The sequence below is a fragment of the Ornithodoros turicata genome, unplaced genomic scaffold (genome assembly GCF_037126465.1).
Source record: "Ornithodoros turicata isolate Travis unplaced genomic scaffold, ASM3712646v1 Chromosome32, whole genome shotgun sequence".
In the NCBI taxonomy this organism is placed as follows: Eukaryota; Metazoa; Arthropoda; class Arachnida; order Ixodida; family Argasidae; genus Ornithodoros; species Ornithodoros turicata.
The window spans coordinates 1,424,057-1,496,145 of NW_026999357.1; the positions used below are offsets into that span (position 1 = coordinate 1,424,057).

The window sequence follows — 72,089 nt, forward strand, 5'->3', positions numbered from 1 at the left end:
GACACTTCGGGACCGAAGAAGTGGAGCTTCCGCTGAAACGTAGACTTCCCCAGACCCTTAGTTTAAATGCCAGCTTAATAACTTTCCCCCACAACCTACTTTAGTTTCTGGTGTCTTTTTTCCTGTATTTATATACAACATCCTCGTCGTTCGAACCTTTTTGTATCTTGTATCGCCAACTGTAGGATGAGACAAGCGTTAGCTTGCCCACATCACGCTTCAAAAATAGACCACAAAACAGCAACCGCCTGAGATCCCTCAGAAGCCTTCATTGGGATCGAAAGCGCCACATGTGTATTGCCAACTGGCGAAAACGCCATTGCATCATAATGCAAATTTTAGACATGCCAGCCTCGTTCAAACCTCCATTTTTTAGCGTATGTATATCTCTATATATATTGTCATCATGGTAGAAGACCAGCCATATCTTGTAGCTGGCTCCCTCTCTGTATTGGCATCAGAGCGGAAGACCAGCCACACAGACTGGCTCCCTCTAACGTTTCACACGGACTAAACTAAGGCTACGTAGATGCCAACTCTAGAGCAATATGATCTCTAGATTAATATGTGTGCTGGACGTCACCATGCTGCGAACGTGACAACGGCACACTGTACTTGGCCACCTAAAAGTGAAGCACATACGTACCTTTATCATCTTCAAAGAGGACCGAAGATATCTGCCACCGTCTTGCAAAGTGCACAGCTCCCAGCAGAGCTCTCTCTCTACGAAGAGCGCGACGAACCCCTGCTCGAACAAGATTTAGCACTTCTGCTACACTACGGATGCGGGCACCATGTGCTGCAATGCAGCGAGAAATCCACACCTGGTAGTTAATCTCAACTGCCAGAAGGAGGAACTGTTTCCTATCGCGATGCGTGACGGGAGGCTGAAAGAGCGTTTGAATGACAGCCCACCGAATGCGTGACACACCAAACAGGACTTCAACTTTGTGCCATAGCGTATCGGGCACAAGGCACTGATGAAACGCGTGTTCCGCAGTTTCGTGACAAGCACAGAATGGACAGAAAGGAGTGGTGACTCCGTACCGAGCCAGACGGTCCCGAAGCGGTAAAATGCCGTGTGCCAAGCGCCATTGCAGGCTAGCCCGACGTGCGTCGAACCAGCCCGCGGTGACAAGACGCCAAGCAACCTGCCGGGGCACACCAAGGCCCACAGCCGCCGGAGGCATGGGAAGAAGCTCCAAAAGAGATTTGTACAGTCGCTTCACAGTCCAGGTAGAAATGCGTTCACCTGGGTAGGACTCGCGCAGGCGCCGTATGGAGGAGGCATACTCCCTGAGGTGGGGTGCGACAAACTCAGACCGAGGCCTACTCAGCGAAAAAGCCAAAAAAAAAACCTGACATCAGGACCCAGGAGGAACTGTAACAGATCATGGGCAGGGTGGCACGGCTCCATGAGCGCATCAAAAATACCTTTGAGACCAAAGGCGAGAAGTGCCATGTAAAGGCGCCGCACGGGCCATGATGTTATGTCATCATCAGGGAAAGAAGCTCGCAGGCTGCGCATTGCCACAACGTATGCCTTCAGGTGGGGAGCCACGCACTCTGAGCGCGGGCGAGTGTGTGTCAGCTCAGAAAAAAAAAACGAATGTCGGGCCCTAACAGAAAAGTTAGTAGACCCTGAGCAGGATGCCGCTGCTCTAGGAGACCCTGAAAGATCGCGCGCAGACCTAAGGCAAGGCACTTCACTTTGAAATCGGGCACCAAAAGGCCGCCATCTACGCGAGGCCGATACATACGACCTCTTGATACCCATTCTACAGAACCGCCCCAGATAAACTGAAACGCCGCACGTGTAGCGGCCTGAAGAGTAGTCCGCGGAGGGATGGAGGTATTGGCTAAATACCAATATTTACTCAGAAACCAAGACGCAGCAAGGCGCGCTCTGCAGGTAATGAGGAGTACGAGCTCTTTCAAGTCCCGGAGCACAGGAATACTACGCATATATGGACACGTGCCCAGGTGCTGGGAGATATTCCTGAAGGCAGGAAATCATACCCAAGAACGCGCACGGCATTCTTCACAGGAATACCAAAGGGTGCGGAGCACGACGGGATGAGGTTGACGAAAAGTAGTGCGCTTTTATCTGTATTGATCTGTGCATAATACCCCTGTCACACGGGCATTTCGATCCTTCTCGAATCCGGTCTGCATCGAACTTCCCGAGCACGCTCGAGTTTTGACGCTGCTACACGGCCACTTTCAATGCGCATTGAATGGTTGACGGTGCCGAGAATATAGGCAAATGAATACACGGAACTCCTTAATTTCGCGTTTCCTATATAACAGCGATATTAGTGGTTTTATCGTATACCGATGTAAGCATCATTTGTAGCTTCGCGCGCATGTCCTTCTTAAGTTATGACAGTTCACCGGGGTCGGGGATGCAAATGGCGGCCGTCGAGCCGTCTTGAAATTCTCAATCCTGTTATGGGAACTGTCTTGAGTGAAGCAGGATCAAAGTTCGATCCTGCTTGGAAGCGGCCGTGTAGCACCATCCGATCTGCATTTTGTTCAAGCAGGTTCGGTCGAGCAGGATCGAAAATGCCCGTGTGACAGGGGTATTAGAAACCCTACCGTAGCTTTCAATTAACTGGAGACCTTTAGAAAAAATCTTCCCGGAAACAACACCGCAAAGCGATGCTGCCCCGACGACCGTTTTACGGGCCGCACATTCTAAGACGGAGACCTGGAGAACATTCCCGGTAGCGATATATATGTATTGGCATCATCGCCGCAAGCACTCTGTCCGAATCACGCCACTGCGGCCACAGGGGTACAATGAATCAATGAACATGACTGCCTATGATTCATTGTACCCCTTTACCTTTGTTTGACAAAGCCCGTGTGCTGCCCTATCTCCTTGTACATATTCCCCTCTCATTCTTTGCAATTGTCCTGCGTCACCATATCCCATTCCTGTTGAAGACAGCGCTGCTGTCGAAACGTCGAATACCCCCTCTTAGTTTTTAATAAAGTCCCCCCTTTTATTCCTTGTCCTGTAGAAGCACCGTCTCCACTTCTGACCTTTATTTAATACCTTTATTTTTCGTGGTCAACCGCATTTGTTTATTTCAACTTATATATATATATATATATATATATATATAGGGCAAATAGGTTAATATATCAGACGGCTACGAAGTTGAATAAAAGTGAAATAATAAGACTTGGACTACAGATTACAGGAACGTTAACAAAAACTAATTTATTTAATGGGCAATCTAACACATAGCTTAAAAAAAGATACTCATGGAACGATACGACATCGTTAACGACATGGAACGATATCGTTCCATGAGTATCTGTTTCTCTACGTGCAGCCATAGAAGCCATCTTAATCTGTAAGTTTGAATTTCAAACACGTCTAGCGTCATTTACTTATTTCTTTAATGGCTTTTTCCCCTCTTTATAATTCACTGGCTTGCACTGTGGCAATGAGGAGTGCTCAGTCACCCTCCCAGGTGTATATCGCTCGCTGAGTGACCCCTGGTTTGCCAATCCCGAACGATGCGCAGCTACCCAGGGCTGACGAGCCGCAAACACGGCGAAACACGTGTCCTCTGGTGCTGTCGTATCGTTCCATGAGTATCTGTTTCTCTACGTGCAGCCATAGAAGCCATCTTAATCTGTAAGTTTGAATTTCAAACACGTCTAGCGTCATTTACTTATTTCTTTAATGGCTTTTTTCCCTCTTTATAATTCACTGGCTTGCACTGTGGCAATGAGGAGTGCTCAGTCACCCTCCCAGGTGTATATCGCTCGCTGAGTGACCCCTGGTTTGCCAATCCCGAACGATGCGCAGCTACCCAGGGCTGACGAGCCGCAAACACGGCGAAACACGTGTCCTCTGGTGCTGTCGTATCGTTCCATGAGTATCTGTTTCTCTACGTTCAGCCATAGAAGCCATCTTAATCTGTAAGTTTGAATTTCAAACACGTCTAGCGTCATTTACTTATTTCTTTAATGGCTTTTTTCCCTCTTTATAATTCACTGGCTTGCACTGTGGCAATGAGGAGTGCTCAGTCACCCTCCCAGGTGTATATCGCTCGCTGAGTGACCCCTGGTTTGCCAATCCGAACGATGCGCAGCTACCCAGGGCTGACGAGCCGCAAACACGGCGAAACACGTGTCCTCTGGTGCTGTCGTATCGTTCCATGAGTATCTGTTTCTCTACGTGCAGCCATAGAAGCCATCTTAATCTGTAAGTTTGAATTTCAAACACGTCTAGCGTCATTTACTTATTTCTTTAATGGCTTTTTCCCCTCTTTATAATTCACTGGCTTGCACTGTGGCAATGAGGAGTGCTCAGTCACCCTCCCAGGTGTATATCGCTCGCTGAGTGACCCCTGGTTTGCCAATCCCGAACGATGCGCAGCTACCCAGGGCTGACGAGCCGCAAACACGGCGAAACACGTGTCCTCTGGTGCTGTCGTATCGTTCCATGAGTATCTGTTTCTCTACGTGCAGCCATAGAAGCCATCTTAATCTGTAAGTTTGAATTTCAAACACGTCTAGCGTCATTTACTTATTTCTTTAATGGCTTTTTCCCCTCTTTATAATTCACTGGCTTGCACTGTGGCAATGAGGAGTGCTCAGTCACCCTCCCAGGTGTATATCGCTCGCTGAGTGACCCCTGGTTTGCCAATCCCGAACGATGCGCAGCTACCCAGGGCTGACGAGCCGCAAACACGGCGAAACACGTGTCCTCTGGTGCTGTCGTATCGTTCCATGAGTATCTGTTTCTCTACGTGCAGCCATAGAAGCCATCTTAATCTGTAAGTTTGAATTTCAAACACGTCTAGCGTCATTTACTTATTTCTTTAATGGCTTTTTCCCTCTTTATAATTCACTGGCTTGCACTGTGGCAATGAGGAGTGCTCAGTCACCCTCCCAGGTGTATATCGCTCGCTGAGTGACCCCTGGTTTGCCAATCCCGAACGATGCGCAGCTACCCAGGGCTGACGAGCCGCAAACACGGCGAAACACGTGTCCTCTGGTGCTGTCGTATCGTTCCATGAGTATCTGTTTCTCTACGTGCAGCCATAGAAGCCATCTTAATCTGTAAGTTTGAATTTCAAACACGTCTAGCGTCATTTACTTATTTCTTTAATGGCTTTTTCCCCTCTTATATATATATATATATATATATATATATATAGAAGTTCAAAAAAAGACGCGGAAACAGATTTTAGGGAAGATACAAACACTAGTTTATTACATAGGGAGACGTTAAAAAGTAAAATGGGCAAGGGGTCGACGTTTCGACAGTAGCACTGTCTTCGTCAGGACAAAAGAGGTACAAGGGTTGCATATTGCTTAAATAGGTTTCCTGGGTGACGTCACAATCGGTGCAAGTATGCCACGTATATATATGTATATGCCATGTATATATATATATGTATATAGTCAAGACGAAGACAGTGCCACTGTCGAAACGTCGACCCCTTGCTCATTTTACTTTTTAACGTCTCCCTATGTAATAAACTAGTGTTTGTATCTTCTCTAAAATCTGTTTCCGCGTCTTTTTTTGAACTTCTGTAAAACTGCGTGGCCGTTTGATAATCCTTTTACCTCACCCTATATATATATATATATATATATATATAATTTATATTATATTATATATATTATTCATTTGTTTGCATATTTTTTATTTTTTTTTTTCGTTGTTCGTAGGATGCAGTCACTCTAAAATTATCTCGTGTGATTTTCCAAGATATTTCTCACGTTTGACTGCTTCAGCAGAGTTCCTTGTTCCGACGGACATGTGGAACAGCAACAGCGTTTTACGACCCACAGGACGAAGTTGAAAAAGGGATCAACTTGCCTTACGCCGTGTAAATTACGGAACCCTTCGTCATACTAGCTGCTTTGAGATGCACCTCCTCGTCTGTACCCAGTGTTTGGACAATCCTGACGGACAGTATAGCGGCGCTAGATGCGAAAACCTACTAAACCTACACTATACTAAATCATTGGTGATGTCATCCCATGATTGTTGACGTGCAATCACCACCTGATGACAACCACCTCATACCACTGGGTCTCTGTCTATGGTTATCATGGGTTCCAAGCCGTCTTAGCTTCTGGAAATGACGGCTCTGACTCAGTCGCAATACGTGCGGATGATACTGAAGGCAATAATGGCGTCCAGCTTACGTCCTCGCCCTCCACGTGAATACCTCATGCTTCTGTACGATCAGCACGCGGCTCTTTCTGAAGGACGGTGTCAGAACTTTCGCCTTCTTGCGACGCTATAAACTATTGATGGTCCACTTTGTGCGTGGACATACATCTGGAGGGAAGAATCTGTACACGATCGGTTACGCTGAAACATTGCAATGACTCCGTTATTTATTTATTTTTGTTTTGTTTTGGACGTCATTGTTTGCGTTCTTACCATTTCAATTCCATTGAGACCGTCTCGACCACCAATCCCTTTACCGTGACCGCACCGAGAACTTCTCAGCGGCTGAACTCCATGTGAGAGCAAGGTTGGGACATCTAAATGTTAGTGTCACACGCTCTTGAAATTATTTCCAGTTTTCTTCACAACATTGGTGCAAGAGTGACGACAACATCGACGCAGGACGCGCCCTATCGCAGCGCGTTACACAAAAATGTAACGGCCGACTTGCCGTTGATGGTATAGCCGAACACCCGTGGATTCCCTTCTCCAAAATATGAAGGACCGGCTCCCGCTTCGCTTGTCCCACATCATCACCTCCTCTCAAACCATAAAATAAATGTTCATTTGGATGCTTAAACAGTACAGAGAGATTCAATTCCAGTCTAGGACTTTCCTATGCGGATTCACGGTGCCCAGGGTCTGAACAAAACAGGGTTACAGCGCTGAATGAAAGATTCGCTGCTCGCTGATGCAAAGATCAGCGAACGGCCGATATATTTTGTCCCGCAATAGACATTACACCGGTTCACCAATTCACTAGAGTTAGTGTGCCCGTAGTTTCTTCACTTAAGTGGCACGTCTTAGAGTCAAAGCTTCAGTATCACATCGTCATTCCCGAGAAGAAATATGCTCTGATGGCGCTTCCATTGTCCACACAACTGTATTAGGCCGAGCAGTCGAAGATCTTGCTGCAGCCGGATCTTTAGGTCCACTATGCAAGCCCATAAGACTGTGAGTTTCGTTTCGGCTCTCGTACACTGCTGGCGTCTGAGAGTTCCACAATTGATAGATAACCTCTACTACCAAGAGTACCAAAGCGGGCTCCTTGCGAGCGGGCGCTGGCAGCGAGTCCATGAACTGCACTGATGCGTAAGGCGCACCTGCTAGCTGGTAGGTGTCAGCCACCCTCTTCCACATAGCTACAGCGTTGAGGCACGCATAAAATACATGATGGTGGTTTTCTACTGCAAAACAGGTTACACAGAGTATGGAGCGTGTAGGGCCAACATGTCGTAACCTTGATCTAACAGGCAGTGTATCATGGGAATGCTGCCACGCTACGTCAACACGGGAGCCGCCCACGATGCCCCACGAGATGCGCCTTCGGGTGCGCCCCGCTGTGCCAGAAGGAAGCGGCTTCCAGATGTCACAGAGCGCTCTCTATAGCTCCCTTGAGGTCCACGTTGAGAAATCGACCTCAGGTAGCGATATTCGTATGGGAGCCTGGTACTTGCGCGTAACCTTGTAGAAGGGCCAGAGGCGTTCCGCATGCGGTCGTGCGTGGTCATCCGCGCCCCCAAAGTCCACAACAGCCGTCCCCGCCAACAGAAGTCGTGCGCTATGTGGGAATGGTCTCGGAATATCTGGAAGAGCATGGACAGGCCGAAAAGAGCACTGACGAGTAGTACATTTAGTATGCTCCATCCGCCCTGTTCAGGTTCTCTTGTAGTGACCGATCTTGACACCCGCTGTGGCAATGCATTCCTGAAGAAAGAAGAAACCAAGCGTTGTGCTTTTCGCGCCATCCTGTGACCAGGCCGGAAAGCAGTGCAAAAGTACCACAGGCGGCTGCACACATCTCACTGCGCTGCCTCAAGATCCAGCTCCCGCTCCTTGGTCCTCTGGAGCATGTGCTCTATGAGACGCAGTTGCCGTGTCCAGTTGGCAACCAATCGGCCTCTCCTGGTGATGTGTACGCCTAGAATCCGGCCTGTATCGCTCAAGGGCACACCGCACACATCCAAGCAGTGCAAGTCCTCTCCAGTCGGCAGGACAGATGACTTCCTACTGTTCCGGAGGCAGGTCCGTACATTTCGAGGCTGACCAAGACATGCAGAACGGCGCCCACAGACGAGACACATGGTCAGATCGTCGGAGTAGGTAAACATCGTCGGAAATCGTAGACTACCAAGCACGGGAAGACGAAAGAGGAAGCCCTCCTTGGACACGTAGCGTATGGCCACTTCAAAGACGAGGACATACATTAGAGGAGAAATCGGACACCCCTGGCATACTCCTCTCTTCTGCGACAGGAGGAGATGGTCTGCCGATGACAAGGACGCAACTCTTCATAGAGGTGCAGAACTGTTTAACGTAGCGTCGAAACTCCTCTCCGAATTCAGCCCTCTGTGCGACAAAATGCATAAACTCATGGCCAACCCGGCCAAATGCTTTCTCTTGGCCTCCCGAGAATAACAATTCAGAAGCATTGCGGTCCGCTTCCCAGTAACAAATGTTGCGCACGGCGAACAAAAGAAATCTAATTTAAAAAAGCATAAAAGCAAAAAAAATCATCAAAGATCTAAGAAAAGACCTTCCCGGAACAGCACCGGAAGCGGTACTGCCCGGACGACCGTTTTATGGGTGGCGCATTCCAGGATACGGTCCACCCAGGGGCGGGCCGCGTTGTCGAGGGGCCCCTCTCCGGAATATGAGTGATCGGCTCCCATTTGCCTCCCTCTACCGCTTAATAGGAAAATTTAATTAAGTATGTGTACATCGCCGCCAGTGTTCTTTGTCTTTGCCGTGGGCGGTGTCATGTTTTGGTAATTTTGCTTTACCCTTTAGTCAATTCAATGAGTTAAGTAAATGTGTATCTATAAGCGTAAACAGACAAAACAATCACTCAAGCCGTTCGACAAACACTCTGATTACAGAGTGACACTAAAACCAAAAGAGAATACATAAACCAAGAGGCACACTCCAAAGAACCTAGCAACTCAGTGGGTCCACTCACCTAAAATGGTCACAACTATACAGAGTTACATGGGAAGACAGTTCATATACAAAGGCAGTTATATACATACAGAAAAGCACACAAAACTAATATACGCCGTGTGGGACCTACGCAAAAAACATGTCCACGGCGCTGTGTGGTTGAGGGGTCGCAGCATAACCACTATGTGACCGTTCGCAAGAATATACGTGTCGCAGTGGCTCCTCCAGTGTGGCTCCTGCAGTGGCGGCGAGAGCAGTCTCGGCCGAGCTTCCGAAGTTCTGCCTCTAGTCTAGACTTGAGGGAAATGCGGGCACTCATCATCAAACTCACAAGACTCGCGGGCTATGCACCGTACACGCACAGAGTTCGCGCACACAACGGATGATAGCACAGCTCGGCTACCAGGTCGATGAAAGCGGCCTGCTTTGGCTTCGGCACCGGAAGAGGATCAAGAAAACGCACCGTGTCGAAGCACATGGCGGGGAACCGTTAGAGCGCAGCCAACCTTTGCCACAAGGCTGCTGCGTTGACGCAATCGTAGCAGACATGGCGATGGGGTTCTACGGCGGCACATATGGCGCACGTACCCGTCCGGGAAAATCCTATGCGGCGGAGCCTCTCTCACTCATGCAGGACCTCGTGCGAAAGCTCTGCCAGAGGGCGTCCACCCTTGAGAACTCTATGTGGGGTGACGGCAGACATCGCCGATTCGCCTGTGGTTGATTGCCGTGTACCGTATCATGTTGGTTGGATGTAAGACCTGACCTCATAATATAAATGTTACCCCACGACCGCCGTAAACGCAAATTGGGTTCTGGCGACTGCGTCGTATCATTAGTGCCTGCTATACAGGTTTGTTGGTGCCGTGGAAACGTCAACAATCAAAGTGGTCGCCTCTCCGGCTCCTTAACGATATACGACGACGATGACCCCAAGCAGTACACAACATTAGGCCTATATTGGCTGGTCATTGGCGATACAGGTCCAATATGGGCCCAGTTTCGCCAAGATTTCCCCCATATTGGCTGAAACTGGGCAATATGGACCCCGTATTGCCCAGTTTGAGCCAATATTGGGAAAATGCTGCCAATACCGGCCCCATATTGCCCATATACACGCCATAATGAATGAAAATACAGAAAATGGTACGTAGCCTTGTTGCACAAATTCCCCAGCAGCACGGCAAGACTGGACATTGAAGAGTGTGAAATGCCGAATTCAATACGTCGTTACACCCAACAGCTTCCCGCAGATGATACACATTGCTCCAAAGAGTCATTCACAGAACATTCACTAGAACTCGACAACTCAACTTCCCACATTCTGGAAGCAGCCGCCATCTTGCTTCGCGATGCCAATGCCACTCGGTCGAACCGACTAAGAGCGAGCGTGGTCGTTTGAGCGAAATCACGCGTCCTACAACTAACGCGCATGCGCGACAGTCGGATCAGACGTTTCATACGGGCTGAAATGTCGCTGGTTCCTCTAATGATAACGGAATTACAGCAGGTCGTGTAAAAAACACAATGTTTGATAGAAAGGGATGGCTCTTGTGTAGGTGCTTTCAAGTTACTGGTGTGAGTTGCTCTGGCGTATGTTTGTCACCGTCAGGAAAGTGTTTCAGTCCGTTTTACTCTCGCAGCGGGTTGGAAATTTTTGGCTCATAGACTGTTGCGATCCCAATGAAGGCTTCTGAGGGTTGTTCAGTTCCGTGGGACTGACTGTCTCATTCAGCACGACGGGCGTAGCACCTCTTCGTTTTTGAGGCGATGCAGTGTTTTTTTTTTTTTTTGTAATTCTACGCAACGTGGATCAATGAGATATACGGAAATGAGAAAGCAAAAAGGAGAAAGAAGTCAGCGTGAGTAGTGAATATTAAACCGGATGCTTTACTATAGCACGGGCTCCCCGATGGCATTATCACAGAAATATTGGCAATTGGTGCAAAATGAGCTTGCCAATATGGGCAGCCCGTATTTGTCCAATATGTAGCCTAGTTGCACTACCCATATTGGTCCAATATTGGCGTGCTGCTTGGGCGGCTACCAGGAAGGTGAATGCGGCCTGCTTTCGCTTCGGCACCAGAAGCGGAGCAAGACAACGTCCCGTATCAAAGCATACACCGGAGCCGGTAGAGCGCAGCCACTCTTCAACACAGGGCTGCTGCGTTGACGCAGTCGTAGAAGACATGGCGATGGTTTTCTACGGCGCCACATACGGCACACGTATCCGTCCGGGACAATCCTAAGCAGCGAAGGCTCTCTCTCATACAGGCGGGACCTCGTGCGAAAGCTGCCACAGGACATCCACCCTTGAGGACACGACAGACACCGCCAAATCGCCAGTGCTTGGTTGCCTTGAACCTTGCATGGCCAACTGTAGGATGGGACAAGCCCTGAACCTGACCTCATCATCTAAATGTTACTCTCACGACCGCCGTAAACACAAATTGGGTTCTGGCGACTGCGACGTGTCATCAATGGCTGCAATACAAGTTCGCTGGTGTCGTGGAAGCGTCAACAATCAAAGTGGTCGCCTCTTCGGCTCCAAACGATGTACGACGACGACGACGATTGAGTTTTCAAAATCAAATAAATCAGATGTCGGTGACACGGTCTTTGCGTACTGTCAAACGCGTACGAAATGCGATGCCACTGCAAGGGATGTAGGACGCGACTCCATTTGGAATGCAGAATATGCACTCTATCGCGTGTTTTAGCAAATCATTTTCTCAGCTGTCAAAAATCAAAGGTCCACAACATCGTACCAGCCACTTCAAGGGAATCGAGGAATTCACTTGCCATGTTTTCCGAAGCGTTGCCGTTAAGACCTTCCGATGTGCTAAAACCTGCTATTTGTTCCTAAGCCAATGAAGCTGAACGCATGAGTGTCAGCGTGCACCACCACTCGGACGATTCTTGTTCCTCCGTGTAGTCCTAAATCCCGGTAACGCAGCGTATAAGGGCAGTTTGCCCATGCACCGTGCGCTATAGAGCTTGGTTCATACTGTGGCCTTTCATCGCGTGCCCACACACACACACGCTTGCGTATGCGTACGACAGAAGACTATTATTTGGTGCTGGTGATTGTGAAAGGGCTCGCTGTTGTCGGCCTCAGAGAGGTGGGAAACGCCACAGCTGACGACCGTGGGCAATATGCGACCAGGGCCGATTTCTATGGGAACTGCACTGACATATCTGGAAGCGTCTCAGGACAACATAGGAAAAAAACCAGACAGCACAGCCGGCACCAGGGTTGGAACCCGGCACCTTGACATACACGCATGGTGCCGCAACTGTCATACAACGAGCGCATTTCAGGAAGAGTTACGGCGTGAAGTTTGACGTCCACGTTTTAGTTCGGCGTATCGCAATTCCGTTGCCTCTGGGCGTAACTAAGGTGTTAACGTGCAATGAATCCTGAATATGTCTTTCTTTTTTTTGTTATTCATTCTACGTAAGACTTGCAAGACATATCCCAAAGGAAGACCTCGAACGTTCGTACATCATAGTGAACGAACGGCGGCTGCGTGATGTGCATAGCATAAACAGCACATACGAGGGTGGTTTGAAAAGTTTGGTAAAAAGCAACTAAAATTCATTATTCTAGGAAAATCCAGCTTTACTTTTCAACATAATCTTGACTGAGGCGTTTCCGAGCTGCATCATCCCACCAAGAAAAAGTTTTGCCAAACTGCCCAAAACAAGCATTGTCCGCGGCAATAACCACCGGATTCGCCTAACATTCCTTCCAACCGAGCCATTTGTTTTTAACTTTGGAAACAGCACGAAATCACATGGGGCAAGGTCTGGAAAATATGGTGGATCAGAAACCAACTCGAAACACATGTGGCGCAGTTTTGCGATCGTGAAGGATGATATGTGCGACGGCGCGTTGTCTGTGCGATACCGCACCCACTTGTGTGTCTATGCTGACCGTGAGTACCTTCTTCGAGCTTTCGAAAAACGATGCATAGTGGGCTCCAGTTATTGCCTCTCTCTTCTCCAACCTGTCGACCATGTGATTCCTTGAGAATCTCAACAAACTGTCGCCATAACTTTTCCAGCCGTCAGAATAGTCTTGGTCTTCTTTGGCGCACTTTTTCAAGTCATCATATGAATCATCAAGTCGTCAATATGAAACGCCTCTAACGCCACCGAGTGACTTGTAAACGCTGTACGCAATATACTTCACACGAGAAACCTGCATTACTTCCTTCGGTAACAAAACGTAACGACACTTGTCTTACCGTTCATCAGCAAGTCATCGGGAGAAGTTATGCGACTTCCCCACGTACGATTTCAATGTTCTTTTGAAATGCAGGCATACCCTGTCATGTCCGTCTATCGGGTGTTGCAGTGGTCAGCTGGATGGGCCATTCCGTGTTCACATTTGCGCGAGTTTGCCACAATCTAAATCCGAAGCACTCCAAACCATTGAAACTGCATAGCGTCCAGCGACAGAACAAGAACACGCGTGACTGGATGTCTCCTTCCTTAACCAAATGACTCAACACCTCGTTCCTTAATCAAATGACTCTCGCACAATCAGCGCGAAGTAAAACTGACATCAGTACTCGAAGACCTATGAGCAACCACATATTTACACATATATCGTGCAGCTAATTTAGGATTTTGGGAGCAACTGGTACCAGTGCCAACAATGTTTTTCAAGCGGCGCGTTTCGCTGAACTGTCGGCGAATGACCTGGACTGGATCGACTGGATCTATAACGTCACTTGTATATGATAGGAAAAAGAAACAAACTTGCCAGTGCCGAAGCTGTTTTCTTATTAGGAAAAAAATTTTCCCTGAAACAGCACCACAAAGGGTGCTGCCCCGATGACTTAATAGGGAGCTTTAGCTGACCCCTTTGACATTCCGCGATGTCTACGGTGATCCGCTGAACGCGAGCGGAGCCAGGGTCAGAAAATTGGTTGTAGCCCCAGGGCGGTCATCCTGTTTTCTCTCTCTGTTCAACTCTCTGTCTTTGTACACGAGAAGGAGTAGGACAAATGCAAATGATCAGCTAAGCCTTTTCCAGTGAAAGCAAGACGGTACTCTTTATTAGTAGTTTCCATTGTATTTGAAAATAATTACATGACTATTGCTTTCACAATAAACCTGAATATTAAAAAGGCCGGTCAGCTTTCTAACAGCCAAGACTGGGCCGACTTTGGTGCAAGCCTCTGATAAACAGGAAATTTGCGCTTGAAGCTGTCTGCCCAGACTTCACTTCCGAACTTTTGGAGAGCCCTACAGGAGCGATACCAAAGATCCAAAGTGTCCTCTAAAATCTGTTGCTGCTGTCCACTTTGAACTGGACAGAAATTGAACGTTTATTTTGCTGGGAAGTTTTCGGCGTGGAACGACGAGGCCGGCTTTCCGTACGTGGTTTATTAAACGTTGATGAAATGGACTATGAAATGTCTGGTACTCATTTCGCTCGAAAACCCGGTCCAACGGCACTACTATTGTATTTATTTACCCTACACATCCCACCAGGCCCCTTTTACGTAAACCATATGGTGGGACACATTTGAGTACATCGCAGTGTGCTTTCAACAAATGCATGAGCTCTGTAAGGCAAGCCGTCAAACAGGGTTTTGGTAAAATAGCAGGCACTCTGGCCTGTTCACATTTCCGCCGGAAAAGAAAGAAAGAAATGCAGAGACAGAATGTGGCACGCATGTACAAAGTCAGCGCAATCCCTGCAAACTACCACACATGTTTGTATGGATCCCATGTGTCAGGCTACATCGGTGTTGAGCCTCCACTCATGGAACATTACCTGACTCCCAAGCGTTACTAAATTGGCAACCACCATTTTTTCTGACGTGGAACATTTTGTATTCCACTGTATCCCACTATGTATCCCACTCCCCTCTGTACTGTGTATGCATTGCCTGGATAAGGTGCTCACGCGCAAAGCGCGACATATCAGCTCTTCGCATGCATCGTCAAGGAAAACTTGTGCCACAACGTTGCCTAGGAAATCACAAACAACAAGGAAAATGTTACTGGAGAAAGTCGGAGCAGCAGAGGTAACGGAAGAGAAAACTAGGTCTTGCGTAACGAGCCGTTCACGGAACCCGTTTGCCCCATGCAGGACGGGAAGTGTCCTGACATTGATTGCGTCTAATTTCAGTGCCAGATGAGGTTTCTTTTTGTTTTGGGGTGGGGCAGCGTAATTAGAGGCATCCCGGAGACGTTTCCCACCACCCTAACATCCCTAGCTTGCCAGGCGCAATTGTCATCTTGTGCTGTTCCTCATGATTCACCTCCTCAATGAGTCCGGCCGAAAATGCAGATCGAGAGGCGCTGGGTTTGTGACCAATGAGAGACGACGAACCAATGCACAGTAAACGTTTTTACACTTTTTTGGTGTAAATTGCTTGTCCTATGGCGTACACCCTTTTGTGTTGCCTTTAGACTGAAATGATGGGTGTTTTCTAATACACCCTTTAGTTAAGTGTATTCCTAATAAAACACTGTTATAATGGGCGTTTAAAAACAAAAACACGCTTGAAAGTGGCGTATTCGATAGAAAACACCTTTTATGATGGAATTGTTTGCTAGCAAATATTCCTTCGCAAATAGCTAGCTTAATAGAAGCTCCCACGGCAGCATGCCGAGACCAGTGGCAGAGACATACAGATCGACATTCTTGCTTCTATGGCAAGCAGAACCGTGAACACAACAGACTTCCAGCCGTAGAACCTAAACAGGAGCGCAATGCGTCGCAGGCACGCCTCGTTAGCTTGGTAACGCTGTGGGACCAACGTGAGAGCCGAGGCTTGAAGAGACCTTGGGCACCCTCAGTAGCCTATATTGCCGTGTTTGATGGATCATATACTGGAATACAATTTCTTGGGGAACGGTGACGGGAATGCGTTTTTAGAATTAACACCCACGCTTGCAACGAGTCAAAGATATCAGCTAAATTCCTAACATTCCTCCATGTCAAATACTGTGTTTTTAACTGAGGTTATCGTCTATAAAGCGATTACTTGCTGAGCGGAGCTGTGAAACCAGCATTTTTCTCTCACCAAATAAAACACCATTTTAGCACCATATTCCCAAATGGGATGTAAAGAAGGTGTATTAGATGGTAAACATCTGTTTCAACACCCCACTTAATGATCCCTTAATGATCGACATTGGAATGTCTATATTACACCTTTAGTAATGCTCTTCTTACACCCTTTGCGGAATAGAAAAGGGTGTTTTTATAAGAGTACATCTTTTTTGAGCAAATACAGTTGTAAAATAATTTACTGTGTGGAGACAGATGGGCTGACACATCTTCAGTCTAAATTCTATTAAATTCGCAGAGTTTTACAGAGGGAGAGAGCAGTTCTTGGTGCTGTGGAGTTAGGAAGACGCTGGCTAACTTCGTCTGTGCTATTCGAAGAAACGCATGGAAGGTACGTTGTCCACTACTAAGCATTGCTTTCCTTCGTGCTATTATTCCGTACGCAACTCTCCGCAGTCTTGGTCTGTCGCCTGGCGACGACAAGCACGAACAGCAATCCTTAACGTGACGTGATTTCACAAGCAGGAGTTGGCATTGCAGTAGTTCTAGTTTTAGTCCTAGCTTGTTGAGGTAGTTATATTGGAGTCAGTCCTCGTGACTGGTCTTCCGACTCGATGCCGATACATGCGGGGACGGAATGTAGTGTGGGCAATGGAGAAGAATGTGCTCTAGCTCTTCTACAGCACCGCAGTGACTGTAGTGGGTAGAGATTCAACTTGCCTCGAGCGGCACTGCGCTGTAAAAGCCACATCGAGACACATTCGATGAACTAATGCGGCATCTTGACGAGACGAGATATGCGAGCCATGCGGATCCCTTAACTAGCGAGACTCCCCCCCCCTCCCCTCCTCTCACAAAATTGCTTGAACCTTGGCCACGTCCAGCCCACCAACGCTCTGTCCTCAAAGCTATCTTCTTTGTGGATACCATGCGGCTTCGATCCTTATTGTGAAAAGGGGCTCATTATTTCATTCCTCGCACCATCACCAGCAATGATGTAGAGCATCGCCCCTGGTGATTAAACTCCCCAACCATCACCTTGTAACGAAGTTGTTTTTTGTTTAGGGGACGGATGTAAGAGGATCTGGATACCCTGACCCCCGTCACTTTCTGCCCATGCATGCAGTTTCATTTGACCTTTGCACAGCAGAAGTCTGTCTGTCAAGTATATATGGGTCTGGCATGGGTCGCGCAAAAATGTGTCTGACCTTTTGTAGCAACCAACCTGCATAACGCTTCTGCCACACCGGCAAAATTCCATGACTGGTACGCATGATCTGTAGCAGTGGCTAGAGTCCGACTGCGAGCTTGCGGCGATGTTCGCTGTAACTGTTACGTTGGGTTGGTTTCAGTTTTGGAGGCGTGATGTGGGCAAGCTTACGCCTGTCCTATCCTACAGTTGGCAATACGAAGCCTGCGTCTATGTATTCAGAGTCTTGTCCGTGTGTAACCTTAGAGGGAACCAATCTTTGCAGCAGGTCTTTCGCTTCGATGACAATATATGGTCGTGTGTGGTCGTCGGGGCAGTCTCCATCGCGGCATTTATCCCCAGAAACCCTTAAAGCGTTCATTGAGTCAGTATCCTTTGCGACGACGGTCCCGGAAAGCATTTTCTAAAATAGTCTGTGCTGCTGTCAGTTGCAATAAAAGAGTCGTCTATATTCGGTTATTATTATGATTATTCGTTTGAAACGGTTTTATACTCGTTTTTAGGGCGAGAGCAGTTGTATCTTTGAAGCGTCATATGAACAAATATCGCGATTGTCGCATCTTACACTTGGCGATATGGCATATCCTTTGCAGTTCTGTTCCCCGGCATGATTTTTTTCTCAAACCCTACAGTTACTGTACTGCTCGTGGAAAGTTATTTCCTAAACCGTGTAGTTGGCAATACCAATTTTGCTTCCCTCCTTGACCTGCTATGAAGAAAGCTAGTCTTTCGACAGAGCTAAGCATTTTGCAAGTTGGGTCGATCTATTCTCACAAGATGTGTGCTAACGACCAGAGCGGACCGTAACTAGACCGGAACCGTAACTGAAAACCGGAATTGAATTAACCGAAATTTTCAGCTGGAACTGAACCGTAATTACTGTAGTCTTGGAACTCAACCGGACCCGAACCGACCTAAAGGTTTCGATTACCGGATACCTGTTCAGATTTGGGTTGGTGCGTGGTGGTGGTGGTGGTGGTGATGTGGCGATCAGAGTAGCCTTCCTGTCTAGATATGTGGAACTTTTCTGAGAGAAGGGTGGAAGGGGGGTCCTGTTGGTCGAAAAACAGAAATTAATGCACGAGAAACCCTACTAACCCGATCGAAAAGTCAATCAGAGCCAATCCTATTCGAACAATCAGGCCAATAGGCCTATCGTAATTTTGGACATCTCCAAAAGCGTTCTGATGGACATAAGGGTCTAATGGCCTCATGGGAGCTCCACAAAAGCAATAAGAAATGAAATTCGTTCAACACGTTCTCGAGAGAGCTTTTGGCAATCTAAAGGCTGTGCGATTTTCCTAACAATTGTTGTAATTTTTTTGCCGGAAATTTTTCATTTGCACGGATGAGAAGCGTTTAACTAGACTGTGTTTCGAAGACCTCCATCTACCCATCTACCCTATTCTTCGCAACTGGTGACAGGCCAAGCGTTCACCACGCCCGCATATCCCACCTCTGTTCCTTGAAACGACCTTTGTTGCTCTTCATAACAATCTGACTGCCTAGCATCGTGGCTGTTCACCACCTAATCACTAGACAGTTTTGCTGGCCAAGCGTGAACTCTGACCCTCGTCCCAGACAGCAGAAAATATTTTGCACATATTCACTGGGTGTTGACGGGACCCATTTCCCCACGTTTTTCCCATATTGGTTCAAACTTGGCAACATGGGACCCACATGACAAAGTTTGAACCAGCAATGGGGAAAATGTCGGCAGTATGGGCCCCATGTTGCCAAGTTTGAACCAATATGGAAAAATGCCCCCATATTGCTCATGTGCACCCCATATGGAATACAAATGAAGAAAATGGGATGTACCCGTATTGTTACTTGTACCAAATGCGTAGGCAGCATGGCAAGATTGGACGTTTAAGCGTGTGAAATGCCCAACTCAATTTGTCGTTACATCCAAGAGCTTCCAGCAGATGATACACATTGTTCCAGTCAACATACCTGGCAATCCCACTGTAACATGCACTGTAACTTAACTGGCACACTTGCAATCCCAATGAATGTCTCTGACGGATGCTTGCCGTTGGTAGTTCCTCGGACTGCCTGGATCATCGAGCAAGACGGCCACGGCATCTATTCTTTGTTTTTAGGACGAGGCAGTCTTTTTTAAAGCGATGCAAGGTGGATCAATAAAAAAATTTCTGCAGAAAAAGAAAAGATGGGAACAATTTTATTACAGTTAGTGGTGGATATTACATCGGATAATGCGTTCTTATTACTACTCATCTTTGGCATTATCACGGAAAAACTCACGCAATATGGGCTTGGCCAATATAGGCAGCCAATATTGGTCCAATAGGGGGCCTGGTTGCACTTTTCATGTTGTAGCAATATTGGCAGGTCATATGGGACCTGTATTGGCCAACCTGGCAGACAACGTTGGTCCAATATTAGGTCAATATTGGAGTGCTGCCTGGGGTCTGTCCTTCGTGACTCTGACGCCATTGAACAGCTTCAGTCGTTTCTTCTTCTCTACGCATGTCTGAAAGAGGGCAGTTCTTTGGGCGGGTAAACGTTGAAACTCCTTGTGCTCATATCGGATGTGACTTTTTTCCAAGTTCCAGAAGATTGCTCCCAACACATTGTTCAAACTTCGAGTGGCATGATTCGCGAACTCCCCCTCGGAAGCCCCCCCTTTTTTTTGTGCCTGGAATCAGCCACATAGAGAATCATCCAATCAAAAATAAATAATACGGGCTTGTTGCATAAAGACTCCTGCGCAGCAAAAAAAAGAGAAAAAAAAAGAATGCACGGACTGGTAATCCAGAAAATGTGTGTTCTAATCCTACAGCTTGCCATCCTTCTCAGTGACTTCCTTCTTTCATCATGAATTTCTTAGGCACTTGAGGCTTTGTATATATTTGCCCCTTCTATGTGTTCCAGCCTCAGACCATCAATTGCCATCATACACAGTCCAACTGAAGATGGCTTGGGATGACAGAATTTGCCAAGAATTGAATATTACAAGCTTGTAAAGCTTAATGCTTTTAATGCTTTTTAAAGTTAAAAATTAAAAGTTTTAACATTACATTTTGATGCTTCATCCTTTGCGTATAAACTCCCAAAAGACAAATGGTGTATAGCCCTTCTACTGAACATATGGACGTCTACAGACAATCACGATGGAAATTGGTTTTCTGAGGCCGGAACTATGGCAGGCCGGAACACCGAAGGTGCCAGCTGGCCCCGCAGCTGTCTAACCGTTCAGTGACTTACTACTTTCTTGGTCTATAGCCAACCTGCACCAAATAGCTAAACGGACGAAAAAGAAACGAAAAATTGTCGTCTAAATGGAGTCAATACGAGCACCACTTCTCGTCTATATCCTGCATGGGCCTTTTTCATAGAAAGTGTATTGAACGACTTTTTTTTTCCTGAAGGGGTAGGCCAGCCCATTTTTCCTCGTCGCCATGCCAGAAAGAACACAGTCGGGATCAGGAAGAAATAAAACAAAAATAAATTTTAACAAGAAAAGAGATGTCTGGTCAACCCTATTCAAGTGTGTCTCAAATTAAGACTTCTCTGTGATGGCTTCTATTATGTATGTTCGCCCGTGTTTGCAACGAGAAGGTCACCGGCATACGAAACGTCACAAGCGAGTTCATTGTCCTTCTTGTCCCATCGGCACAGGTGGAGATGGGCCATGAGCTCACATCAGATGAGAAGGGGACCCAGAAGTGTTTCTCTGGCCTTCTTCGGAAAACTTGGAAGGAAAATCCTATCTGATCTCTCACGATTACGTTACGATACTGTCTGAAGGGATAGGACACTGTACGGTGTTTTCTGAAGGCGCTGTTTCAGATCGTGCAACTTTTCCTCTGCAAAATTCCATAGCAGATATTATGATTGTGGTGCATTGTGAATAAAATGCCTATAAAGAACACTAAATAGTTGGCACACTATAGTCTTAGTTGCTCATGTGCCATAGAAATCCAATCATCATTATCATTATTATTATGATTGTCGGCACGAGCGCGTGTGGAACATTGCATACGCTGACTGAACAGTACGGGACACCTGTTACGTGGGCGCTCGACAAAGGCAGTTCTTTTAAAATGAAGCAAGTCATCCTCGCTCTCGTATCGCTCTGCTTCTTCGGTGAGTTCTTTGAAAGCTTTTCAATATCCATAATTTGGGTGTAGTTCCGTATCGGGACCACTCGTTTTTAAAAATTACTGAAACAGTTAGGAAAGTAAATATTGCATAGAAGTGGAAGAAGATCATATACTGAATCTAAAAATGTAAGAATTATAAAATTCTGTGGACTAGAAGTTTTTTTATATGCATTTAAACAACCCCATCTGATTCACTTTTAGCGCAGGAGAAACACAGGAATGCTAAGCCTAACGGATTCGAAACTTGCCGTCTTGCGAAAGGTAGGGTCGTTGAAATGGGCTAAACCACCTCACTTTAGTGAGGTTGGGTTAAGTTAGGTTCTACAGATTGGGGGGGGGGGGGTCTGGGGGGGGGCGCCGCCCACCCCAGGCACGCACTAGGCGGTGCGGGCGTCGAGACTGTGCCTCGGGTTGGGTCAGTAAGGTCCTCAGCCAAGATGGCGGATCGCCATCAAGAAACCGGCGATAAAATTTAATTTTTATAAGTTTTACGCAATATACGAGGGACATTCCTGTTGAATTTCGTTACTAATTACTTCCTCTTTCACGTAAAAGCGTTAGATTTTTGTTTTTATTCGTTTTTCTTTAAAAAAAGCCAGTGGTCCCGATACGGAACTACATCCTGTACTGGAGTTGCATCTTCACCTACATCTGCAGTCGCGAAATGTTCGTCTTACATAGAAGGGTTCCTCCTGTGTGAGTTTGTCCCCTCATGAGATGAAAATAACGCGTTTACTTCCTGATGATGAAGTCTGCATTCCATGTACCAACTTGCGCTATTGTGCAGAAACCCTCTGTTGTGTGAATTCTTAGCGCGTACCAAGTGCATCCGGGCAAAGTGAATCTGCGTAGATTGTTAGTATACAACCGCCTCATGTACGTCTGTGTAGCACCATATGATTCACTTGAGACAGCCTTGCTAAGCCTAATGGATGTTGAAGCTACCACCCTGTTAAAGGTATAAAAGCGTTAGTGAGTAGAACTAGGCTAGGTTCGTGAATTTCTTCGGGCGGGGGCGCTAGGCTGTTTTGGCATCACTTCGTGCACCCGATAGTCGTTACCTCCTCAGTAAGATTTGCAGATCGTCTTGAAGAAAGCCCCAATAAGCCCACAGTGGACGTTCATTGAGTCCTCATCTCCATTGTTATTTCGTCTTCTTTCAGTTCAAAGTATACGTTTCCTTGCCCACCAAGTGTTGGCTGAAGGTCGAATTTACGTTGCCTAATGTTGAGCAAAGTTGAATGTATAATTTTAACACCGAATCAACGTTGTTTCAACTGTTTCTAGTCAATCAATAAGTAGCAAATGTTTACGTTGATTGTGCAATCTACATTCAACACATTCTCAACGTTTGACAAAAGACTGGACTAAGTTACTGGATAATTTCAGGCTGTGCTTGCATACCTCCTGAATGTCTCAAACCAAAAGCTTAGGAAACCTTTATCCGTTTGTTTACAAATCAAGCGTGCTACCATTCCAGCATGAGTTGTAAACACGTACCTCACGTGCAGCCATGTAGCATCTGCTTCGGAGATTGACTATTAGAGACCGTGAACGAGTGGGACGAACTAAAAAAGTAAAGACAGAAAAAAGAAGGCGCCTCAGCATTGGCAAGGCACATAACGTTGCCGACGATGCAGCCGAGGAGAACGGGGTTTCTCACCCACGTGATTGCAAAGCTGTTTTGCGCTTCAGGATTACACCCGTACATGTTGTGTGAATGTGTGTCATGGGGTTTCAATAGTAATTTCTAGAGATGGGACAACCGAATCCTTGAGACCTTAGCAGTGATCTGTGATTCGGAAATCCGATTACGAGTGCCCAAAACTGCGAATCGAGTCTTTTGAATCCACAAACAGCGTTTGTTTGTTTGTTTGTTTGTGTTTGTGTTTGTGTCTGTGTCTGTCTGTCTGTCTGTCTGTCTGTTTGTTTGTTTGTGTGTGTGTGTGTGTGTGTGTTTGTTTGTTTGTTTGTTTGTTTGTTTGTTTGTTTGTTTGTTTGTTTGTTTGTTTGTTTGTTTGTTTGTTTGTTAAATTTCGCGCCTCCGGAGTCCACCGAAAGCCTGATTGGCCGGCGGGTGAGCCAAGCCCGTGCAGAATGAGACAACAGACGGACAGCTTCTGCGTTTTCATTGTACATGAATCGCCTCATATGAGGCTGTTATGCGTCTCATTCAGAGTCTGAGTCAGAGCCACAATCTGCATTCTGTATGGCTGGGATATATGCGCATGGTCCATGTCACAAAATTCAGCACAAAATTCGACATGGAAGCACAAACACACAACAAAAAAACGCAATGTTATTTTTAATTAACATGATGGGAATTGATGTTATGAGGCCTGAACACATAGAAAGCACAAATACGCGCAAAGCATCAAGTGCCTAAGAAATCAATGATGAAAGAAGGAAATCATTGAAAAGGAATTCGGGTTCGAGTCCTACAGCCTGGCTAACCTTTTCAGTGACTTCCTTCTCTTATCGTTCTTTGTAATTGTTTATAGGTCTAGCGCGAAGGTCGTTTATAGATTTCAGGTCGTTTAGATTTACAGCCCATTCACATATCACTCTTTCCGTAACATGAACGCGACGGTTCCAAAAGCGCGTTAAACTAATCCAGTCTGATTTAAGAAGTCAATACCATTGAATCCTGATTGTTCAAAATGTACTAGAGGGCAATGCAGTGGACTTGCTATTTTTCCACAATATGAAAGGTAAACGAACCTTAGACAATTAAAGCATTCTGGGCATGGCACTGCATCTCTACTGCTGATGAGTGTGCGCAACACGACAAGCAAAAAAAAAAGAAATTGTAGGCAAATGCAGAGTGCTGCTTCCTATTTCGAAGCGTACGAATATACCCGGTTACAATATTTCCAGACTTCATTGCGCCACAGTGCGAGAAAGAAAACATGGCGCAGATATTTTCTGAAGCTGACGCTGAATGTAATGCAAGATACAGACAGCAATACGGACTCACTACAGATTTGGTTCCCGCTACGACAAGATGCTGGTAAGCGTTATCTCCCATTGAAGCAAGGGCTCCGAAGCAGCCTCGTGCGTTTTACGGTGGGAGCTGTTATTTTTCAGAGCTATACTGCTAATCGCTTGATCCGCTCTGCAGTGCGCAAAACGACCGTGAAACGGATGAGGGCGAAACGGCTTGGCCGCGGCGGAGAGCAATACAAGCAAGTCCCCGCAGGCACTGTTGCAATACGGCCACGTACCCACATGCGCCAAAAGCACACGGTAGCGCGTATGCGGAGTGGGAAATTCTTGCCGCAGTGCGGAAGAAGCCGCCTACGCGTCACGCTTTTCCTCGACCACGTGGTTTTTAGCGGCATGCCGCGCATCATCGCCCAGTCAGGTGGTCAACAGAGATTGTGCCACGCTGTTTTCTTTCGGCCACCCACGCAGTCTGCGGTACGTTGACACCGTCGTCAGCGTCGAGTACCCACATCGTCTTGAGTACCCACATGCGGTAGAGGTGCGCGCAACCGCCTGCCGCGAGTTTGCATGCCGTCCCATCTATACTGCCTCCGCTCGCGGCTCTCCACAGCGAGAGCTTACGCTTCTGAGACCGTCGACAAGCTGGCGAACGACAGCGAAGTCTAGCTATTGTTTGTAGTGAACGTTTCCGTTCCTACATTTGAACATTTGCGAAATCAACATCCCAGACGCAAGAAACGCAAGCTTCGGGTTCACTCGTTGCGGTGGTAGCGCATTCTTTTCTTGTGAACAATACTGAAGTATTGGAAGGCTTTGGATCAGCTGGTGCTCCGGCGCCTGGCGATATCGAATTATCGAAAAGTATTCACTATTCGTGCGTTTTCGCATAAAATGTGCCGTCACGCCCAAAGCATGCGCTTTTATGCATATTCATGTTATAAGCATAGTACCCTTTAAATCGGCTTCAAACCTGGACGAAAATTTTGTTCCATCGTCCACGTACGGAAGCAAATCTAGGTATCATTGGATTATAATGAAAATACTACGCCACCTAGAATCATTAGAATCATACGGTCAACGGCACTGGTTCTTACTTGGTTTTGCCACCTTCCTAATGGGAATGTCATGCATCGTAAGTCTAACTATGTAAACATTTGCGAACAGAACTCGGAATATTGCTCAGTAAAGGTCACTGTCTTACCCCACCAATATGAAGAACGTGCCGAATTCACTAAAATTTGTGATAATTGACAGCGATATTCACGAACTATCCCTTCGAAAAAAAGAAGAAAAAAAAACGAAGCACCTGACCATAACGCGCTACGAATTCTTGAGCGCAATCGCTGTGAGTCCGGCGAAAGCAGGTTCCAAATCCAACCCACTCGGGCATCGCAGAAAGAGATGACAAATACATGGCTTATCGCGTCCTGCTTCCGCTGAGATCAGGTTTTCCCTCTCCCAATTTTATGCATCATTATTTTTGTAACGTAATGCAAAGTGGATCAGTTAGAATAATTTGAATTGAATTAGCACATCAAGCAGCTCTCCCGCGTCTCTAAAATAATGCTTTTCTCAGTGATAGCTCTATGTATAAAGGCTGGATCGCGCATGGGAGAGGTGCTCGGGGAGGGGGGGGGGGGTAGGCGTGCATGCGGGCCGCCATGTTGGGAGGCCCTAAAGCGCAGTGTGTGCCCATAGAAAACAACGGGAGGCAATGGAGTTTGTGAATATTTATTGCGCTGCAGGCGTTGATCGTTGTTTGTCATCGCACAATTTTGTAAGGTGCCAGTATACTGATTTATCCTACCAGTGTTTCACGGGTGTCCTGCCGTTCGATTCTCAATTACGTTATGTTTGGCATTCTGAAACTAGACCGTCACTGCAGTGCAGCGCTGGGGATTGTACTACAGCTCGTTTCCCAGCCAATATTTCAACAAGAAACGATCTGAGGTTAACCACAACCATGTATGTAATATCAAGTGCTGCGTTCTGGACAAAAATTGTACCACAAAGAACGGTCCGGGAACAGATATACTCGCATGGCAGAAAGAGATCGTTCTGTAGAATCACAGCCGTCGTTTTAGCCGTGGATGGGTTTAGTATGGTTTATATCAAGCATCGCCGCAGAAGGTGTCTTTTAGTGAACGACAGCGGTGCTTTGCCTCGCAAATATGAACACACCGAAGTAGCCCAAATAATTACTTCACGCAATTAGATCACGCTCGTTAGGACAGTTAATCAGGTAGTGATGTAAGCTTAATCAATTAAGTTACTTAAAAGTGGTAACACCTCCATGAGACACAGGACTTATCTCTTTTTGAAGTACAGCCCTTCTATGTTTGTTTGTTTCTTCCTTCATTTGTTCTGATTATTTGCAGGCGCGGTTGTGCCAAACTGAATGTCCTTCTCGAGTACTCACATGCTTTTGTTGAATACAACTGCAGATTGAGCAAAGCTGCTTAGGGACGGGGGCCTGTTATCCAGTGCTGACTATGTCATGCTTGTTATGTGGAGCACGTTCCAAAAAATGCAGCTGCACATCTGAAACTCCAATCAGTATCATCGTCATCCAAAAGGGAGCGTCGTAACACCGTTGTGAGACCAGACACACTTTCTGAATATCTTCTATGGCACCTACCGCAGTTTGCACAATTTTGTTCAGCATCGAAGCCTCTCATAGGAACCACTTTGCATTAACTGTGACTCCCATCTTACATTTTGATGTGCAAGGGCCCTACACTTGCACTACACACGTATGGTCTGCAAATTGCAACAGGACGATTTGGAGCTTGAAACAGTTGATTTTGTCATTTTGGCCCTCGTGTACCCCGTCTGTGAAACGTAAACAAAAAAGTCCACGATATGGTTTTGTAAAGATCACTGATGATGAGTAAAGAGTATACAAGTTCAAGTTTATTCAACATTTTATATCGTTCATTATATTATTCAACATTTTATATCAAGTTTATACAACATCAAGTTTATTCAAGCTCAACATGTATTTCTTGCACTTGTGTTTCAAGATACAATGAACGTGCGGGGAGGTCTCAAAAGACTACATTTATTGTTTTGTGACCTTGCTACAATGACAATATATATTTTTTGGGAATGTCAATGGACAGGTACACTCTCTAAATTTGTAGCAATGAATTTTAGATTGGAATGGGCAATTAATAGCAACTTCCCTCCTGATATTTTCTCATATATGCTGAATTTTAAATTGAATGTTATCAAATATGTGATAATATAATAATATATATAATAATAATAATATATAACAGTGTAATATGTGATAAATGAGTGAATTATAAAATTCTCAAGAAATTTTCTTCTGATAGCATATATGTGCATGCCTGTTAACTGAAACAATTATCTCAGTTCCCTGACAAGTTTTAATTTCTGACAGGACTCTAGAGGCGGCTTAGATCTACAACAGTTAATACAAGGTATTATATACTGTGAATACATTTAAAAATCCCATGTGACACACATGCTTTTACTTTCTGGAGGTGCTATGGTAATCAAAGTTCGTGGGCACTACGCAGGTTCTGCACCCATTTCTTCAGTATATCGAGGCAGCTGTGAAGCAACCTGTATTGATGATGATTATTACAATTTTTATGGTGCACCGGCAACAAAGGTCATAATACATCAGAACATTGGTTTGGATGCAACTAGTTAAAAATGAATATGTTGTTTAAAAAATGCATTGGACAAATGTTAAAACATCAGTTCAAAACAGGGTTTACAATCCCTGTATCTTCTAAAAATTGAAAATATTAAACTATTGTAATAAGAATATGGGTAAGTCTTCTAAAAAGGATTATAATTATTATATTGCTGGGTGAAGGAGCCTAAGGTGTATAAGGTGTGTTTCTGACGTGAACATTTCTGACGTGATAAGAAAATGTACAGAATTGAGAGAGGCTAACCACAGCGCGTGCACTGAGGTGGTTCCTTCCTGTAAACTAGAAACCCGTGGATGAGGAACATAATACTTGCCTGTACACTCAGTCGCATTACACTTCATAGACGATTCTCTGGGTAGCCCCATGAGGAAATCTGTATTGAGAGACCACTTTTGCCTTAAAATCTGCTACAAATAGCACGACACGCTACAAATTATTATTATCGCAACAACGAGACGATATAGCTCAGACACAAAGGCGGTATTCAAGTCGTGCCACACCACCGATACGTAGGATTCTTTGCCACAAATCAAACCAAGGCACAAAACAATACCAATACATGAAAAAGGGTGACAACCTTGGTCTCATGATAACGTAATACCGAATCTGTGCGCGAAGGTAATTCAAAGAAATGAATGTGCACTTGCTTCCGTAGACAGCATCATGTACCATGCTAGCAATGCATGCAGAAGAGCGCTCGAGTGTTCGCACATATATTGATGGCAACACTACAAGTGTAGTGTCACACGTTCTCTCAAGCGTATTATGAATGTATTTGCCGCCGGGTAATATACAAGTGTGTTCGATAAAACCCCGGAAGAGCGATCAAACAACCTGCGTCCAGTGCTACTTGTCCAGTCATACTTGTCAACTAAATATACAGAATGGACACCTATTTATTCCTTGATAATAATGACTCACTTGTATAAATTTAGGCCCTGTATCCTTGCCAGTACGGTTGGTACGACCGTAATTGCAACACGTTGCCATGATCACTGCCGCGGCTGTTGTGGGTACAGTAAGATGGCGGTCGGTTTCTTCACGCTCGCGACCCCTATCCGCGATCCAGCCTTTTACAATCGAAATCAGTGGCGTTTCTAGAACAATCGTCGTTTTCTGATCTTTGTTCTTTATCTCCTTTTTTTTTAATATACCACAAGAAGCTGTACAGCGCGATGCCCCTTGTTAGCCCTCTTGTCCATTTAACAGTGTTAAAATACTGATGTTAAATCAGGTCGGCATAATGTATTTGCTTGGTATATCTTCATTACTTTTCATCGTACCGGTGTGCAGTGTGACTAAGTACTGGGGTTTTACATATGTTTGCATTTAGGTGCATTGGTGAAACACGTTGCAGTTGTGTTGTATGCGTACTGTGTATTTCTTACCCGCAAGATGTATGGCTCCGCGGCACTACAACCGTCAGCAAATAACTGAATTCGTTTTTATACTATCTTTTCCAGCATGTTGGAGTACGGCAAGGACTGCGTTCCCTTACGACTCAGAGAAAAACGATGCGATCAACAGATCTTCACACATTTTAAGGAAATAAGGAGCAAGCAAATAGTGGCGGAATGTGCATCATTGAACTTCAACTGTGAGTACATCGGTAGCCAGATTGCTGGGCGCATAATGTGACCTTCATATACCGCCTTCATGATGTCGGCGATGAAGATATCCTCATTTTAGAATCAGTGTCACTTAACACCAGCACTCTACTTCATGAGAAAAAAGAAAAAGATATTCAACTGAATTTTGAACAAGGGACCTTAGGATCTGCGATTGGATAGAAAAAAAATCGATAAGCCTTAAAGGAGGTACGAATTCCTATCTGCAGCTATTTAGTTACGGGTGTACTAAGTGTAATAGTGTTCTTCTACACATCATAATTCTATATACAAGTTCTTGTTCAATACTTCTCCTTCATAACGGGTGCAGCGTTAATACAAAAACGGTATTTTTTTCTGACAGAGGCGACTAGACGTACCGCCATCACGATACCTCTATCCCTTGCTACGTATTTGAAGAATTGTAGCACCCAATCAGACGCAAGCGCGGAGGTACACACAACGTCGTCTGCTCTAGTCTGTGGGAGAGCAGTGTAGAAGCAGCAAGAAAGAGTGACAAACTTACGCGGGTTGGTAATATGGCCTAAAATGCTGGACAGAAAACCTGGGACCGTGCAATATACTTCTGCACGTCATTCGTTTGACGCGCCTTGTTTTCTATGATGTGGTGCAATCCACTTTCTTTCTGCCTCTGATGACGACGTGGACAGCACGCAGCGTAGGCATTTCGTCCTCAAAGCACGCGGGCACCTTTCTTTCTTTTTTTGGGATAAACCCTCAAATGTGAGGATAAGAAATGTTCAAGTTGAAAAACAGTGGTGGACAGAACGATCTTGGAACCGGGCCGAGGTATCCGCGATCGCATTGGTTGTATACAGACCTATCGGAATCATCTATACAGAACGTGTCACAGCCAACATGCCAGCGGGTCAGCTTGGTAGAGTTCATAGCTCCTGTAATGAACGGTAAAAAAATTACCCAGTTTGACGGTTCCTTGCTCTTCGTTAGTCGCTGCGGTGTAGCATACCATCCCATAGAACGGCGTAAGTCTTTGTTCCCATCGATGTAGCCACGACGCACGTAAATACTGAAACGTGGGTATTGTGCCAGTGGTACCTGTGCACCTTCGTCGGTACTATGACTGTCTAGTTTTCAGAAAAGCCAAAAGAAGACACAGGTTGCTGGGTTTCACTGCACCTTTATTAGTAGCATAACTTCCCTCTGAAGCTTTCTGCCATAGTCGAGAGTGTCATACTCATCCAATCTAATTCCTAAGAGACGTAGACGAGGCCGCTTAACGGCGCCACGAGCTTCACTGCCCCACCAGACTCCCATCTGGCAACCTGGATCTCTTCGTCGTTTGGTAATCCTAGAGTTTCCGTTCTAAGGCCCTCGGTACCGGGGCAGTTGCACAATCCAGTAAGAGACGCATCTAGTCTTCCATCACAGACACACATGCTTTGCGATGCCGTGCTCTGACCGCTCGCCTTCGCTTTTGTTTGTTGCAATGGCTGGCGTCAACTCGAAACTTTCACAATACGAACACGTACGCTCTTCTATGAACAATCTGATCCTCTCCTATTTGCTGTAGCTGAGGCTCTTATCCGGACATTTGTCATTGTATTTTGCGAACGCTTCGAGGATCGAGCCTGTCATGTACCTGTTCGCCTTTGAGACTTTTACAGCGCCAACTGTTGATAGCAGGCACACCAGAGATCTCTCGATCGTCCGCGGAATGCGAGCATCACGTGACCCCTTCGCGGTTAATCCAAGTATTCGAAATGGGTCGTATGACGGAAATTCGCACTGACATTGTCAGCGCCAGCGCAACTGACATCAACAAGCGACACAGCCAGCCGCAGTGTCCCCTGTAAACCATACACGTCCACCATAGAGGAGGTGTCCACCTGATATTCCAAATTGGATGTTAGGATATCCCATGGATCATTGCAGAGAGCCCGTAGACGTCGCATGTACGTCCTGGCGACTGTGGCTTGTCCCACTTTTTCCACATTCCACGGAGGTCAACTTCGGGGTATTTGGATATTCACAGGACGTTCTCAAATCTGCACATATTGCTATAAATGTGTTCTTTCAGAAATGTGCTATATGCTATGCAGCGGGGTGCCACGCATTCTTATGCAAGATATGCAACAATGTTTTATTTCAAGGCTACATTATGGCTAGGATTTTGACACCATAAGCGTATTGTAGTGTGGTAAATGGCAGCCCAGAGGCCATTCGGCCCTAATCCGAGACGAATGCAGACCGCGTGTTAATAAATGCGCTTTCACCTTTCACCATATAAGACGCAGGCTCCCTTTTTGGGCCCTCCACCGCGTACGCGCTTCGCCCTCACAGGCAGTTACACGGAGATGCCGGAGAAGTTGAACGGGATCGCTTGCGTACGTGCTCAGGGCCCTGTATTTTCTCATTAGTATTGGTACTATTTAATGAGCTGCCTTGTAAGTGGACAGACTCCTACTGGCGTTTTTTATGCCATTTTGGTTCAGCTTCTGCCACTGCATCTTTCTTTCTCACCTGGTCCTCTTTGTTTCTACCTGATTTGATTTGGGTTTTTGTGGCGGATTAGCTACTTTGTTTCTACCTTGTATTTCTGTTAGAGACATTGCGCGTGAAGTTTTAAAAGCAAAAAAAAAAAAAAGTCTCAGAACCATGAACTTAGAAAGGCAGTGGCATACCTTTCGAAAATAAAAATATACACTGTATATTGCTTGTCTCGCGAACTTCCACCAATTCTAGGGTACCGTTTGCCTGTGAGCCAAAGTAAAAGGTGAGCTGTTTAATTTTAATGCGATTGCGTATACCAGTATGGAATCGCATTAAAATTAAACAGCCCGGATGCCCGCCATTGCTGTGCTACGCTTATTATGAAGGCAGATTCATTTGTGTAACAAACACAGACACACACAGAAAACTGATCCTGGAATGGTTCACAAAGACAAAAGCCGAACACAATTTCCAACAAGAAGCGAATTAGCACACGAACTAGTTTTCGTCGTTCACACTTCTCCCCCAAGGGTAACGGCTATACGCGGAGGATCTGGCAGAGAACGACTCTTTAGCGGTTTTGCTTAGCACAGACTATGTGACTCGCTTGTAGTGGAAATGAGAGCAGGCAACACATTTTTTTGAATCTGCGACGTGGTTGTGGGCATGCACCCTGACCAGTTAACTGCCGCCCACTTTTAGCAAGAGAAGGCGGAGGAAGTAAGCAAAGCTTACTTGCGAAGCTATGACATAGCGCGGGACCCGCCCCTATTCGCCCAATATCACCACCGCATATCTTGGCGCCAAAAAGTTTGCTCACATGTGTACCTCCACCTGGACGCGGGAAGGAGAGCACTGCATTCCCTCAACGATGGCCTGCAACGCATTCTAACGCGTGGCGCTAAGCGCTTCACGACAACCGTCACCGGGCGACAGGAAATTCAGTGTTGACACTAAACGCGCGGGCGGAACCGAGACCTTCGGCTTTCAAGTTATAAAATCATATGCTGTTCTTAACGGCTCTCCTACACAGCCGACAGATACAGCACAGATGCCCATCCTACAGTTGGTGATGCAACGTTCATACATGATCGGCCCACACAGACGAGCACGATGGCCACAGCGCCTGGTCTTGATAACCTTTCGCTCCTTTCCTCCCCGGAAGGGGACTACTGTAGGAACACAGCAGTGTTAAGCAAGGGGTTACGCCACCTTATTTTCTTTTTACGACTTAGACAATATGTTAGTCAAGGCTGGCTACAAACAAGGACGACACAAGCACCTAGGCCTACAGCCACTAGAATCAACCAGGTCAAGCAACTCAGGAAAACGAAACCATGACGCCAGTACATTTTCCCGTCGGTCGATTTCTTATCTTGTTCTTTTTCTTTATCTTCAGCGACGAACACAGCAATCCCTGCCCGTATCTCTGCCCCGTCTTTCCCTTTCTCCTTCTCCCTCCAGGAGCGCTCAAGCTATACGCGAGTGCTGACGTTTCGGCAAGCGATGTAAGAAACAGCGGGATATTCGCGTTCATAAAAAAACTCGCGGCTTCATCTGTTCATAGCATCTTGTGTCTGCTCTATTTATCCCGTCCTTCACAATCTGTTAGAACCGAACAGGCTATCAACCAGGACATCCGCCTGGCAGCAAAAAACGTACCTGGTTAGTCCCCATAAAAATTTTGTAAAAATGATGTACATTAAAAAAAAGCCCTGTATGATGCGTCCTCATCCATAGAAATCGAGATGCAGTGAACTTCCTAGTTTTATGGAGTATTATTGAATTACCACTGGTAACTCTACACTATTAGAATGAACTACACCACCCCCAGGCAGCACATAAGTCGAACCCATATTGGCTCTGCAATCTACAGGAAAACGTAAAAAAAATGACATCAATATTACTACCGTTACCCGGGCTCATCCTTGACGTTATCACAGATGGCGCAATATGGAAAATAGGGGTTTGCCGATATAGGCAGTCAATATTGGTTCAATAGGGAGCCTGGTTGCACTTTTCATGCCCACCTGAGACCAGTATTGGCCAACCTGGCAGCCCACATTGATCCCTTATTCGGCCAATGTTGGTGTGTTGCCTGGGGCAGCACCGTCCTAGCTAACCATCATCCCGGATGACAACGTTCTTAATCGTGATATGTTGAAAACGGGAGGCGGACCCTATTCTGAGCTTATAGTACGCATCAGTGGGATCAAAATACGCTCCGCCTCTTGTTTACAATCAGGGGCAAAAAGGCCGTCGTTCGGGATGATGGTTAGCTAGGAGCGTGCTATGTGGTGAAGCTCATGTTTAACAAGTGCATGCAGAATCCAAATAACGTGTGATTTGCATTACATGTGTCCGCATATCATATCCTTCGTTTGCAGGCCCTTTTGCAGCAACGTGCGACTCCTCAACAATATCCGAGGCCAACACTGACTGCTACAAAAGATTTGAAATGGAACACGGCGGCATTCCCCGAAAACCAAATGATCCAATTGAGCCAACTGGGAATATAAGATTACTCTGTTGGTGAGTGGTTTTTCGCGTGCACGAAGTGGTTGCACGTCGGTGTCATCAGAAAAAAAAGCACCTCTTCACACACCCACACCCCAATCCACATCTGTAGAAACGGCCTTAGTAATGGAAATCTGATATTTCTACGACCTTGCGTCACAAGTACTGAACTGCGTAACTGAAGAAGAGGCAACGCTAGTGCAGCGTCAGAATAAATGAATGAATGCCGTGCTAATGTTGCGTCACAATAAGGGAAACGTCGCGCTAATGCAAATGTAGCACCCCAAGACGGGAACCATATCCTGTTTCGTGCTTCATCTGTCCAGCGTTCATCAATTTAAGTACACCCGACTGAATGCCATGTCAGGCTGCAATTTCCATCAGTGCTCCCTGTCATTTAACAAGTTTTTCTATGCCATCTTTTCCAGTATGTTAAAATACAACAAGTATTGCGTTCCTAAACTCCTAGAAGACAAAGGATGCCACCCCGCTGCTGCTCTACAATCTGCGACGGAGATAGAGACAAGATTGGAAAGTTGTCCAACACCCAACCCGATATGTGAGTATAACAGCGGAAAGAGTTCTGACCGCATAATGCATCCCAATGGCGTCCTCTGACCGCAAAACGTTACCATTTTACCGCCCTCGCTGACTCAAGTGGTAGCGTGGTCCGTAGTTACCTCATACCAAGGTTTCGGCTACAAATCCGACACAGAACGCCGGCAGCAATTTCGTGACAGTTTAGAAGTTGTTCCGAGAGGCTGCATTAAGCGAAGCACGTTAAAGACACTGCGTCGTGCGCTCATATCTTAAAGCGCGACGAACGCACGTTACAGAACCCTCAGGTGGGCAAACTTATTCCGCCCACCGACCACTGAGGCGTTCGCTCATGATCATAGTAGACTCGTGACGCAAAGACACTTGGACCAAAACCACGCAATTCTCCAATGTTTCGTGTCTGATATATATTTTATGTTTCGGCATATTTCACATTGATCGTTATACAGGTTGTTCAAAATTGAGCTTTCACTAGCACTTTATAAATAGGCGAACAAAAGAAAACTGGTGCTATTTTTTCTGTTCCTTGAGTAAGAAACAGGTGCTACATAATTAGCACCACCTGTTTCTTACAAAAGTAGCGTAAAGTTATCATCCGGTTTCCTGTCATCGCTGTGAACACTCTGTATAAAAGATTTTGCCATATATCGGCTATTTTTGGTCGTGTCTCATGTCATATTTCGGCACCACTTGAACCATTTTTAACATTTATCGATCCCAGTATCTTCGCCTCCGCTCGCGTAATTTCGAAACGGAGGTCATGGTGGTAAAACTTGCGGTCGAATTACATAAGCGGTGCTTCTGGCCTATTTCGAAGTACGCAATCAGTGAATTGGCAAAGCACCGCTAGCACCCAGCACAACTTCTGAAAGCGGAACGTGCGACAAAGACTCGGCGACTTGAAGAGCTGCTTTAGAAAAAAATAAAGGAAATCAAATTATTGAGGTATGTGGGCACCGCCCTCTGGAGGGCAACGATATCGCTTTGTAAACATTCTTGTAATGTGCACTTTGCATGAACTCCCGGGCCTCAATTTTCATTTTCAACATGTACTCACTACGGATTAAATTCGAAAAAATGTACCGTCAGAGCAGCCAAGTAGGCCCGTGACACGAAATATTTGAAACCTGCGATAGGGATCTACTGGACCCCTATACAGGGTGTTCAAAATTAAGCTTTCACGAGCGCTCCGCAAACACAGCGATGACGGGAAACTGGATGATAACTTTACGCTACTTGTGTAAGAAACAGGTGCTGCTGATTATGTAGCACCTGTTTCTTACTCAAGGAACAGAGAAAATAGCACCAGTTTTCCTTTGTTCGCCTATTTATAAAGTGCTAGTGAAAGCTTAATTTTGAACACCCTGTATATACTTTGTAGCCTCTTGCACCACATTGCTTTTGTTAAATAAACGTGAAATCTGATAAAGTTCCTTCTCCGGTATTCAGTCCTGGTGGCGCACATTCAGCGTAACGAGAGTGAAAGCTGGGGTCCGATCTTCAACTTGTCGTTCTCTCATAACGCGCGTTATATGCATCACTTCTGCCCCTGACTTGGCACCAGCTCTTGCGCGAGGCTCGTGAACGAGTCGTTCAGGCTAACGAAACGAGCTTTATGCATGGTTTTCTGTGATCACAATCTGTACTCCTCGGGAAACTCATGTGTTGAGACGACATCGCCCTGAGGAGGCTGCCAACAAGGCCGCATTTTCTCCGACCGATAGGATTGTTCTATTTGTTTCGATAGCTCGCATTCCCGTGCTCTCATATGTGCCCATTCCATTCCAATGCCCGTTCTCATGCTCGCTCATACCGCTGTATACCGCTGTATAGCTCGCTAGTCGTGTAAAAATAATGAACAAGAACGTATATAAGTGAAAGTACAAACGTCGACCAATAAGCAAATCTTTTAAATCATATTCATGCCCTGACGATTGTGTCGGGTGAGAATGGCCTTAAGTATGACACGAGAAGTAGTGTTTGCTCAGTTGTAGCGCATATGGGAGTCCGAGGCCAGACGGGGAAGATGTAGTGGCATCAGTAGTATTAGACGGAGGAGTAGGCTGCCCTTTCTCCTCAGCATTAACACTTATTTGATTACTTCTACGTACGTTTCTGTTTCAAGCATCGAAGTACAACACGCAGCCGTTACTCTCAGGCTTCACAAACTGCGCACTTAAAATAAATTTGCAGTATGGTAAAACGTTTTTGTAGTCAGCTTGAACAATATTGCAGGCGAATGTTAACAATTCAAGATAATCTACCTCAAGAAATGTGGCGAGTGCTTCGCTCTTCACATTCAAAACAACATCGACACTATGCAGCAACATACTCTAAGAAGAAAGAATTCAAAAACTACTATAGGAATCTAATAATATAGGCATCGCCTTAGATGTTCATTAGAACGCCCGTAGCTACCAAGACGGTGCGAATTACTGTCATAAGACCTCACAAACATTGTGAACAGCGCTTTTTGGCGGGCGAAACTACTAAAATCTGCCTCGTCCAGTTCAAAGGCGTCCTGAAGCCATCGAGTCCATTCCCGATCGAAAAATCCATCAGGGCCAGTCCTAACGGAACCATTAGACCAATAGGCCAGAAACAGAAACAGAAATCTAAAGAAAGAAAAGCGCTCTCCAGAACTGAAGGCGCAAAAGCTTACTTAGGGTGGCAGTGTCCACCTCCGTCGATGCATGGGCATCAAAGTGGAAGTGAATGCAGGTAGCACAAACACTATACGTATAACTTGTATTCCGTGATTTGGAGAATGCGAGTGTTGTTTGCTGTCGCGATTAAAAATAAGATGTGAGATGTCTAAATTTACTTTATTTTCTCACACAAGCAACATTGAAGTGAGGAATGGCTTGGGGTATTAACTCAAGACTAACACCACATATGTGTTTCTTACAGCTTTGGTTGAGACATCCTGTAGGTCCATCGAAAATCGAACTTCCGCAGTGCAATCCCGGGTTCTTTTCTCTATCGCAACACTCCATGCCATTAGAGAATTCCGTCGGGACTAGCAAAAATTTTGAAACTGCCGACACGCGATATCGGGCAGATATACAGAAAGGGGCGTCCACCTGTGAAGCACCTAGTCGTTTATGGATGCCTATGTACTGGTGCATAGCACTTCACGCAATGCTGAATCGTCTTTACACGCTAGGGCGTTCACACCTTGAGCCTATGGGCGCTGATCAGTTTTAGGGAAGTTTTATGGGTTTGACGTATCGTCCCGAACCATATTTAAGTGAATCCTGAAGCAATATTACAATATTTCGAGTGCAGCGAATCAGATGGCATAAAACATTAGTAGCTTGACTGTCAGTGGTCTATCGGCCTGTCAGGATAATGGGAGCTGCCATATTGAATACTGTAAGAAAGTCGGCTACAGCGATGCTCATTTCTTACGACAGCTAGAACTTTCGATACAGGGGAACTTTTCAGCCTTATTTGTTGCAGTTATGTCCTTTACAGGGTTTTGCATGGAGTGTTTTAGCGATTATGCCCACGCACGACACAATATTGGACCCCCATGTTGGCTAGTCATTGGCAATGCAGGTACAATATGGGACCAGTTTCACCAGGATTTTCCTCATACTGCCTTAGCCCTGTCAATATGGGCCGATTTTGCAAAGTTTTGGGCCAATATAGGGAAAATCCTGACAATATGGACCCCGTATTGCCCATTGACTGAAAATGCAGAAAATGGTACGTACCTGTGTTGTCCCAAATGCCCAAGCAGCACGGCAAGATTGGACGTTGAAGCACGTGAAATGCCCAATTCAGTACGTCCTTACATCCAACAACTTCCCGCAGAGCATACACATCTTTCGAGAGAGTCCATATATGTGGCAATGCCACTGTAAGATGCACTGAAACTCAACAACTAAACTTTCCACTTGCTGCAAACAGCCACCATTTTTCTTCGTGATACCAATGCCAATCTGTCGAACCGACTGACAGCGTGGGCGTTTGAGCGGAATCGTGCGTCCTACAACTAATGCGCATGCGCAACACAGATTCGGTTCGGACGTTTGATTCGGGCTAAAATGTCGCTGGTTCCTCTAATGATAACGGAATTGCGGCAGGTCAAGTAGAAAACACAATGTTTGATAGGAAGGGATGTCTCTTCAATAACGCTAGGTGCTTTCAAGTTACTGCAGGCGGTGTGTGTCGCTGATGTGTATGCCTGTCACCATCACGAAAGTGTTCCGCTCCTTTGTACTCTAGGAGGGAGTTAGAAATTTTTGGTCCATACACTGTTGGGATCCCAAAGAAGACTGCTGAGGGATGTTTGGCATTGGCAGTTCCGTGGGACTGCCTGGGTCCTTCAGCAAGTTGGGCATAGCACCTGTTCTTCGTTTTTATGGCGATGCAGTGTTGTTTTTGTAATGCTATACAACGTGGATCAATAAGATCCGAAGAAATGAAAAAAAAAAACATAAACAAGAGAGAAGTAATAGCAGTGGTGGGCATTGTACCGAAGAATGTTTTCTTATTACACGGGCTCCCCTTTGACATTATTGGAAATATTGGGGCAAAATGGGCTTGCCAATATAGGGAGACCATATTGGTCCAACATCAAGCCTGGTTGCACTCCCATACTGGACATGTATTGGTAATCCTGGTTTTCCATACGGGTCCAATAATGGACTGAAGAGGGAACCTAGTGCAGGGATCACAGGAAGTGTTCTCTGAATAATGTAAAAAATAAAGAAAATAAACCCTGGCCTAGGCATAACTAGAGAGACGACCACGTGACTCAAAGTTGCACATACAATTAAACATGACTGGCAAGAAAAATTGGACTAAGGTAGTGCTGCAAGATGAGTCAGAAATTAGGAACTGAATATAGATTTTTTTGTTTCGTGTATTTTCTTTAAAAACACTCATAGGCACATTCTGACATGTACTGAGCTTGTGATCTAGAAATCAGAACGGACGTAATAGGTTCTAAAATAAACACAGAATAAGAAATTTAAAAACACAAAGCGTGGGGCAAGATAAGACACGCCGTTGTAATGAACTATACAAATTAGATCTAATTCAAGCATAGTCAAGCAAAATTATAGTCAGTATGCAAAAGAGGAATGTCTGAGTAACCAGCATAAGGCCACCTAACAGTAAATTAAAATTGCGTTACGTCTAAATTACGTTGAGTTGTCATGTCTTACCCCGTGGACACCACCGGATGCTTTAATATTTCAGTTAAACACCGGATAACCGAGAGTACCCATATTTTGCATATATCTAGTTGAATGAATAAAGTAATAGGATTTGGAATTACATTGACAGAATAAACTTGCGATACGCTGATGCGCAGACGACAAGCAAAGGGACTACAGAAATCGCACCTTTTTTCTCGGTCTTTACATTCCAGGCAAAAGTAAACGATTTTGTTTTCTCTTCAACGCAAATACCAATCCAGACAATTCTCGCGTGCGATAAAGGGGACATGCAGAGCCACCTATGAGGAAAGTTTGAAGCGCATGTGGCAACGCGTCTCTGAGAGAGGCGGCGTCGAGCAAAAAATGTTGCACATAGCCCGGTGTATTATCTTGCCTCACATTACCCTAACTGGGAAGAAAAACACCGGCCAACCTGAGACGAAGGCAACCAGGTCAAGCGAAAGTAATGCAGTTAGATCTCAAAAGGTATCTTAGGCTGGGAGAATAGGGGCACCGAAACGAGAGTGTTGTTTCCCCATTCCGATCATTGATTTCTGTTATGATTGCATCAGTCACACAAGGCAAGGAGGAAATACTAATTCTTGACGTGCCCGTGAGCCATCCGTGATGAGTGGGACATGCGTTGTAAATAATATAAGAACCAGCTGCGCATCCCACTCCAGATCGCTCGTCCTAGAGATGTCCAATGCGTTTTGTGCGCGCTATGGGGTTGACTTGGACGCAATGTGCACGTAGCGTTTTCATGCGGGAAGAAAAGTTCTCACGAGTTTCGCCCTTTGGACCTTTGAGCAGAGAGATGTAATTTTTCAGGTATTCTAAGCGTGTCATTCGTGTGTAGCACTCGCTTCTTGTCTATGCTGTTTGTATTGTCTTCGGTTTTAGCACTTTTAGTTTGCGATGTACCAGCAAGAGATGATATATATACTCCTCGCCTACCAATATACTTGACGTCTGACGTACCAAGACTGAGAAGGAATGTGCATGTGCTTGAGAGAACAGGGACCAGAAAGGGACTATATGGGCGGGGAGGTACTGGACGAGCGACCCCACGCAGTGTTATTTTCAGACACGAAATATCCTCGCGTTGGCCCCTGATTCACGGAAGTTTCTTTTTGACCAGCTCCCACCTGACGCAGAGTACTTCGTTCTATACACTACTAAGTAAATTTTGTAGAATCCTCAAAGAAATTGAGATACCGAAGCAGTTGGAAGACTAAGAGGGCCACTGGTATTTGGGGCAGAGAACAGTCCAGGAAGAACAGTCTCTTCTTAAATTCCTGACGAATGTTTGTTGGGGCACTCTGCTTATACCATGTACTTCGTTTTCAGGCGTCCCTCCACCACAGTGCAAGCGAAGCTTACCCGACGCCAAATTAATTTGCGAGTACAGATATAAAAATGAACATGGAACCATAGCTCCAAAGCGTCGTGCAGACCTGCAACCGAGAGATCAGGGCCGCAACAAGGTGTACAAAACACGTTGCTGGTAAGCTCTTCCCGTTCAAGTTGCGCAGCCGCATTATGACATTGAATATGTGGATGAAAGCTGCTCTCATCCCGTTCCACTCACTGCTAGAGTAAGTCTTCCTAGAGTACTTCCTGTGCGTTGCGCTATAGCTGATGTTTGAATGGACGAGTAACAAAGAAGCACGAGCGACAATGAGGGGGCTTGTCTGTGACTGAGTTTCCGGCCTCAGCGTTTCCGGAGGCACTGTAACAAGACGTACGACACCGGAGAAACGGAGAACACATAAACACGCAGCAATAAAAGTTTTCTCAAACAGAGCGAAGCCCTTCTCAGCAGACGGCAGAGCTGAAATAGTTAGGTCTGTGGCACACGCTGAGATTACTTTTGTGCTTCATCAGCGGTTTGAGCGGATCACGAGGAGATCAGGCTTTAATATAGCAATTGCAATGTGCTCCTTCAAGTTACTGTCAATGTTCGAGTCATTGTTAATTAGTCCCCTAATTTGGGAAAAAATACGGTTTCCTAGTAGCACCCCTGCCGAGTAATCCAATGAAAAAACTAAATGATTCCTAAGCTAGCTTCCCCTGTTAAGAAAATGCATTGGAGCTAAAAAGAAACACCCTGTATATTCATAAACTTCAAAAGCGGGGGAATAATCGAGGAATTTCTGCGCGTTTACCACGTATGGTTGTTTCAATAGTCTTCTTGAAGGTTGTTCGACAAGCGCCCTTTGTTTGCACAAAATACGGGTTTCTCAGAAAAGGGATTTACGGTTGTTTCAGTCACAGAGATGCAGAAGGTGTGGGTTCGAGTCCTACAGCTGGCTAAGCTTTTCAGTGACTTTCATCCTTCACGTTTCATGCCGGACAAGCTCGCTGAGAACATGGCTTCTTTCAGTGTTAAGCTGGTGTTTACGGAGATGGTCATTCGGACACCGTCAATTCTAGCCTAAATAACACAAACCACGCACAAACGGGATACCATAATCAACGAAAATGGTTACATAAGACAAGCGGTTTGCGCTAATTTACAGTAGAGACATGTAAAACTGAAGAAAACAGTTTGCTCAACTTTAAAACACTCGAGAACACAATCTTGAAGTCCAAATATAGAATGACTGAAAATTCAATCTACCGGCAAGGAAGTAAAGAAAGTTCCTCAGGAAGAGTTCAGAGACTGTTTTTCTGGGAATCGTACATTGGCATGATATTCAAAGGGTTATGGTTGACGTGTTAAAGGTTCATTCGGATTGAGGGCACGGGGGAAGAAAATGTCCATTCAGTCTTTTACGAGCGAGGTCAATGGGCCAGCGTGGGGCGAGGGGGGATTACCTCCACTGTGATGTCCACATACTTAGATCGTAAGATCCTCGCTAGAGCCTACTGAAACAAAAACTCATACACTGGTTTGACAGACTACATGACATGACAGACTACAACCAACGTAATTAATACAACACGTGGATATTCATGCGTTATAGACAGATATTCATGAACATCTCTTTTGTGCAAAAACAGGGCCGCTCGAGGGTGACCCCTCAAAAGAAAAAAGAAAAACACGTGACAACTCCGTAAGCAGTCCCCCTCTTATTCGTGTTCCCCCGCTTCGGAGGTTTTTCAATGTGTACGAGTTCGTCGTCAATTTACCTTTTTGCTGTGTAAGAGAGAACTTTTCTGTGTGTCTATGTCTACTCATGTCTCAGAGAGTCCTGTCGCTGTCGTGCACCAGATAGTCACCGCCCTGCTACTTCTTTCAGGCACAATAATTTATGAGAAAGCCACTCTTATGTGGTACTAACGTAATATCGCTAACCGGAAATCCCATGAGTAGGGGGTGGAAACCTTGCGCCACACACACTGACATTACCGTGAATTATCAGGTTTTACGTTTAACGTAGTCAATGCGGAGAGAGACGATCTTTTTCACCTCTCCCGCGCAGCGCGCCTTCTTGCTTATTCGAAGAGGCCCAATCAATGGCCACGTGACAATTTCTTAGCCCTCAGTACGTTACGAATATCTGCAATTTACCACGTCTTTGCATGTAACTCTTTCCAGTCTAATGCAATTCAACAAGGATTGTGTTCCGAAAATACTCCAAGAAGAGTTCGTATGTAGTGATCCAGATTTTCTTGAGATGTTCTTCGAGCAAATACGAACTGAGTGTGGAACATCCAAGTTGGACTGTACAGGTGGGTGTTATTGAAAGTGACGTTCTGCATAGAGATGCGAAGCCCCGGGAAAAACGGAAATTTTGAGGAATAAACCGTTTTTTTTATTTTGCTCGTCTCCGGAAAAATAGCCCAGAATTTCCCGGCGACAAAATTGAAAAACGTGAATGTTCGTCCCTCTGATGGGTTCCTAGCCGCCAACAATGCCTTAGGCACCTCTAATCCGCCAACAACCACCAACTTAGTGCTCCGTCTGGCCGCTTCGAGCGATCGCCATCGCGATCGCATAATGTCTGAATTCTAGTCGGAGTCGACACGATGTTCTAATTACCTATCGCTGTCCCATGGGATGATCTGCTCAGCATTTATGCCTAGAGGATGAGCAGTAGCTCATTGTATGCTGTGCTTTGGACGGCAATGCTTCGACTCAGCAGTAACCGCGTTTGTTTCCATATTCTCAATTTTTTCTGAAAAAAAAAACAGAAAAATGCTTTCTTTTTTCCTTGAGCGCTTCAAAATGTCCGAAAATTTTGCATCTCTTGTTCTGCAGCAAGCAGTCAGGAGTCAGCGAAGGTATCACAGAAAATTTTCTGTGCGTAATATCAAAAAAGTGCGAGACTGAACACAACTAGAGGGACTCAAACCAGCAGAAGTTTAATTTTCACGAGACAACTCACGTGCCTATCAGGGTGACTGGTAAGAAAAAGAGGAGGAAAAGGAATTAAAAGGACCAACCTAAGACAAGAAGGAACCAGGACAAGCGAATGTAGGACAGTTAGGTCACAGAAGGCATCTTAGGCTGCTGGACCAGGCACACCCAGGCGAGACTTCTCTCTGCACACTTTTGCCCCATTCCGACCAGTGATTGCTCATGACGAAGTCGGCCGCTGGAGGCAAAGAAATATTAATTCTCGAGTTGTCTAGGCGACATCCGTTCTTGCTGGGGCACGTAATATAAAATTATAAACGTAGACAGTATTAAAAAAAGAACTGGTTCCCGTTGCACGCCGGATCTCTTGCTCTATAGACATCCCATGCGTTTCGGGCAGTCGCAAACGCCACGGTCATGACCATGACGTCGTCAAGGGCCCACGACTGTGCGGCGTTTTGGTGCGGGAAGAAAAGGCCCACGCGCTTCGGCCTTTGGAGTTTGGAGCAGAGGGATGTACAGGGCGTTACCCTATAAAAGTCTACCCGCGCCGGCACTCCATGCTTTGCAAATACACAATGCAGACGCAACATTGTACGGCCTGCATGTAAAGCTCTTAGGGACAATCAACCATGCTAAATTTCCACGTGATTGAGCCCCGCTATGAGAAGTTATTACGCGAAACGTGTGATTCCCGTAGTCAAAACAACCAAGATGACGGTTTGTCATAGGGCAGTTAAGATGCTGCTCCCCAGACGGCGACGAGTCGCTTTGGCAGAGGCGTGTCCTCCGTACTGCAAGCCAAGCAAACTTTACCGCGGAATCCATTACAAATATTTCATCTGGAAGGATTAACTAACAGGTAGAAAATTACGCTATGTTCGCGGCACGTTAGTTTTTAAAACTTTCTGTAAATCTGTATTGTTGGCGAGGGCAGCTTTTACGTTATTTCGCTGTCTTTCAGTAAGCAGACAACTGTTTTGGTTGTCGTCTGCTAATTACGCCGGCCATTTGTTCAAGGCAAAGTTGAAGGCAAAAAGGTTAACTTGCACATAATGCTTTCCAAACACGGAAGCGAAATCGAAACACGCAGGTTATGGGGAACCGCAGTTCCAAATGGCTCGCTGCGTGATGTTGTGCGACTCGTCGCCGTCTGGGGAGCAGCGTTAGCAACATCCGAAGTGCTCTTCACAACACCGCCATCTTGGTTGTTTTGACTACGGGAATCGCACATTTCGCGTAATAACTTCTCATAGCGGGGCTCAATCGCGAGGAAATTTAGCATGGTTGATTGTCCCTAAGAGCTTTACATGCAGGCAGTACAATGTTGAGTCTGCATTGTGTATTTGCCAAGCGTCAAGTGCCGGCGCGGGTAGACTTTTATAGGGTAACACCCTGTAGTTTCCGAGGTCTTGTTAGCGTGTCGCTCCCGTGTAAAAAAAAAAAAGTTGTTAGGTTCGCTAGCTGTCTCTGCTGCTTGTATTGTTGTCCTCGGTGTTAGCACTTTTACATGGCGATGCCCCACTGGCATAAGATACACGCTCTTCGCCAATTCCAATCGACGCCTGACGTTCCAAGATTGAGAACGAATGCCAATATACTTGAGAGAACAGGGAAGTGAACGGGGGGACGATGTCTCCTCCTATTGGTCCCAGATCTACGGAAGCTTCCCTTTCACCAGCCCCCAGTTGACGTAAGGTTGACTAAAAGGTTTTTGAGGGATCCACAAAGAATTTTAGAAAATCCTGCGAGGAAGAGGGCCACTGATGTTTGGGACAGAGAACGGTCTAGGAAGAACAGACTCTTTTTACATTCCTGACGCGTGTTTGTTGGGACACTCTGCTTATACCACATATTTCGTTTTCAGGCGTCCCTGCACCACAGTGCGATGACGAACAACTATCCAACGCGAGGAAAATTTGCGATTACAAATATGCGGATGAGCACGGAACCATAGCTCCAAAACGTCGTGCAGCCCTAAAACCTAGGGATCTGAGCCCTGCTGAGGTGCACAGACTACAATGCTGGTAAGCGCTGTTCCACGTGCAAGCGGACGTTAAGGTTGCGCAGCCGCGTTGTGATAATGAATATGGGGATCAAAGCTGTTCTCACCCCGTTCCACTCACTGCGAGAGCGCGTTGCACTACACCTCGTATTTGAATGAACGACTGGTAACCGAGAAACTTGAGAAGACCATGGGAGGCATGAATGGGACTGAGCTTTTCCCAATTGTGCATGAGAGACGCAGGCGACACACAAACACGCAGGCACTTTTCTCAAACATGTCAAGGTTTAATACGTGACAAACAAGTAGAAGGACTGCTTACGCAATTACTACGTATGGTTATCGCCATAGTATCCCTGAGGATTGTCCGCCAAGAGGCCCTCTCTTTGTAGAAAATACGGGTTTCACAGAAAAGAGGTTTAGAATTGTTGCATTCACTGAGATGCAGGACAAGTTCACTAGGCTTCTGTCGGTGTTAAGCTGCTGATTACGAATACGGTCATTAAGATACCGTCCCTTCTAGCCCATATAACACAAGCCACGCTCAAACGGATTACAATAGACAACGCCTTGGTTACAGGAGACAAGCGTGTCGCGCTGATTTGCAGTTTGAAAAAGTGAAGAAAACCTATGGAATTTGCTCATTGGAGAACACATTGGAGATTGGAGAACATTGGAGAACACAATATTCATGTCCAAATGTAGAAGGATAGAAACTGAAGCGAACCGGAATGGAAGCATGAAGGATGATGCCTCACATAGTCATGTGCTGATATGTCGAAGAGGGACTGTCCTACTTGTCAGCGTCCTCATAATTGACACGATATTTAAGGGACTACGGACGACGCGAAAGGTTCATGCGTGTTGTAGGTCCATAGCCATGGGGGAATAAAAACGACCATTCAATCATTTCCCCACAAACGCACAGGGTCAATCGATCCCTCACAGTATCATCGTGTTCTCGTCCTTCGATATGCATCCCAGAACATCCTGAGGATGACACTCGCGGATTGTTCGTGAAGAGTCATCAGGTACGTCCTGCGGCTGTTCCCCGGGGAGCTAGCAGGATGAGAAATAGTTTCTTCAGTTTACCTGCTAAAAAACCCGAAACATTGAGTAACACATTTATTTCGTTTTCTAGGGCAATCCTAGGGGCGAGTGCCCTGGGTAGAATTTATCTGCCTAAAAACGTTCTATGATACATTGAGAATTTATCACGGAAAAAGTTAGAAACGTGAGAGAAACGATCCTGTCACACTGCTGACTGTTCTGCTGACTTTCAAATGTCTTACCCGACTGTATCGAGCCAGTGTCACTAAGAAACAGACTTTGCATTGAAGGGTAGTTAATGCTTCAAGCAATTCCTCGCTTGTGTATTGTTCGATCGTTTGCGTAATTGAAATAAACTTCGACAGCGCACACTTCGCTTTGTGTCGGAGGCGAGCAGGACTCTCGAATTTACGAAAGGCTGCGTAACAAGCAAAAAAAAATTTAGTAACAGTACCTGTAGTATATATGTGTTTTATCTTCAGAACGGAATTCTAATATACCTTTGGAAGTGGGGTTCTCGAACTTAGTGCTCCTCATAAGATTTTTCTCCGTATTTGACAATTTATATTTCTCTATGCTTTCTTTCGAAACCGCCGGGCTCGTTGCCCGTCATAGGATGTACAGGAAATGGACAGGTAAATTGCGGCTGTTTACCAAAATGAGTGGAATCAGTAAAACAGAACACATCGGGACAGCTCGTGTAGTTTCGTATCAGTTACCATTTTTCGTAAAGGAAAGGAAGAAGCAAATAACGTGCAATTAAACGAAACTAGATTACGTCTCTAATGTATCATCACACTGTCCTAAAGTTGTCCTTAATCGAGTTCTGAGGTCATCCTGAGTGCACCATATAGTGCCCCACAGTGACGATGAGGACGCATGAATTGAGGATCAGATTTGACTTTCTTGCGTGTGCCACACCTGTTCATACATGGTTCTCTTAGAACATCATTGGGATGACAGTGTGTTCTTGGGTTTAGACCGAGATTAACGGGCAGCTTTGCTACGGTGTTTACGACATCGCATCCATTATTATATGCAAATGTTTTGACCACAGAGTGCTTGCTATAACCTCCTGAAAGCTTTCTCATACGCCGGTTTGACTGACGTGAACCAAAGTAATGAACACAGCTGTAAGATAGTGAAGCATTATACACACATATTCGTGAACTCTTATTTCGTGCAAAGAAAGGGCCACTTGCGGGGACCCCTCAAGTAAACTGTTCACGCGGTAATGCAATCCTTCTCTTATTCATCTTCAGCCGCTTCGGAGGTATTTGAATAGATATGAGTTGGCCGTCTATTCAACTTTGCTGCGTTTCAGAAAAGACTATGTCCACTACCTGTCTGCGGTATTGCCCTCTCGCAATCATGCAGCAGCTAGACACCGCCCTTCGACTCCTTTCTGGCACGATAATCTTTGAGAGATGCCTACTCCAGTGTCATACACACAGAACATTGTTCCACTGAAATCACACGAGTCGAATATTTTTTTGTTTTTTATTTCAGTGACAGCATAAAAGTGATACATTAAGGCTGAAAGGCCATCCGGATCATAGCCGAAGCTAGTGCGATCCGTAGAAACATGTCAAACAAATATATGACAGCAGTATACACTGAACCCCAATACTACTACACTAAAAATATAGTCACAAAAATCCTAAACAGTGTTATCTATATTGATTCAAGACTAGTACTGTGAAGTAAGTGCCTATGTAATGCTAATTTAAAGTTCCTAGATGAAATTACAGATAGTGGTAAGGAATTCCACTTAATTACACCTTGATATTGTAAAGTACGCATCCCATGCTCATTCGCTTGTTGTTGTACTAACAGATGATGCCCTAACACAGAGCGGCTGGTGCGAGTTACAGAGGAAAAATGAAGACCTAGAACTAGCCCTTCAGTAATAATACATTTCCTTATCATCAATACAGTCCTTTCAAAACACAGTGTGTTAAATGGCAGAATGTGCAGTGTTTCATACAAAGGTAGACATGATTGCCTAGGATGTGCATTTAATATTGTGCGAATTATACGGTTTTGAAGAAGTTCAATGGGTCTTAAGTAAGTTTTATAAGTGTGCCCCCATGATTCAACGCAATATAAGAGGTGACATTGGACTAATGAGAAATACAGAGTTCTTAAGACAGCCAGAGGGAAGATTTTGCTCACCCTGTACAAAGCACCACACGCTTGAGATAACTTAGAACATACTTGTGAAATATGTGGCTTCCAGTTAAGATGGAAGTCTAGCACAACACCCAGGTACTTAATACTATTAAGGCGTTCGATGGGTAAGCCCTTGATGATAATATTAAATTTTGATAAGTCAACACTTTTACGATGCGAACGAAATACTATGTATTTTGTCTTCGATATATTTAACTCAAGGGCATTGTTTTCTAACCATTCGAGAAGCAATGGCATAAAAGAAGCAATGTTGGTTCGAATTGTATCTATACATTTGCTAGTAAAAAACAACGCCGTATCATCAGCATACATAATGCAATTTGAAGACATTCCACTAGGGAAGTCATTTACATACAAAATAAAGAACAAAGGTCCCAAGGCCGAGCCCTGGGGGACGCCAGTATGTATTGGGAGTGACGAAGAGTGGTGCCCGGCAATAGATACAGTTTGTGTTCTATTGCTGAGGTAACTGGAGAAAAACTCTAAAGAGTGGCCTCTTATACCATATTTAGACAATTTAGCGAGGAGGATATTGTGTTGAACTGTATCAAAGGCCTTCTTCAAATCTAAAAAAAATGCCAACACAGTATTCACCTCTATTAATAGTACTGTTGATAATTTCAGTTGCTGAAAGTACAGCAGTAGCTGTGGACCTCGACCTGCGAAACCCATGTTGGTTTGGGCTGATTATATTGTGTTTTTCAAAGAAAGTTGTTAATCTAGAGAATAGTACTTTTTCGAAAATTATGTTAAGCGCGCTTAACACGGAGATTGGGCGGTAATTAGTTAAATTATTATAGTCGCCATTTTTATATACTGGTACCACTCTAGCACTTTTCAAGATAGCTGGATAGCGAGCCTCAGCAATAGAAGAATTAAAGACTGTAGCCAGCACTGGACATAGGATATCTCTATTCTGCCGTATTACCTTCATAGTGATATTGTCACTGCCAGGCGAAGTATTATCAGAACACTTATTTATAGCCTCGAGAATATCGTCACAAGTAACATCGAACAGTGCAAACGTATTCTCATTACTGCCACGGTACGCGCACTCTCCCTGAATTGCCACGGGCTCTATTCTAAGAACGACCACGTGACAATTTATTAAACCTCAGTATGTCAAGCGTTTCTAATTTACCTCCTATTTGCCAGTCTATTTACGTTGTCTACCTCATTTTTAACCTTTTTTTCAGTCAAATGGAATACAACAAGGTTTGTGTTCCACGAATTCTCAAACTTGACGGATGCAGCGATCCAGATTTTATTGAGATCTTCCTCGAGCAAGTACGCGATGAATGTGGAACTTCCAAGTGGAACTGTAAGTACAACAGTGAGAAGAATATCGTGGCATAATCGCGCACTTCATTGCTTCATTGGCCACAGCCCGGTTGGTAACACCAGTGTTAAATGAGCATGGAAAAGAAATTTCACTATATGAAAAAGTTGGTTTTAATTTGTCAAGCACATATGTAAAAATCATTCTCGAAAAATATTCTTACCGAACAATATATTGTTACAGCACAATTCAATTGATAGAATCGCTCCCGTGGCGGAGGCTTAGCGCGCTCGTCTCACGAGGCACACCTCATTGACTGTGACGTCAAACGTTAAAAGTGCTCTCATTCGTTACGAAAAATTCGAGGGATGCTCCTCTTTGACAGCTATTCATTGTGTTCTGTTGGCTTGAGGCATGAAACAAAGGTGCAAACAAAGGATATAAAGCAAGACGCTCATAATCATCATAACGAGAATGCGATCGTGTCTCATAGCCCTTGCTTATCTTATCGTATGTACGTATCGGTGTCACAAAGAGTGCCGCTGGCTCACGTGAGGCGATAAACAGGTTTCGCGCTGCTCACAATGTAGTGCAACATGACGCGGCTCTTCTCGTATTCGTCGCTGGAAAACAAGACAAACAAAGTGCGCCCTTTGTGTCTGCAACTTTTTTAAGATCGTTCAACGATCGCAGCTTTGACTGGTACTGTAGCTGGACACACTTCCTTCCCCACATTCCCACCATATATTCACAAAAACGCGATTTAAGGAATGGGCGCCGCGATTAGTGCTGCCACCCCTGATCAGAATTTAACACGAAAAGCACAACATCGTATGAGACACTTAGCAGACATGTCGTTAATGCCCCACAGCATATTGTCATGCTAAATTCTCCTCTAAACTATATACATACATACATACATACATACATACATACTATACATACTATACATATATTCGTATGTTCTGTTTCAGGTGGGACTGCACCGAAGTGCAACGAGAAAACAGTGACCGACGCCGACACTGAGTGCGGCACAAAATACACGCAGGAGCACGACGCTAGTACTCTAAAACCCAATGAAGACAAGAGCAACGAGATGCGCAAGCAACAGTGCTGGTATGTGGTTTTCTACTTGTGCAGTCCGGCAGTCATGATAAAGGAAGTGGACCAATTACTCTCAGAGTTCCAGGTAACGAGTTACAAGTAACTCCTTTGATTTGAGGAATGGAATGCATCTAATGGCATCTTGGCATACATTTACTGTAACTAAGTTCCTTTTTTTTGGTAACTTGTAATTGAACTCGGTACTTTTGCGCAGTGGTAACTTTCAGAGGAACTCGTTGCTTTTTCAGGTAACCTTGCCACAGTAGGCTAAGTTAAGTTCCAAGTTACTTTTAACTCGCTTTTCACTCACGTCCAGATACTTTTTTTGCTTCCTCTCCGGTTCCTTCATGGCATTGCTTGCCATGAAACGTGACATTCAATCAATGGGAGTATTCTGTTCAGGAAGTAATAACCGCTGCCATTGAAATGAAGCTGAACCATTCTGCGGTTACAGGGAGTAAGATGCAAAACGTCCTGAGAAACGTCATCATGACATTGGTGGACAAACTAGAACCGAAACAAATCGGAAGGAGAGGGTTGGGTTCCACGGGTTGCACTCCTCCGCAAGCAACTCGCGGTTTAACTCAGCTGCTCATGCGCGCTGCAAGTGCGTAATGCGAAGTAACTCGTTATTTTTTTACGTAGCTCAGTAGCTTACGGTTACGCTAGTTACGCTTCCGGCTGAAGAACTTCGTTATTGACTTAACTTGCAACGAGCCTTCTTTTTTTTTTGACGGGTAACTTCTCAATCTATGCTCTCAAACATCACACCAGTAGTGGAAACCAATCTTGCAAATATTGGGCCAATGAGGTAACTGCAAACTGGTCCCACATTTTTCTACACACCTTAATCCGGCCTCATTTCGCCACACGCACAACTGACGCTGATTTTCCCGTTACATCGGATCAAAGGCTATGTCAGAGTCTGCATGCATTTGAATGTCATCTTTTCCAGTTCCATGGAATACAGCAAGCACTGTGTTCCCGAAGTGCTAAAAAGGAAAGGATGCAGTGATGAGATTGCTGCGTCTTTCATTGCACAGAGGAAGAAGCTGATGGTGGTAATGTGTGGAACGTCGATGGGGCACTGTGATTTCTACAAGAGCAAGAGCACTGGCCATATAATACATCCCATATGGACTTCGTCAACATTCATCTTTGTGATGTCGGTGGGAACAAGCGGCTTTTACGGCCGGTTATGATATCTGCAGGGTTAACTTACCATTATAAATGATCATTATCAGTTTTATTTTCTTGATATTTTCAATAGTTAAGCATCGAGGCACAACGACAGGCAATAAATAGGTGCTATGCGGCAATGCCTTCCTTCTCACTCATGGGGTATTGGGAACTTCTTCCCATTATTTATCTTCTTTTTTTTTAGGGGAGGGGGATGTGCAATGTCTAACGATCATTGTTATCGAAAATATACATGACTGACGTTCGGGAAACGCACGTGGTCTAACGACGTGGCTCCAAGATCTGGGAAACACATCGCTGCGGCAAAGGCAGGGCGGGAAAGGTAATAGATTAAAGGATTCTTTGCATACAGTGATATACTCATGACTATACACCCTGTGAGCACCCTGTAAGTGTGAACAATGAACAACCCTGCGAACAACGAGATACAAGCATCGCGGCTTATCTCTTTGTAGACAAGCCGCGATGCTTGTAGGAGACTATGGGACACCACTGAGGTGCGCTCGTGTGACCCGTTCGACCTTCAGAGGCCTGTTGGAGCGTCTACGCGTTAGCATCGAGAGCGTCAGAGGGATAAATTCTGAATTCCTCTCGAGGGCGACGAACTGGAGGGGGCATATGCAATGATGCTGAGCAAGATCCTTCCTGATCGACTACTGCTCGAACTAATGTGGGGGTGGTGTTCTGTGCAAATAACGAGCACGGGAATGATTTCGCCCCCTTATTTCCTCTTTCCTTGGAACACCAGACCCTCACAAATGCTGACGAAATGACAACATCTAAGACAGCCAAATATTCCGTTATGGAAGTCCCCCACCAAAGATTCACCTCTGACGTCATTTATTTACAATCCAAGTAGTGCGCGCAACGGATGGATGGCGCTGACGGTCTCTATCGAAGCATCATACTGGAGACTCAGGGGCCCATGGGATTTACGCTACCTGTTTAGATTGTGGGCATCCGCCTCGGATTAACGGACGCATGTGCAAGGTTTGTGTGATAGGAGGAGACTCTCCTATTTCCGATACGTTATTTAAGCAACGGCAGAAGGCAGTTGGGGGCATTTTTTCCTTCTCTGGGTCGAGAGGCGGAACGTTGCTGCACTGCTTTGGAAAATGTAAGGAAATAACTATTTATAATTGGGTGTTTACGTCGCGAGACAACTGAGATCATGAGCGACGCCACAGCGGTCGGTCTGTGGATTGCTTTTGCCCACCTGAGGGTTCTTTAACGTGCGATGAAAGCTCATCACACGGCACCCCGTATTTAACGTCCCTCGCGGAAGACTGCGTGTCTAAGCAACTTGTACCCTGCCACCAAGTTGCTGGCGTCCTCGGCCGGGTTCGAACCCGCGATCTCGGGATCAGAAGGCGAACACGCTACCGACTGAGCCACCGAGGCCGATAAGGAAATAACTCATCTTCTGTTCAATTGCTCTGTTCGTGTTCTTCGGTGTTACGGCGTGTTGAATACGGAACCACCCAGGGTTTGTGGGCCGCGGTTACCAGAAGATACACATTGCACGCAATATTCAGGCGAAAGCTGTATACGTACTAACAAATCAGAACATACTAACAATCTTTGTAAAAAAAATATTGGGAACTGTAATAACACATATTGCGAACATAATTACTTTTGGTATTTCGTACATATGGCACCGTACCGCGTTGTCAGTGCATTGTGAGTGAGGTTCGGGAGCTACAACCACGTAAACCATAGATCTCCTCAGGGTGTTTTAAAGACATCGTTGCTGGGACATTGATGTCATCCTTTGGACGTCCATTATGATCCACGTGTTGTCGTAGGGAATGTGTTACTCGATGTTTTCATGCCGCGTCCACAAGATATCTTCATGGACGTCTTCTTTGGAAAGTCACTGGATGTTTTAGCTGTGGCGGTATAGGGCCTCAATAACGGCAGGAATTATGACAGGAATCTCGTAATGAAGGCGACGGAAACAAAAACAAAGAACACACCGCAGACAGCAGCAACTTTCAACCCCTTTACTAGGACATCACGTGACTGGATACACTCAAAGCTGCATCGCTTCATGTGATGTCCCAGTAAAAGGGGTGAAAGCTGCGGATGTCTGTGGTAAGTAGTTTGGTTATTTGTATTTCTCCTACCTTCATTATGGGTTTGTACCAACTACCCAACAGGTCTTATGCATTAATGACAGGGTTCTCTGTCAGACTCATTTATTGTTCAATAGGTATCACTAGTACGCATTTTGGAGCACATGTCAGTGTCAGTGTTCATTAATTGTAATGGTAACCAACGCGTACTTTTTAAACACGAGTTACCTCCTGGCAAACAAATTGGTTCGGATATTTCGTTCTTGGGCACCAATAAAACATTATTATCATTATTATTATTATTATTATTATTATTATCTTATTATATTATTATTATTATTATTATTATTATTATTATTATTGTCATCATGGAAAAATATGTTCACACAGTCATGTCTCATTTCTTGGAAAAAAACAACATCATAAGCTTAACACAATACGGCTTCGCACAAGGCAGAGGGACTCAGCAGCTTCTTGAGGACTTTGTAGACTTGATCTACCACTCGTTCGGCACAAACATATTTGTTACCTGCTTATTTCTTGATCTATCCAAGGCATTTGACACTGTTTCCCACTCAATACTACTTCAGAAATTATATGCATACGGTTTTCGCGGTCCAATTTATAAATGGTTGTGCAACTTCCTTCATAGGAGGACCCAGCATGTGTCTGTGTGTGGTCAACATAGCCCGTCTGTTGAGATTCAATCTGGGGTGCCTCAGGGTTCTGTCTTGGCTCCTTTGCTATTTAATTTATATATTAATGACCTCAACGGTGTGATTTCTAACTGCCAATTATTTCAATACGCAGATGATACTCTCATTGCCTCTGTTCATGTTAATGACGCGGAATCCATCAGAACCTTGCAGACGGATGCCTTTTCCGTTTATGATTGGTTTCACGAAAATCAAATTTATATTAATCAAAGAAAGACACAACTGATCTCTTTTCATAATCCACTTAAACGTGTGACCTCCTATCTCCCAGTAGTTCTGCATTCATCCACATGTAACAACTGTGTTTGTAATCCCATTGAGTACAGTACCTCTGTTAAATACCTGGGAATCATATTCACTAATGATATGTCCTGGAACGATCACCTGTCTTACATTTGCGCAAGGGTCAGAAAAGTACCTTGCATTTTGTTCCGCCTACGCTGTATTGTCCCAGTGAAGGTCAAGAGAACTATCCTCGAAAGCTTGGGCTACAGTGTACTACGATACGGTATTACTGCCTTCAGTCATTGCAGTGAATTAACTCCATTAACTCCATTCTGAATAGCTGTTTAAAGAGCGTAAACTATAGCTCAGCAATTTCCACTGATAGACCTTTTTCGTACCACTAAACTTCCTCGTTTCGACAATATCTTCAGGTACACGGTAGTGTTGAAATATTTCTGGTCTAATGTGTATAAGCAGGCCAATATTGCACGGCGCGAACTTAGGCATCTAAAGAGTCCATACATAGTACCGTCGAGCTTCACTCGTTATGGAACATTTTGTCGATGCTATTACGTCCCCTATATTTTTAATCACCTACCTCCAGAGATTGTAACAGTAAGTACAAAATCACAGCTAAAGCGTCTGTTAAAGCGTCTATTACCAGTTGTAATTTACTGTGCCTTTTCCCTCTGTATTTTTCTTCTCCATGACTTCCGTTTAGCACCTTTTCCCGTTATCTTGTGGGTATTGACGCGTACCGCTGCTGACTCCAGTCCCTGCTCACAAGCTCCCTCGGGCTTAGGCAGGACTGTTATTATTCCCTGTAACTTGCCACAAGTGTAAATAGACATTGAATTGAATTGAATTGAATTATTATTATTACTCATTTGAACTCAAGTGAATATAAATTAGGGTTTTGCTGCAAAACTGAACAAGCAGAACTAATTAAGAACTTTTTATATAGCCATTTCGTTAACGATAGCTTTCGAACGACGCATGTGCCATGAAATAATTCTGCCAAATTTCCTGCAAATTGGACCAAAGCCATAGATGAACAAGATCTGAAGCAATGCAGGTCCACACGGCAGGTACACAGACCAGGCTAATCGCAGTATTGCAGCGTCAGTTGAATGCAACAGATTATACGTGACATACCTGAACTTCGTCGGAGCTATTTCAGACGTAGTTTCAGCATCATTTTCGTAGAATCTGGGGCGTTGTTAATTTAAAGCATTTTCTTGCTTGGTGATTTGTGCTTTGGAACAAGTATGAGAAGTTGGTTGGTTGGTTGGTGGTTGGTAAAATAACAAGGGGAGGTATTATTTACAATTCTGGTAATTCTGTTCTTTCTGTTCTCTGCGATGCGTAAACTTGGCTTTATCTCGCGGATCACTAAAAACTTTCGAGGTCCATCTTGTTTCTTTCGCTTATTCTTCTCGACTGTACTCCCTCTTCTTGAATTTGCATCAGTGGCCTGGAACTGCCTAAATATAACTCATCTCAGCAACGCTTCATCTCTGTTTTTCATCTTCGTCATCTTGGTTGCAGCACATACTACAACTACTACCATATTCTGAACAAACTTGCTATCCCCACATTGTCTCATCGCAGAACGGTTCGTGACTGTCATTTCTTATATAAGGTCCTACATTCTGTCATTGATTGCCCCAAATTACTACAGAGCATCAACTTCCGAGTGCCCTCACGTTCTCTGAGGTCTCATCTTGTTTTTTATCCTCACTCTTTTGCAAAGCTTCATCCAAGCAAACGTTTACAACTAATCCTGAGCTCCGCGTCACAACATTATCACTCCTGACATTTTCGATCATTCTCATGAGTTTTTTTCTTACAAGTATTAGTGCCATTGTTTCTGTTTAACTTCGTGTTTCTCTGTTAACCTTGTTGCCTTATTGTATACTTGAATGTCTGTTTTTCCTACATAACCTTTGTCGCGCACCAATAAGAAGACCCTAGTGGTTGTTTTTGGGCACCTGAACAAAAATAAAATAAAGTAAATAAAGTTCAGAAAAGTCATTATCAATAATCCAATTCCTTAACTTAAATATTTTTTTTCTTCTAGAAAACTTCTTCTAGAAAAGTTTTCTACGAGACTCACTAATACCTGCAGGAGTTATTTGGTGGATGAAGCAATGGATAACACATGTATATTACAGTATCATAGTACAGCCCCTTGAACTGACTTAGTCATAGGTAACAGTATGCACGCTACATTCTACAGAACAGTATTTCCCCAGAATCATATTCTCTTGAGTCATGCTGAACAGTATCAAACTATGTCTCTTCCACGGATGTGTGAGAGTATGACAAAGGTACTGTAGTAAGTTATGATGGCTTCCTCATAATATAAACGAATAAAACAATGGTAAAACGTGTACTGAAAATCATCGATCGTGAAGAAAAACAATGTACAAGTTTCCGGCGATCCAGAATCAATTTTTTAATGTATATAGTAAATAGTTGATGCTCTTAACCGTCTTTGTTACTGAAAATCATGCTGAGAAACTTCATCAGAGCAAACTTTATTTTCCGTTTTCCGTCTGTCAAGATGTAGTAGAGGGTGTTGCCTGTTGCCTGGCCAAAATCAATCCCACCCACACGAGAGAGTTCCTCAATCTGCATTCGAGTAGGACAACAGCCATAATACTGAGCTTCCAAAAATAATCTGCCTGAATAACAGCCAAGGAGTGGCATACCAATCATACAAGTTGTACAGGTACACCAAAGATAATGCTCCCTACATTAAACTCACCAAAAATTCGAAATTATTTTGATAGCTGCTTTGAAGAATAGCTGAATACAACTCATGTACAGTGATTCAGTTCGCATCAGTTCTTTTGCTCAAATACACAGTTTTAATGTTCTTCTTGAACCTCTTGGTGCTATACTAGCTGGGTTTTAAAAGATATATCTGTAGTGCTAGTGGGGTTCAGCTGCCGCCGACTTTCAGGTTGCTCAAATGTAGCTGACCTACCGTACACGCATCCCTCCGAAGTAGGTTCGCTGTGCGCGGCCACCACCTGGAGCGGAGATGGCACTGAAGAATCAGTACCGCTCGAAGGCAGAGTACTGGTCTTCAGAAACTGAAACACTGTTGTCCTCCGTTCCAGCTGGAGTGTCAACACGAGCTCCACTCGTAGATGTAGTTCCGTAGAGATCCTTCTCAAAAATATGAGCCAATGCTCGCTGCGTTGGCGTGCTGTTGTATAAATGCGGCGCTTGTCCCGCTTTTGAAATTTCCAGTCTTCTCGCGGGAAGGAACGTACGAACCCGCAGCACACACATTGTAGGTCAGATACACTGGAGCGAGATGCCAACCACCGATCGTGCAGCCAGAAGCGCAGCAAGTAAGTATCGAAACGCAGATATATTCTATCGTGCTATTCCAAAAACAAACACACGCAAAATGATACTTACATTCCTCAAATGCACGCATGTAGCTGAAGCTGGAAAAAAGAAAAAAAGAAAAACGCGAGGCGGCAATTCATGACCATGAAAGGTGAAAGGTGTCGATGCCGGTGCGGCTGACTTGCTAACGCGAGCTTCTTTGCTACTGGAATGTGATTGGATGTGTACTGGAACGTGTTTGCTACTTGCGTGAGGTTATTAAAATCGTGTAAGTATGGCGAGTTTCTACAAAAGCTGTAATTGCACGAAAAGGAGCTGTCTTATTTAAGGGGAAAAAAAGTGTCATATTCAGAGCGCACGTTACTCCACGTACAGCACGTCCATATACAGGATGTGCTTTTTCCTTCGATACAATTTTTCCATTAAAAAAAAAAGGGTTATAGACATCCCGTCGTCACTTTCATCATCTCTGTAGCAGCGGACGTTCTTGGCCGTCTGTTGCTCAGCTGTCCAATAACTAATTACCTAAAAATCATTAACTTTTTAATTGTAAAAGCTATGAAGTTGCCCCAGTGAGAACATCTGTTCCTTTCGGTCACCCGACATCGTAGCCATTTTCCAACGCGAACCAAAACGCGTTCGATAGACCGTCCGCAAAAAATTCGTTAAGCTCATAGGTGAGCTACGGAGGTTAGCTACAGAGGTGGAGGTGAGCTATGGAGGTGGAGGTGGAGAGGTTGACCCTCTCACATTGGGGGTAATGGAAAGACGCCTCTCTGAAGATGCGCAATGAACGAAATAAAGAAAAAATGTGTTACTTCACAATTTTTTTTGTGTACAACCTATAGGACGCATTCAGTTTTATAATTGAAAAGTTTTTATAAATTAAAAATAATTTGTCATTCGACGGCTGAGCAGCACATGGCCAAGAACATCCGGCAGTCTAGAGATGATTGTAGAAAGACAGGATGTCCATAGCCATTATAGTTTTTTTTATGAAAAACCTGTATCGAAGAAAAAATACACCCTGTATACAGGGTGTCCCAGAAAACGTGTCATTGAATTATAATAAAAAAACTACACCACCGAGAGTCATGCGGTCAAAGGCATTTCTTCATACTGGGTTTTTGCCACTTCCTCGTGTGAATGTCGTGTAACGTAAGTTTAATTATGTAAATTTTTGCGAGCTTAAGTCGGAAATTTGACTAGTAAAAGTCACTTTTTTACCCTACCAATGTGAAGAGCGTGTCTAATTTAGTCAAATTAATGATAATTGACAGGGATATTCAGAAGTTATCACATCGGAAAAAACAGCCGAACATCATGCTCTACGGAGGTCGCACAGAATAGCGCGCGATGAATTTTTCAGCGCAATATTTGTCAGTCCGACGAAAGGAGGTTGGAAACCCAGCCCTCCCCGACACCGCAGAAAGAGATAAAACAGACACGGCTTATCACGTCCGACTTTCGCTGGGATAATGCTTTCCCTCTCCCAATTTTAGGAACTTACTTTTTCTACTATCACTCTGTGGGCTGGTTTCGGAACCTCCTTTCGTCGCACTGAGAGCGATTGCGCTCAAAAAGTCATCGCGCGCTATGGTCCGGTGCTCCGAAAAGCATGATATTCGGCTATTTTTTCCGATGGGATAGCTCGTGAATATCACTGTGAATTATAATGAATTTGAGTGAATTCGGCACGCTCTTCATATTGGTGGAGTAAAAAAGTGACCTTTACTTTGCAAATTTCTGAGTTCAGTTCGCAAATATTTACATAATTAAACTTGACATGACAGTACATGACATTCCCATTAGAAGGTGGCAAAAACCGAATAAGAACAAATGCCGTTGACCGCATGATTCTAGGTGGCGTAGTTTTTTTATTATAATTCAATGACACGTTTTCTGGGACACCCTGTATATTCGGATACATGATTTTTTTATTAAAACGATGGCACCACAAGTAGCACAATTAAAAGATATTGTATATTGAATGCGGCTTGGAGGAGCACAGTGGATGTTAGTATGACGCTTGTAATAAATTTATATTGCTTTTAATGACATAATTACCATATGGCATACATCCAAACTTGCACTTGAAGGGATGTTGGATCGACGTCAGCGCAAGGACATCTTTTGTCCAATGACACGGGAATGTCGGATAGACGTCACCACAAAGACTCGGAGACAACATACTGATGACTTGAAGACGTCAGTGATGGACGGGGACGTCCATTTTGAGACGCCCATAGGACGCTTGCGGTTTGTACAGCTACATACTCCTGCAGCTGGTGTAGCTAGATATTTACCGGCGCAGTTAACTTCACAGAAATCTGTTTGCACAGGCTCTAGTTAAATTTCACTTGAAAAAAAAAAATTGGTTCGTATGCTATTACGTTCTCTCACGGTCCATGAAGCTCACCTGTGCCTCCCTCCAAAACGTAGAGGAAGTGGAGAGGCCAGAGTGTATTCTGTCTATTGACATTGAATGAATACCCTACCTATGAATATGACGGCATTATATTGTGGCAGTTTTCTTTAAGGTTTTCTTACGTTGAAAAATAACTTTTCCGTCATCTTCATCATTGCGCATTGCTTCTGAATGATGCCTTTCGCGTGACAACAGTGCTAGGCACAGAGAGTAGAGTCGTGTGTTTTCTCTCCAGGGAAGTGTTGATGTCAACTGGATTATTTTGAGCATTATTTTGTCGTACTTATTTGGCATGATCTTCCACATCTGGTCAGCGACTAAAAGCACGCCAATTCCACCTTCACTCTCTGCACCTGGGAAGCGATGTTCCTTAGCTAGATTGTCATCCCTTAGAAGAGGAGTAGTAGTTGTCGCATGTAGTTGTTACCCAGTGGGCATGTCACAAGATCCTCACAAATGAACGGTGTCTCAGTCGATTCCAAAACGTTTTCTTCCTTTCCGGTGCGCAGTTGAACAAAGCGCCGACGTATTTGTCGTGACATCTGTTGCCCCTGCGGAAACAAGGTTCACTTTTCTGGCAATGCCTTCGCGCACGAGGCTTCTTTGTCTTCCTCCGTCAATGGTTCCCTGAAGTATAGACGGTGGCCATCACTGCTGTGAACGTCTGAAGCAATAAGACAGGATCTATCTTGATGTCTTAGTTACTCCCACTCATGTGCGTACTAGTACTGTAGACTTCTTCAGACTTTTTGTATTTCGATTTCGTTTCCACAAAGGTTCACAAATAGAGCTTTACCAGCTGCAGTGGCATAGTGGTTAGATAATCGCTTTCCACGCCGAGACTGGGAGGTGACACGGGTTCGAACCCTGTCGCCGGCTGCGCTGTCTGAGGTTTTCCGGGGTTTTCCGAAAACTTTCCAAACGAGTGTCGTCACAGTTTCAGAAAGGACGCATACCAACCCCCCTGTCCCCGCACTCCTTCCTGCTGTCCTCTCTCCATCTGTCCACGTTTCTACGCCGCTCATAGCCACAGTTGCTTCGCGGCACTAACACAGAATAAAAAAAAGAATATACCTTTGCGTACCTTCCCTGCATGCAGACCAGGAAATTTTCTCCCCGCACATTCTTGCACGATGACCCCCTTTCCTACAGCAGAAATATCGCTTTTGAGCCGCTAGAATGGTTTTCTTTGCTGCCAGAAGGATCACCGCGTCGCATAGCCCCGTGATGCGTTTGCGATGCGTAGCAGAATGAGCGTTCATTCGCCATTTCATGAACACTGGTGCAGAGACGGAACTCTGCCCGTAGTGCCTTCAATCCACTGTTCGACTCTTCTCTCTCAGTTCAACTCTTCGACGCTCGAGCGCCCTGCCTTTGACCCCTCCCGTCTCGTTGTCCTCATGGGTTCATCCAGTGAACCTGAGACGTTCCAATGTTTCGACTTCAAGTAGGATAAACTTTCGAATTCCCCCGTCTAATTCCATAGCTCCAACCAACTCTCACCCAGTGGTCTCAACTGTACACTTGTCCCGTCTCCGTTGCGCTTCAAACTGACTGAGCCAAGCGGTTGACTTCTGATGGTAATAATTCACGGCCACCTCAGTGGGCAACGTGGAAAGGATGGTAGCTGTAAGCATTACAGCAAAGGAGTCTGTTTCCATAGACAATGCTTTGACACCTCAAACGTTTGATTTTGCTCCTCAGCCCCCGAACCTGGCATTTTCCCCTCGAGGTAGTGTCATCAGCTTGTCAGGTACTGTCGTTCAATGCGACGCTCGTGTCCAACTCTTTCCAACAGGACTTCAATGGAGTCCATCCAGCACGCTTCCGAAGCTGATAAAACGGATATCGCTTCTGTAGCTGTTTCGTCCAGTAACGATCTCAAGTAGATTAACTTATCCCATTGTGTAATGTATGGCTCCTTTCCAAAAATATACTGATATGTCTGTCGCCTAGGCAACGCATATATTGAAGCTTGTGGAATCCCAGCGGGACTACTATGAGTTGACGACGCTTAAACCGCAGACACACGCCCGTGTAGTACACGCTTCGTTGAAGCTGGCACTTGAGTGGTAGCCGTTGTCATCAAGCATGGATCTTGCGAAGAACCTAAAACTGACATTCCCTTTATGCAGTAATCTGTATATTTGACAGTCATTTGATATTCGGCCTCCAGTTCACCGTCCTTGAGATGGTCTGCAAATTCCCTTTTCATCTAAGCCCCTCGAGTCTGACGCGTAGACGTTCCATCAAGCTTTCGAGGGTCCTGCATGCAGTCAATGTGCTCCTCAGCGCAGGCTTCTCCCACAAGCCTCGTAGCGTATGCCCTTCGAGACGTCCTGCTACGTCCTGTTTACGTTCTGTATATCCATCAACGAATACATCACTGCAGACAACCACTCCGTCCGCCTAGCCTTTCCCAGGTTTTCGGAATCATATTGCCAATCTTTGAAGCGACCACACGGCACAACAACAGGCAACGCGGAGTTGAACGACGGGCTGAAATCCACGACACGCATGCTGATTAGCGAGCGATTCTTTCAGAATCACCTGTTTCTTCACTCGCATCAGCCTCAAGGACCGGTCACGTCACCTTGGAGAAGCTTCCATATTTCCTCCTCTCCACCGACGCGTGTTTTCTACAATGTTCACCGCTGTGCATAAATGCTTGCGAACTCTTAGCGGGAACATTCCTTACCTTAGTTCTGTTGCGTTGCTCAGCTAAGCAGCTCAATAAAGCGTTCGCCTATTATTCACCGTCTGGCTCCTCTGTTTCTAACCCGTGACAATATTCTTATTGTCCGGCCTTTGCAGAGGTAATGTCTGTCTCAGAGTCAGGAACCACATCGCCATAGTCCGTTCATTTTCCCAACTTCCGTGTTCTGTATAGTTTGGACGACTAGGATCACTACACGTTACTTGTTGTCCCGAGAAAATAAGGAACCTTAGGATCCAGTGAACAGTCCCGAAATACCCCATGAGTAACAGGGGAAAATGCTGTTGCAGAATGCCATCAAAAACGTATCCCCATTCTTTGAGCACTGACGTTGAGTGTGACAATACCATCTGTATTGTGACCAAGAGTGCTCAACAATTGAAATTATAAAGAAAATGCGACTGACAATAATCATTATTTTAATGGGAAGTTAATCTAGCAGATGCTTTTGTAACAGCAGCTTGTTACCACCGACATCACAAAGATCGATGTTGCCAAAGTCCACATGGCATGTATTATATGCCCCATCGACGTTCCACACATTACCACCATTAGCTTCTTCCTCTGTGCAATGAAAGACGCGGCAATCTCATCACTGCATCCTTTCCGTTTGAGTACTTCGGGAACGCACTGCGTACTGTATTCCATGGAACTGGAAAAGATGACATTGAAAGACATACAAAACGCTGGTCAATTGAACTCTGACATAACCTGGTTGCAGAGGGTAAGAAGCACAGGGATAAAGATAGACGCACAGAGTCGCATAGATAATGCCGTAATGCATTTTCACTTTTTCGGCCTCTTCGAGATTTGCCGCAGGTCACCGCGAGCACTGGCATGAAAACGCGCCGTTCGACATCCCATGGCTAGGAGCGACCTGGACGTGTAAATCGCTCATCGCAGGGGCCTGAACCGGGTCCTTTACTATGTTCATACGAGACGTAGAAAGGGTGTTTTGGCCCAGGTGCAAAAAGAAAATCGAGTCTCAAGTGGGGTATAGTGGAACTACTTGGTCAGCAAAGTGCTCTGAAGGCGAAGTGGTTTGAAGTAAAACCATTTTGTGTGCTCTTCGACATCAAAGTGGGTTTAGACAGAACCGCTGTGGGTTAAACTGGAACCACTTGGAGTCTTAATGCATTGAAGTAGGACCACTTTGAAAGTCAGTTAGACGGGTCTTTGGGAAGTGGGACGGGAAGTGGGCCTGGGAAAGAGGAACGCTAGCTGTAACCACTTGGAAATGAGAAATGGACGACTTTGGTGAAAGTAGGAGCTGGAAACATGGCTTGCGACAGCAAGAAAAAGAAGACAATCCGACTGAATCCCTGTTTTTTTCAGGAACCCAGTATTGCATTTTATGGACCAACTCAATCCGATAACAAATAACTGGAAGGTGATGCTGCTGTACATTTGTTGTGGTAACTAACATGCATCTTGTAGATCTGGGAAGGCCATTTCATTCGGGCTTGAAACTGAGTAGAATGTTGTTGTTATAACGAGAATCACGCGACAACCCCGAGCACATGCTGAAATCAATATCTCTAGTCAATAATATTGATAGTCCGTATGCGTGCACATCACTGGCAGGAGCTCTTAACGTGACTAATTTATGTCCAGGGCCGTCGGTTGCTGGGTGCAGCGAGGGCAGTTGCCCCCTCCTGAAGTTTAGCTCTGGTTGTCCCGACAGCCCATTCCGAGAGAGACTCGCTTTTAGCTGTTACCGGGCAGTGTGAAAACACAGTTTAAAAAGTTGAATGCGAAATTCGCCCGAATACGAATTGGTCGAATTGGTCCGTTGGTCGATGGTCCGAGGACGAACTGGTCCTATGTACCCGGTTACGGTATACACTCTTAGAAATGAACTTCACCGTATACCACGCTCCTAGCCAATCATCATTTCCAATGATATCGCTATCTGCCCTCATTTGTCGAAAGAGGGAGGCGTACGACTTTTTTTGTGATACTTATGCTGTTCATAATTGTCACAAAAATGGCGTACGCCTCCCGTTTTCAACCGATCAGGGCAGATAACGACATCATTCGGGATAACGGTTGGCTAGGAGCGTGCTCTGCGGTGAAGTTCATTTTGAAGAGTGTACGGTACTGTATGTGCGGAACCGCTATGCAAAGAGTACCGACACGCCGTTCAGTATGGCCTTGCTCCGACGATAGTGGAAAACGATTTTGTGTCAACTACTGCCGCTTAAATCAGGTGTACACTCTTAGAAATGAACTTCGCCGCATAGCACGCTCCTAGCCAACCGTCATCTCGAATGATATCGTTATCTGCCCTGATTTGTTGTGAACTGGAGGCGTACACCTTTTTTGTGACAATTATGAACATCATAATTATCACAAAAACGGCGTACGCCTCCCGTTTTCAACAAATCAGGGCAGATAACGATATCACTCGAGATGATGGTTGGCTAGGAGCGTGCTATGCGGCGAAGTTCATTTGTGAGACTGTAGGCAGTGAATATGGAAACTGCGCCCGTTTCTGTATTCTACACTCTTAAAAATGAGTTTCACAACGTAGCACGCTCCTACCCAACATCATTCCGAATGACAACGTTCTCGTCCCTGATTTGTTGAAAACGTGGGGCGGGCGGAGCCTTTTTTGTGACACTTATGGTGTTCATAATTGTCACAAAAAAGGCGTACGCCTGCAAATGCCTTTTCAGCAAATAAGGGAAGATAACGATATCATTCGAGATTATGGTTGGCTAGGAGCGTGCTATGCGATGAAGTTCATTTCTAAGAGTCTAAATGACAGTGTTCTGCTCGCCTATTACCCACTTTGCTGTAAAATTTGGAATACAGGATCGTAGTGGTGCCACTAACTGCATCTTTCAATTATCCGTGAAAGCTTAAGATGAAGTGTCTGTTATCTATTCCTGACTTTGTGCTTCAATGCTGCTTTACATTGCCGCAAAACCAGCTGCGAACTTAAAAATCGAAAACAAAGGTACTATGCTCTTAAGTACGCGTGTATGGCTGACAATAAGTGGGCTACAGAAGTGGAACCACTCGCCAATGGCTATGCAAAGTGGGTGATTTTGGTTTCAAGTGGGTGATTACCAAGTTATTCTCCAAAGTCATTCTTTTCATAAACCACCTGGGGGATATTTCGTGACTTGCGGTATGTAACAATGGGGGGAGGGAGGCGAAGGAAATAGTTCTTTCAATTTTTTCTCGCTGCCTAGTATGTTACGAAGAAGCTGAAGAATAATGACCCTTGTATGTTGTTCCAGCCTCAGAACATCAGTTGTCTCATGCTGCAGAACAGTTTTTGTATTACTATGCGCTTTGCTGTAGGTGCTGTGGTGTAGGTGTGGTCATGTTTTTGCGTCCCTCGTTAGGTTTATTGGAAAGAAGCGTGTCTCTCTGTGCAAAAGCATTATTTCGCGAAGGCAGTTTCAATGAGGTCGCTCGAATAAGTACACTTCCTGAAATCAGCGGGTATTTCATCAGCGCGTCTGTGGAAATCGTCGCTATTGGAACATATGCGCTTCAATCGTGAAAAGCAATATTTCTTCTCTCCTACATTCGTGTGATAAATATTGAAATGAAGATACTGACGTCTGCCAGTTGGCTTCTTGTAAATGCCAGTGACTGGCTTTATTGAAATATTATATGAACTAAATGTGATATTATTGTCTGCTAATATGGGGTAATACAACTATAACTAATTTGAACGAACTACATGTTCTCCAAAGAAGGGCTATCCGCTTTATGATGAATGCTGACTGCTTTACGTCCTCTACCGAACTTTTTCGGCCTGCTCACGTCCCTACGATTTGAGACATATGTACATACTAAAGCTGGGAATAGACTTTTTTTAAAAGTACGGGAAAGACGGATATACCTCACACATAAGAGGACCCCATATCCCATTCGAACGGCAAGAAAGTTCATGACTCTAATCCTAAGGACTAACTACGGTAAACAGAGCATGCCATATCTGATACCACTCTTTCAGAATAAGCTTAACCACCTTCTAAAACAATGGCTGGTCCACATTTCTGTAAGACCAAAAATGGAATAGTAAGAAAAAAATGTTGCAGGAGAATTGGGTAGGGCTTTCCAGAGAATTAAAGAGGACTTCAGCCAAGAACTGTCACCTGACCAAACAACAAAAATGTGGTCGATGTATCTCAGGAAAATGAGCTGCGTGAAGGGGAAGAATTCGCGGGTATTTTTTAATTACCACGTGAAGAGGCTTGTATAACTAAGGGACACGCGGGATCCCATCCCTGTGCCGTGTACATGAAGAAAATGTCTACCGTTAAACTCAGTTATACTGTAGAACCAATTTAAGAAGTGGCAAAACAGACCATTGAATTCGGGAGATTCAATTGAAGCGCGTTAATGCGCAGGACATCGTCAGGACGCCATTGTAACATGGTATGTATGAATCCTGGTCAGAATTGCTCCTAAAGCACAATAGGCTGGGTAAATTTGGCTGCCACTACAGGACCATCATACAAGATACAGGACCAATACAAGACACAGTGACAGAGCATTGGCAAAACTGGCTGGCCGGTATCTGTTCCCAATAATGGTCCAATATGGGGCCACAGTTACCATATAGGACTACTATAGGCAATATTGGTTTCCAGTATTAGAGAAACCTTTGTCCAATATTGGTGTGCTGTTTGGGAGCATTGGTCCACTTCTCTATCACAACAGCGGAACCCCCGTTGCCAGATGTCGAAAATCACTTACCAGCACTGTTGTTTGTGCATCTCGGGGCTCATATCTGCATCGTCTGACTTTCCGTCAGGTTTTACAGTAGTAAGTCCATGTTCCTGTCTGTATTTTTTGCCGCACTCAGTGTCGGCGTCAATCGCCGTTTCTTCGCTGCACTTCGGAGCAACGTCGCCTGATAAAAAAAAAAAAAGACATGTGCAGGGTGGTCCACCAACCATGATAGAAATTCATAGTAGAAAAAAATAAGCCCCGGAGACACATGCGGTCAAGAAATTGTATGCGGGACACATTGGTAAAATTTTTATTTCATTTCAATTGGTGGAAAGTTGATTTCTTGAATGGAACTCCGAAATTTCCCAAAACAATCTAACGTTTTTTTTCGTTTTTTTTTTTTTTCGGAAATGGGTTCCCCATTGTCACTGTTTCAGTGTAGCACATAATTCCACTCGTAATTCAATTGTAACTCCCGAAATTAATTCACCGAAAATCCGTGGAAGTAAGCCCTTGGCTCCGCGGCTGACACGCCGCATGAGGGGGGAAAGGGTTACAAGCCTTACCCACGGAACAAACACTCGCGGTAAGTGCAGGAATCTGAGCTACCTTATCAAAAATGTGGTCACCCGACAGCTTCTCCCCCTTCCTGTGGCGTGTCAATGTAGCCTCCTTTCTCGTTAGCTTTGTGGAGCTTGGCGGAGCCTATAGGACTCATTTCCACGGATTTCCGGCGAATTTATTTCGGCAATTGCCATAACATTACGAGTGGGATTAACTGCTATACTGAGTAAACGTGACCACGGGGAACCAATTTACGCAAATAAAACATTAGGTTGCCTCGGGAAATTTCGTAGATGAATTCAAGAAATTAAGTTTCAGTCAGTTGAAATGAAGTAAAAATGTTACCAATTTATGGCAAAAGTCATTGGCAGAAAAAAATCCCTTGACCGCATGTCCCTCCAGGGCCGACGTTTTTACTGTTAATTTCTGTTATGCTTGGTGGACCACACTGTATATATATATCTACACATTGTGCCTTCTCTAACGTGTCCAGGAATCCTATTCAAGAAACAAGTGCTACTTTTCGGCTACTTGACTAAGAAACTACTACAGAAGCAGTACCTGTTTCTTACTCACGTAGCAGAAAGGCACCACTTGCTTTTCTTTTATCGCTCGCTCTAAATATAATTTCTGGACACGTTAGAGCAAACACCCTGTATATAAGCTGTATAAGCGCACCCTGTATAAGTCTACGCGGAAGCTCCGCCATCTACTGTACAATTGGAAAATGACAGCTGGTCGTATTAAGTGGCCTCATAGGGCTTCCAAGAGTTAAGGGAAGCCCAAGGCCAGTAAGGTGCTGGTAAAGTACCGCAGTAAAGTACCGCAGTAAAGTACTGGCTTCGCACTGGGCTTCCAGTGGTGAGTCACTGACACGGCGGGAGCACATCGCGTGTCACTTGATCTTTCGGCGCCACTCGCTCAAACGTCGCATGCCTGCGCACGGCTGACGATCACCCGATAAGCCCGAAACAGCTGTGCAGTGCTGGTATGGCTACGTTGAGCATTTCTAAACTCTAATGTAGTTGGTACCTTTTTAACTCCGCCGTCGCTCGTACCCCTTTCCTTCAGCATATAAAAGACTCCTTCCTTGTTCGAAATTCGGTTGAAGTACTGGATTTTTTTTTGCGAAATAATAATAATAATAATAACTTTATTTTTTGTTATGGTACCCAAAAACAACCACTAGGGTCTACTAATTGGTGCACCACATAAGGCTATACAAAAGAAAGTAAAATATACAAAACGACAGTAAAATACGACAGTAAAATATACAAAAAGCCAACAAGGTTAACGGTGAAACAAACGAAGTTAAATAGAAACAATGGCACTAATACTAGTAAGAAAATCACGAGAAGGAGCGAAAATGTTGATGTCATGGTGTTGTAAGGCGGAGTTAAACATTAGTTGTAAACGATTGATTGGATGAAGCTTTGCAAAAGAGTGAGGATAGAAAGAAATAATGTGTTAATGTGAACTGACACCAGTCCTGTATTACAGCGAACCCAAAAATGTGGACGTCTTCATCTCGGATGACACGAAGACGCTACGGAGGGCAAATTAGGCATCCAGCAGTCCTGCTACTGCGGTACTCACACTTCGAGGTCGATGGGTCACATGCAGCCAATATTCGCTTGCTCCACATTTCTTCGGAACTTGCGAGAATCCAAGCATCGC

At 45.0% G+C, this 72,089-nt stretch overlaps 2 protein-coding genes across 3 annotated transcripts in view; one reads left to right on the forward strand and one right to left on the reverse strand.

Annotated features, from left to right (window-relative positions):
- Positions 1-21,391: 21,391 nt before the first annotated feature.
- LOC135373822 (uncharacterized) lies at positions 21,392-53,741 on the forward strand. 2 transcript variants are annotated; one of them, XM_064606883.1, is made up of 11 exons: positions 21,392-21,510; positions 24,405-24,537; positions 29,626-29,759; positions 34,629-34,773; positions 35,187-35,317; positions 41,838-41,994; positions 44,032-44,165; positions 46,661-46,820; positions 51,238-51,362; positions 52,295-52,436; positions 53,380-53,741. In XM_064606883.1, exons 1-11 carry the CDS (start codon positions 21,468-21,470, stop codon positions 53,624-53,626), a joined length of 1,551 nt encoding a protein of 516 aa, XP_064462953.1. In that variant the 5' UTR covers positions 21,392-21,467; the 3' UTR covers positions 53,627-53,741. The 2 variants fall into 2 exon arrangements, with proteins under 2 accessions (XP_064462953.1, XP_064462954.1); XM_064606884.1 differs by having other exon boundaries at positions 52,295-52,509; positions 53,380-53,537.
- Positions 53,742-65,552: 11,811 nt separating this feature from the next.
- The window catches only part of LOC135373818 (uncharacterized), a 9,267-nt gene continuing 2,730 nt past the window's right edge, over positions 65,553-72,089 (reverse strand). The window contains exons 1-3 of the mRNA XM_064606882.1: positions 72,009-72,089; positions 69,873-70,029; positions 65,553-65,802 (exon numbers count right to left, since the gene is read on the reverse strand). The exon at positions 72,009-72,089 is cut by the window's right edge and continues 2,730 nt beyond it. Of these exons, the coding sequence (XP_064462952.1) occupies positions 65,586-65,802; positions 69,873-70,029; positions 72,009-72,089 (455 nt within the window). The 3' untranslated portion in view covers positions 65,553-65,585. The remainder of the gene's footprint in view (positions 65,803-69,872; positions 70,030-72,008) is intronic.

Coding starts and splice junctions, on each gene's coding strand:
- LOC135373822 (XM_064606883.1), top strand. CDS start 21,468: ATGAAGCAAGTCATCCTCGCTCTCGTATCGCTCTGCTTCTTCG. Junction 35,318..41,837: donor TCCAACACCCAACCCGATAT/GTGAGTATAACA, acceptor CTTCGTTTTCAG/GCGTCCCTCCACCACAGTGC. Junction 52,437..53,379: donor ATGCGCAAGCAACAGTGCTG/GTATGTGGTTTT, acceptor CATCTTTTCCAG/TTCCATGGAATACAGCAAGC.